The 72,089-nt window shown below is 37.4% G+C and overlaps 2 protein-coding genes across 2 annotated transcripts in view; one reads left to right on the top strand and one right to left on the bottom strand.

Annotated features, from left to right (window-relative positions):
- The window catches only part of LOC138337431 (uncharacterized), a 429-nt gene extending 48 nt beyond the window's left edge, over positions 1–381 (bottom strand). The window contains exon 1 of the mRNA XM_069287340.1: positions 1–381. This exon is cut by the window's left edge and continues 48 nt beyond it. Within this exon, the coding sequence (XP_069143441.1) occupies positions 1–381 (381 nt within the window).
- Positions 382–36,972: 36,591 nt separating this feature from the next.
- Positions 36,973–37,641, top strand: LOC138337432 (uncharacterized). The gene has a single exon (XM_069287341.1). It carries the CDS (start codon positions 36,973–36,975, stop codon positions 37,639–37,641), a length of 669 nt encoding a protein of 222 aa, XP_069143442.1.
- The last annotated feature ends 34,448 nt before the right edge of the window (positions 37,642–72,089 follow it).

Raw genomic sequence — 72,089 nt, forward strand, 5'->3', positions numbered from 1 at the left:
AGACATGAAATATGGGATGAATCGGGCTACTTCATTTGGTAGCTCCAACGCATAAGAAACCTTTCCGACCCGTTTCACTATCTCATAAGGATCCACATAGCGGGGACTAAGCTTACCAATTTCACCGAATCTCATCACCCCTTTCATAGGCGACATCTTCATGTAGACTCTATCACCTACTTCAAATTCAAGATCTCCTCTTCTATTGTTGGCATAATATTTTCGCTCACTATAGGCTATTTTCAACCCATCCCTTATCATTCGAACCTTCTCTAAGGCCTCATAGATTATCTCGGGACCAACATGTAATGACTCTTCTACCTCAAACAACCCAACCGGAGACCTACATCTCCTACCATAGAGTTCTTCAAGAGGTGCCATGGAAATACTTAAATAGTAACTATTATTCTAGGAGAACTCACTCAATGGAAGGTGATCGTCCCAATTACTCTTGAAGTCGATAACACAAGCTCTTAACATATCTTCTAGGGTTTGGATGTACGCTTCGCTTGACCATCCATTTGAGGATGAAAAGCGGTGCTAAGTTTTACTTAAGTACCTAGACCCTTCTAAAAAGACCTCCAAATGAGAAGTGAATTGGACACCTCTATCCGAGATGATGGACAAAGGATCCCATGTAAACTCACAAACTTATTGAGATAAAATTTAGCATGCTAATACATCGAATAAGTAGAATTGACGGGGATAAAATGGATAGATTTTGTCAATTTATCCACAATAATCCATATTGAATCATTTTGCCTAGGAGTCTGAGGCAAACCCGCTAAAAAGTCCATATTGAAATCTTCCCACTTCCAAGTAGGGACATCCATCACTTGAGACAAGCCACCAGTTATTTGATGCTTGACCTTAAATTGTTGACAATTAGGACACTTAACCACAAACTCTGCTATGTCCCTGTTCAAACCATCTCACCAATAGACCTCTCGAAGATCACGATACATTGTTCTGGAACCCAGATGAATGGAATATCGAGAGCCGTTAGCCTCTTCCAAAATTTATCACCTTAGACAATCCACATTCGGTAGATACAATATACCTTGGTACCTAAGTACCCCATGCCCCCTTGGGAGAATGCCTCATTGAACTTACAAAGAATAGTTTTTTTCAACTCCATCAATAGAGGATTAAGGTGTTGATTAGACTTCACCTCCACCAAAAAATATGATTCAGAGTTATGATGAACCATAGACCATCCTATTGGAGAATCTTTCAACTGAACACCTAACGACCCATTCTATGTACCTCCTTAACCAATTCTTTATTATCATCATTCGAAAGTTCTAACCATCTTCTTTGTCGGAGATTCAACTCCTTTTGAGTGAACACATATTGAAGGATCTTGTGGTCTATGAATAAATCCATGTATTCCCCATACAAGTAATGCCTCCATATCTCAAAAGCGAACACTATGGCTGCTAATTCAAGATCATGAGTTGGATAGTTCTTCTTATTCACCTTCAGTTATCTAGAGGCATATGCTCTAACCTTACCATGTTGCATGAGGACACAATCAAAACCTACTCGAGAAAGTGTCAAAGTACACTACAAACCCTTGGGTACCCTTCGGTAGGGTCAACATCGGAGAGGAGGTAAGCATGCCTTTCAATTGTTGGAATCCTCTTTGACAAGCTTCCTACCAATCAAATTAAGGTAGTCAAAGAAGAAACAATGGATGCAAACCTATCATCAAACCTACCATAATACCCGGCTAAACCCAAGAAACTTCTAATATCGAATTGCTTCAAAGGTCTAGGTTAGTTCTTAACCACTTTCATTTTCTTTGGATCGACCTCTATACCCTCACTTAAGATTATGTGACTAAGAAACGCAACCGATCTTAACCAAAATTTGCACTTACTATATTTAGCAAAAAGTTGATGTTCCTTCAGGACTCACAATACTACCCTCAAATGAACCATGTGACCATTCTCACTCTTAGGATAGACTAAGATACCTTGGAGTTGATCAACAAAATCATCGATCCTTGGGAGAGGGTACTTGTTCTTTATGATGACCTTATTTAGTTAACGATAATCAATCCACATTCTAAGGGACCCATCCTTCTTCTTAACAAATAACACCATTGTGCCCCATGATGAAATACTAGGTTTTATGAAACCCTTGTCTAATAAGCCTTTCAATTAAAGCTATACCTCCTTCAGCTCAGCCAGAGCCATCTGGTAAGGATGGATTTAAATCGGCTTTGTATCCAGAAACAAGTCTATGCCGAAGTCTATCTCCCATTGGGGAAGAGTTCCAGGCAAGTCATTCGTAAAGACATCTGGAAAATCCTTCACTATGGGTGCCGACTCTAATGGAGGAATCTCAGACTCAATATCCTTGACCCTCACAATATTATAGAGAAACCTCTTAGAGATCATCTTACAAGCTTTTAGACTTTAAATGATTTGACCTAGGGATTGAGTTACCCGCCTTCCATTCTAAGGCGGGTTCATTAAGAATTTGGAACTTAACTACCCTTGCTCTACAATCAATAGAAGCAAAACAAGCACGCAACCAATCCATTCCCTAGATGACATCAAAATAAACCATATCAAGTTCTACTAAATCAACCAAAGTAACTTTTTTGGGCAATGATATAGGACAACTCGTATAGACTCTTTTAGCCACAATGGGGTCACACACCGGGGTAGTAACCCAAAAAGTTTTAACTAAGATATCAGGTAGAACATCAAACTTTTTATCTACTAAGGCATTTAAAAATGACATAGTAGCATTGGGATCAGGTAAAGCATAGACATTAATAGAGGTAACTTGTAACATACTGGTGATGACATCGGGAGAATCCTCTTGTTCACCCCTAGAGCGAAGAGTATAGAAGCAGTTCTTCTTAGGAGCATTGGGATTTGGACCACTTTCTTGAGCTTGAATACTATCCTTCCCTCTAGGCTTAATCATGGGAATATTCATAACCTTATTTCCATCCTTTCCACAACCATAGAAATTACCCGTTTCCCACAAGCATTTACCCACATTTCTCTTACCACACATGGTACAAGTAGGTTTCTCACTTGTTGAATTTTAACTTCTTTCCCCATGGGACCTAGGGTTAGACACCTTATCCTTGATATCCATGGGAAATTTACTAGGAAATTTGTTGGAGAATTTTTTCTTGAACATAGGCTTGTCTTGTATTTCCAACTTTCCCTTTAAATTACCTTCTTCATAAGCCTTTGCCCTCTTGAATTCCCTATTATTCCTCTTGAGAATAGTCTTGTCAACTTGTTTAACATGCACCATCAAACAAGAGATTTCCATGTTGTCATGAAGCATCACCGAATGGAACTCTTCCTTAAGATCATCGGACACACACATCACAAAAATGACTAATTTCATCTCTAGGATTTGACACCAAATAAGGATCATATTTGGACAACTTAGTGAACTTCAAAGAGTACTCTTGGATACTCATACCTCCTTGACGAAGGTTGATGAACTCTTCCACTTTTGATTATTTTTTCTCCATTGGAAAGAACCTATCAAGAAATTTCCTCCTAAAAACTTCTCAACTTATAGGTTCTGCTCTCAAATCCCTATTATCTCTCCATCGAGTATACCATATTTGAGCCACATCCTTGAGTTGATATGAGGCTAGCTCGGCCTTCTCATTAGATCACACTCCCATATCATATACGATCTTTTAAAACTCATTAAGAATGTCTTCGAAGTCTTCATTCACCTTATATCTACAGATTATTGGAGGGTTCATCCTTGCCGAATCCCTAAAGCGAGAAGCCATGCTACTAGTATTTTGGTTCACACTAGGTCCAACTTCTTGGTTGTCTTGAGCCGTCATAGCTTGAGCTTGAGTATCTACGACATGAGTTTGAGTAGTCATAGATTGATCCAAACTTATGACAGCCAACCTTATATCTCCATCCCTCATGGACGGACGAATGACTAGAACTTTGTAACCTTGTGGAGCTTGGTCTTGGGTAGGAGATTGATTGTCTTGAGGAGGAACTCCCGCATTACCAATCTTCACATCAACTCTTCTTGCGGCTTCCCTACTAGTAGTAATAGACAATAACCACAATAAAAGGGTTATAAGAAAAGGACACATAGATTTACCACTCTTAGGCACAACTTTCAAGAGTAAAAAAATAGCTGAGAATTCCCTGAGCATCAGATAGCCTCTCATTCATAATTATGGAGAGCTTCACACCCATGAACAAGACTCTACGTAGACGTTGTTAAGTGAGACATCAATCCTAATATTAATTCAACCTCATGCTCTGATACCAAGTTTGTAACGACCGGGGACCACCCCTAGATATAACCAGTGTCTTTGTGATCAAAGAGGACTTAGACTAGACCTTAGCATTCTCTATAACATATCACAGGTCATAAAATGCAGAAAAATTAAAACTTTTGCATAGTGAAGTATACTTAGACTTCTCACATATCATATATGGAGTTTACATAGACTCCTTGGTTATGAAGTTTATAGAATTCTCATGTAGACAATTTAACCGATTCATAAGAAATAGTCTAATACTTTTTCTCACATTAAACCATCTAATGGAGAATTACAATGTTGGGAATAGCCTTAATTTAATATAATATGCCACAAATATGCTTACACAAATAGTCTCAAAATGAAAAAGGAAGGAAGTAAGTGTCTTTAGACATAAGCAACATCATAGTTATAATTAGAAGAATGGTAACATCCCGGAACTTAAGGACCTACCAATAACTTGGGATAGGTTCCAAGTCTTCCTTCAAAAAGGCCTTCTAAATTTCAATGGCCCGAACCTACATTGTTTGGGAAAAGTGAAAGAATATGGGTAAGTCACTTTTAAAAGCCTTTATGCAAATATAAGAACATACACAAGTCAATGGTCGTAATATCACTTAAGACAAGTTCATATTCAACACAAGACCAACATTATCTTAAAGTCATATCAGTATGAATCAAATCATATTAAGGTCATATAAACATAAATCTCCAACATAATGTCATAACAACAATTCATGTAGTAGAGTTCATAACATCAAAAAATATAAAAACCTTACTCACAACTCCTCCCCAATACTACATGTGCAATGCTTATGTGAAGCCCCATAACCCTACATAATCAAGTAAACTAGGCAAGAGACCCATAAGAATGTCTACATTTCTAATGACTTCATATCATGCATATTCATCATCATAAATAGAAACTTAGACCAATATCTTGTTCATCACATAAAGAAAACATCATGTGCGGTCAATATCACTATAAAGTCACTATTTGTATTATTCATAACATAAGTACATAATAACAACCTCGTAGGACTCCCTTAAAGGTCAACTTGTGCAATGTATAAGTAAGGTCTCATATACCTATTCTACGTAGATGTAACACCGTGAAAATCTAAGACATGTCATAAAGCCTAACATAGGTGTTATAAGGTATAAGTACTGTTTCAGTCCATTTTATTGAATATAGGTCATTTAGGAGGTTTACGAACTAAAACGTCCAAGAACGTCCATGACGTCCGAGAAGTTAGTTCAGAGGGGTACAAGCGTGCCTTATCTATTTGACTAACATTATTAGTCAGAAATTCACAAAAATTAGTGGGAGGGTATCTAAAAGGTTTTTAAGTTGTTCCATAGTCGAAACGTCTAGGTACTCCCCAATGACCAACCAAGGGCCCTTGAGGAGGACCCTTGCAATTTGACCCTTGCATTTTGAGGCAGTGTGCATTGGAGGGACACCAGACGACCCGTGTGTGGAATGAAGGGGCATCGGTTCCACCCTCATCCCACACTTTGGATGGTTGGTGAAAGCCGAATAGCCTCTGAATTTACCAACAAAAGTGCAGGCTACGGTCTGTGTGTAAATCGATAGGGCGTCGATGACACCATAGTCCCACACTTAGTCAATTCATGGAAGCCCCTCTCCTGCAACGTCTATGAACTCATCGATGGAGTGAGAGACAATAGGTGGTAGGTCCGTAGACTCATAGACGACCCGTCAGCAGGGTTCCGTGTGTGAGGGGGGTGATTTTCCTGCACGTTTTATTGTTAAGTCATTTAATTAATTAATTCATTTAGGGGTTAGTTAGATTAAAGGAGACTCATTAATTAAGTTAAATCCTATAAAGTCCTCAAACCCAATTAACCTAATTAAAACTTACAAAATAAACTCTCTCCCTTCTCTCTTCTTTCTCTCTCTATTTGTTCTCACCATTAAAGACTCGCAAGAATAAGGGTTTGGGGGCTGGAAAGGGACGAGTTCACCATCAATTGTTCATAAAACGTTAAGGTATGGGATCTAATCCACCTTTTAGACTTATTTCTCAAAGGGTTCCTTCAAAATGGATTTGAAAAGTTGAGTTTTCTTATGGGTTTCATCTAAATACGAAATTGAAGTTATGGATTGAGTTGTTGATGATTTCTTTATGTTATACTGAATAGATTAACATGAATCCTTACTTTATTATTGTAATTGTTGATGGTTTGGTCTAAATAGAACAACATGATCCTCAATCCCTAACCCTAGGTTGTGATCTTGATCTCTATTGTATTCTGATCGTTCAATTGACTTGGTTATTTATTAGATTACTATCCTATGGTGTTATAATGAATAAATTAAGATGAATATAGTCCTATTATGCTATTTCTTGAGATTCGATTTAGGTTATGAGGTATATTGTGAAATTAGCCTATGTATCTTGTCTTAAGCTATGTCTAGTGTTGAATTGTGTTCTAGAGATGCAATTGGCCTTCTTATCTTATAGGTTATCATTGTGTGATTATGTTAATATACAAATTGGTTTGAGTTATAGGTTGATGGTAAGACCTTGATGATGAAATATGAGGAAGACTTGGTAAGTCTTAGAATCTCTATCTTTAATTCTAATTGTGATTAATTGTGGCTTAGTCATGATGTTACATTATAATATACCTTATACAAGGATTATAGGGTGGTTTGATGTTGAATTGAAATGTCTTGACTATGTTTTTTGGTTGATTAGGGTGTATGTGATATAAGGATGGTTAAAACTATCAATATGCCTTGATATGCTATGAAATGTTAATGTTTTAACCTCATTTTTATGTATTGCGATAAAAGGTTTTATACTCATACAACTCTTATTGGCTATTGATGATGATGAATATACAAGGGGTACACCCTATGACCTAAACTAAGCGATGATTGATAATTGAAGGCTTAAAGACATGTCAAAAAGGGAGTATAGGCTAGCACCAAGTGAACTAGATTGAGGAGTGTCCCTTCCCACATAGGGAAGGTAGGAACACTACATTACTCTTGAGATTGGAGACTATAATTCATGGCGCATAAAAAGGGTCCCAAATATATCTCCTAGTTCTTGAACTATGTTGCCCCCATAGGAATATTATCTTGTGGATCCACGTAGTTACTATGTTTCATGTTTCAGTACTACCTTGGAAAGTAGTCTGCCTTCTTTCGATGTAGTGTTTTATGACACCGAATTCCACACTAGATCATGTTGTCTATGTCGGGTAAGGCAATATGTTCCCAAAAGGTAGAATGAATTAAAGGACTTGAACTCTAACTTGGATAACTTAAAAGGTCTAGCTTAGTTTAGGTAGGGATATAGACTCTACTTAAGCATTGCACTAGTTAGCCTTGAGGGGAGTCTTAGGAGTATTTTCTTATATATGTTTATTTTATGATGATATATGATAATGTACATGATAAACTTGGCACATTGTTGATACTATATGATGATTAGTTCATTTATAAGTATGCCTTGGGTTAAAATGTTCACATAAAATGAAATGTAAATATAAATGTTATATTATGTGAAGTTGGGCATTGGTTATGTTTTCTTGTTGAGGCTACTTGATTGAGTTTGGTTATGCGTATTTGCTTGGTCATTGCACTTGTTGACCTGATAAGGATTCATGAGTAGTTGTCTTGCTTATTATGATATGATTGACTCTTCTTCATTCTTGTGATGTTATTCCTTGATGATAGGATTGTAGTAAATCATGGCTTCAAGTATTTTTGAATGTGTATTAGTTGTTGGGTTAGTAGGTATGTTTGGTGTGTTGATGTAACTTGCTTGACTTTGCATTAAGTTCCTAAAAGGGTAAAAAGACATGTTTTGACTAAAAGTCCCCTTTTAGCATGTTTTGCTTGTATATGTGCATAAGGTCTCATACTTAGTACATGTGGAGTACTAACCCCATTTTATTACCTTTTCCTAAATATTTTAGGTTCTAGTCGTTGAAGATTTTTGAAGGCGACATTGTTGAAGGCTTGGATTCTTCATTTCATCCAAGTAGGGTTGGTCCTTAAATTTCGAGGGCAATGCCACTATCTAGCTTTCAAACTTGTTATGAGCTTAAAGACTACTTAATTTCTTTTTATTTCTATTGAGTACTATACTTTTGTATGACCTATATGTGGTCTTGTTTGATTTATGTAAGGGCTATGCCCATAATATGATAACCATTTAGATGGTATGAGATGAGACAATCTTTGAGACTATTTTTCTATCTTATATATATGTATGTTCAATAAAAGTAGAAGGCTATGTAACCTTCCTAGACGAAGGGTCTATGTATACTCGATACGACTATATATTATGTGTATGTAGAGGTATATGTAAACCTCCAAGTAGTTGTAATAAATGTTTTTAATTTTTTCCGCATTTTTCAACATTTGAATGTAATGACATTACGTTAAAAGTCTAGTCTTAGACCTTGGAAAGGACGACGATGCCGGTTTTGTCTAGGGAGTAAACTCGGATGTGACAAAACATGGTATTAGAGCATCACGTTGAATATCGTTGAGTTATGTTTCTCTCTCTACCACGTTTATGTAGGTTTGTGTTCATAATTGTGAAGTGCGCCACACTTATGAATAGGAATCTATGTGATGCCTAAACATCGTTCTGTTTCTTTCAAATCCTTATATTGTGCCGATAGAGTATACTTATGGTGTGCCTTTGAATCTAATCCTATTATTGTGCTTATAGGAAGCATGAACACTCAAAGAAATGCTGAAAGACATAAAGAGGAAATTGCCAATGCGGGAGTTCCTCCCCGTGGTGAGCAAGTCCCTCCACCTGAAGAAGATGCTAAGGTAGATCAAGCACCGGTCAATCGTCCTCCTTTGACGGATGAGAATATAAGAAACGTTCTTATTAAAATGGCCCAATCTATCACCACTCAATCCGCTCAAGCCAACCTGAAGGTTGTGCCCCGTCCTCATAAACAAGTCACTGCTATGGCTTTTTGTCTATGGGACTTCACTCGAATGAATACTCCTACATTCTGCGGGTACTAGGTTGATGAACACCCCTATGAATTCATTGATGAAGTCTCTAAAATACTCTTATCTATGGGATTGTCCACATGTGAGAAGGCCGACGGCCACTAAATAACTCAAGGACGTGGTGAAAGCATGTTATGAGCAATGGAGGAATAATAAACCATTGAGGGGTGGTTCGGTGACTTGGGAGATCTTTAAGATGAATTTTCTAGATTGGTTCTTTCCTAGGGAGATGAGGGAGGAAAAAGTGGTGGAGTTCATCAACCTTCGCCAAGGAGGAAGAAGGGTCCATGAGTACTCTTTGGAATTCATTACGTTGTCCAAATAAGCTCCTTCTTTGGTCTCTGATCCGAAAGAACAAATGAGCCATTTTGTGACGGGGGTGTTGGAGGACATACAAGAGGAGTGCCATTCAGCCATGCTACATGATAACATGAACATTTACCATCTTATGGTGCATGCAAGAAGGGTTGAGGAGGCAAGGTCTAAGAGAACGAGTAGAGATGCTAAAAGAGCAAAATAATTTGATGGAGGTTCTTCAAATAATAGACTTTACATACAAGATAAGCTTAGACTAAACAGCGAGTTTTAAATCAAGTCCCTTCCAAATTCCCAAATGCTACTAGTGATAGGGTGTCTAACCCTAAATTCACGACGCGAAAAGGTATAATTCACCAACAGGGAAGTCAACTTGTGGAAAGTGTGGTAAAAAAACAACTATCATGATTGACTTAAGGGAATGGATAATTACTGTAGTTTTGGAAAGAGTGATCACAAGATGAGATATTGCCCAAACTTGAAGATTCAAGACAAGGGTAGTGGTCAAGCTCAACCAAGTGGTTATAGTGATGTTCCAAATAAGAACCTCTTTTATGCTCTCCTGTCTAGGGGTGAGCAAGAGACTTCTCTGGATGTGGTGACATGTATCTTGATAGTCTGCTCTATTGATGTAAATGCCTTACTTGATCGCGATGGTACTTTATCATTTGTTACATCTTTAGTAGCAACAAGTTTGATATTTTACCTAATATATTTGCATGAACCTTTTATAGTATCTACTCCGGTGGGTGAGTTGGTTGTTGCAAAAAGGGTGTATAGAAATTGTGCAATAATGTTTCCCAATAGAGTTTCTTATGTTGATCTAGTAGAACTCAATATGCTTGATTTTGATGTTATATAGGGTATGGATTGGTTGCATGATTGCTTTGCCTCTGTTGATTGTAGGACAAGAGTGGTGCGGTTTAACTTCCCAAATGATCCCATTGTTGAGTGGAAAGGGGGAAATTATATTCCTAGAGCATATTATTTCTTGTCTAAAATCATGCAAAATAATCTCGAAAGGTTGTCTATATCATATTGTATGAGTCCAAGATCAAGACTCCGAAGTTCCTCCCATTAAGTCGGTCCCCGTAGTAAGTGAGTTTCTGGATGTCTTTTATAATGACCTTCTAGGTAGTCCTCCCGAACAGGAAATTGGCTTTGGCATTGATTTACTAGGGGATACAAATCCAATGTCAATTCCATCTTATCGGATGGCTCCGACCGAGTTGAAGAAGTTGAAGGCTAAACTCAAGGATTTACTAGATAAGGGTTTCATAAGGCCTAGTATTTCTCCATGGGGTGCTCCGTTTTTGTTTTGGAAGAAGAAGGATGGGTCCTTGAGAATGTGTATTGACTACCGCTAACTCAAAAAGGTAAGTATTAAGAATAAGTACCCTCTTCCTCGGATTGATGACTTGTTTGAGAGGTGAGGATGTACCAAAAACGTACTTTTAGACTAGGTATGGGCACTATGAGTTCTTGGTCATGTATTTCGGTGTCACTACGTCACGACCCAGATTCTGAAATCTGGACCTCAACCGGCATCGTTGACCTCTCAGAAGTCGCAGACAAGCCTCATCTTGCATTCATCACATTCATATGGTTATTTTTAGCAGAAAATTTAAAACTTTTAAATGTGTGAAGTATACATAAACTCCAAATAGTTATTTCATGAATTCATCATATACTAAGCTCCACATAAATATAACAACCATATACCATAAGAATCAATTTGAAATAGAATAAGAATATATCATAAATACGTTTGCAAAACACGACCTTATCACAAAAGCTTCGAAATGAAAGTACGAAAGAAACGTTAAGGACAACATCCACTAGATGTTTCTAAAACTAAGGCTAGACTAAAACTGTAGCATCCTCGAAATCAAGAGGACCTACCAAATGGTCTGGAGAAACGCTGATGTCCAAACAGTTGCAAGAGTCGTCAATTTGTCCCTTAACCTGCATCTATAAAATTTTAAATAGTAGGGGTTAGTACAACACTTGTACTAAGTATGGGTGCATGCACAAATACACATAAGACTATGCATGATCAAAGAAAGCTCTTCCTAAACAACATGCTATTTTTGGAAAGCCTAGTCACTAGACTTTCCAAAATTGTTAGTTGTGAATTGTGGTATGAATATGATGTATTTTAATGCAATCAAAGCACAAAGCTCATTTTCTATATGATTAAACGACATTAGTATCATGAACATAATTTTAGAACAACTTGGGCGAAGATTTGAGATTTTTTATCCTCTTAGGCCAGGAGCTCCTCTTTGTACACTAAGATTATTTTTCAGTCTTTTTCTTCTTCTTGTTGTGTAGTTTAATATTTCATTTGATCCTATTTTTTACTTACAATTTCAATGATTCATTGTAGTCTCATACCCACAATGAATCGATGTAAGTAATCCATGGACAAAGAGGTGAATTCCCTACCTTATAGTGTGTCATTCTTTACACTATATATTAATTACCTTTCTTAAGCAATTCATTATTGATCATGCCATTGATTTCATTAATTTAATGTTTTATTTATTATACATTTCATATACACGACACTTTGGAATCGTTGATGTATCATAAGACATCTCAAGTAATGGCCCAACATATGGGACCTCAACCCGAAAGCCTTCTTTAGCAAACAGAAAGACTGCTTCATTCATTCATTAGTACTTCACATTATTCATTTCATTCATTCGTAGGCTGATGTAAACACCATCTACACCAAGGATTAAGTTTAAGACTCTCATCGGGATCATGAAGTGAAATGACCAAGAATGACCTAATGTCATTACTTGAATCTGATTTCACCTCCTGATTGTCTTGCACAAACACCTTCAGTATCAGTAATTTGATTATCTTTCATACTTTGAGGCTGGATTCTTTCTTTCTTTGTGAAATTTAACCTTCACCTACACAGATCATATGAGCATCATGAAATACAGTGTGCCCCACACTAAAACGAGGTGGAATAACCGACCAAAGTGACCCGAACATGCTAGCGTATATAAGGAGTCGAACCCTACTAGATCCCTATATTTGAAGTATAGGTTCAAAGACTAGGAGATATAAGGGGACCCATGACCGGCATTGCCAGACAGTCTCATCTCATGAGAGTTACATGAACCTCTGCCCGTTTCCGAATGAAGGCATCACCGCTCATAGCTAGACTATCAGTACTCAGTATGAAGTTCCATCACATTCAACTCATAAATCATGAAAGCTGGATTCTAGAATGAGGACATCATATCTCATTAGATAATTTCTCATCTCATAATTAGTATTAAGTGTGCATTAACTTCAATACTTTCATTTGAGTGTTAATAGAGACTGGTATCTTCATTAACTTTACACTTTCATAGGTGAGTACGTTTTGGTAACATTTACTTAGGCTCATTTGATATTGCTCTCATATTTCACATTAGCCTCTTACAATGTTGTGACCATTTTTATTAGCATCATAGATTAACATAATTACTCACCTCATTACGTGAATGATCATTTCTTCTTTGTCTTCTAGTGTTGAGAAAAGCATTATGGAGGCTTGTTTCTAGATTGAGATTTACTTACCCTTTTGATGACTTGTCATCCTTACTTTACATTGATGAAATATAAATTGTCCTTACATAACATTCTTAATTTACATTGATGCAGTGTGAGTTGTCCTTACATATCATCCTTACTTTACATTGATGAAATGTGAATTGTCCTTACATATCATTCTTACATTACATTGATGAAATGTGAATTGTTCTTACATATCATCATTAGGTGTTAATGTGACCCGTCTCTCACATTCTAACCCCTTCATTCGTGACTATTCTTTTAACATAGTAGATTAGGTGTAGTAAGACTTGTCTCACTTGTTTTAACAACCCATTCTGGTCACTTAATTAATTTAGACCCCTTTAATTATGTTATAACTCATTTTACTTCTTTACTTTAGTGTAGTAGCTTCATTTTATCGTTTATGGATGATGAACACTTCTTTCAATGAGTACATATGTTCATAGTTCATTCATTTGGAGCATGTTGGTAGTTGTCCCAATGGATGGCATGCCCTTGGTTATGGATTCATTGAATTAATTTAGAAGTTCTTATAATATATTTGATACTCTTACTATATAAGATTGACATATGATTAGTATTGGCATAAACATTTGGTTATAGATTACATAACCATCTTTGCTGGCATAGGCCAATTTTACATTCTTTCATGCTTGGTTGGATATCTATATTGTTCATTAGCCAATAATTTAATTAGTTAACATAATATTATATCCATTTGCATGCATCCTTTTGGACAATGTATTGTTAGCCATTTTATTGGCATAAGCCAAAACAATCACTCAAATTATGATTTCATGGAGATTTTGTTAGCTAACCTTATAACATAACTTTAGGCATAGCATTTTTAAATATCTTGAATAGCATAATATGATTATTTAACAAACACAACATCATCAACAAGTCACATTTACAGTAGTTTTGCACAACAAACCGTAATCATCTTCATACATAACAATTTCGAACACATCTTAACATAGTATCATTCTCTTAACCAATCTTGGTTCATAACTTTAGGGCAACACTTTTAAGACATATTGGACAGAATAATATTAATATTTGATATATTTAACACCTTCATAACGTCACAATAACAGCAATGCAATATTCGTACAAACACATCAACACTTAAAACAATTACGGGTGTAACTAACACATCGTCGATTCATGATTCATAAAATAAGCACATAACTTATATGATCACAACTTCATATTTAATGGAAATTCATATTTCAAGAACATTAAACATAATATCAGCCAGCACCACATACCAACAACATGATCTGTAACCTATTGAACATGGAATCGAAAAGGATACTTGGGACAAAGGAGTTCGACGAGAACACGGGAAAACCCTAGTTTTCAAGATCTTTGAATCATTAGAAAGAAGTTTATCTTGGAGAAAGAAGTCCAAAAAAGAAACCCATACATTATGTATAACTTAATCTACCAAGACCACCTTGAACGAAATCTTGAAGAAACCTTGAAATCTCCCTATAGAAATAAATAAATTTTCTACCTTTTCTTGCGTTTGTTGCTTCTTTTTTTGCGTCCTTTTTTTCTATAAGTTTGAACGTGATTTTTAGGTTTAAGAACTGATCTTGAATCATTCAACTTAGGTTTTAATAAGTTAATTCAATAAATTGATTAAGTAATTACCAAAAAGCCCATCCTAGATTGACTAGAACTAGGAAATCACAATACTTGGTCAAATCTGAAATTTTTTCTAAGAATTTCGTTTTTCCCCTTTAAATTAATTAATTAAATGACTAATTTAATTAATTAAGGTACCTACGGTAACTATTAAAGTTCTTTTAAATCATTGGAACAAAAATTAACCCTTTTAGACCATCCTAGGTTAAGTACTAGGATATTTCTTGAGTTGTACTAGGTTGATATAAGAATTTCGATTTTACCCCTTTAATTTAATTAATTAAATGGATAATTTAATTAATAAAGTGACATAAGATAATTACTAAAGTACCCTTAAGTCGTTATAACCATAACTAATCCTTTGAACCATCCTAGGTTAGGTACTAGGTTGTCTTTTTCTTGTTTTAACCAAAATCTTGATATTGCTTTGTTATTTCGGTTTTTCAACTTCAAATTAATTAATTAAGTTGCTAAATTAATTAATTCAGTATGCTAGGGTAATTAATAAAGTACCCTTAAGTATTTAGAATCTTAACAAACTCTTTGGACCATCCTAGGTTAGGTACTTGGTTTTCCCTTTCTTGTCTTAACCGAAATCTGACAATTTCCTTTTTATTTTTAGCTTTAGCCCTTTTAAATTAACTAATTAATTTTTTAAATTAATTAATTAAGTAACCTAGGGAAATTACTAAAGTACCCCTAAGTTGTTAGGACCATAACTAACTCTTTGTACTATCCTAGGTTAGGTACTAGGTTGTCTCTTTAACTAGTACTAGGTTAGTGTCAACCCGGTTTTGGTCCTAGGTTGTCGGGTGCACTAATAGGTCTAATTCGGTTAGTCCTAGATTATTTAGTTATTTAGGGCAGTAGGTTAGAGTCTATAATTTTGAGGGAGGTTAGACCCAAACGGAGTGGTCCCTTGTGCATGTTTTCCCCCTAACTACCCTAATCGAATTTGGTTAGGGTGGTCCCCTCCTTTGGCAACTTCTTTACATGTCTTTTACATGATCTTGCATATGGGCTTGTTGCACTTTCCTAAGAAACTATTATTTATGGTTCATTTGTGAATGTTTACTTATTGTCCCACGGATCCCCACTATGTGCTTGGGCACTGTTTAATCTACATGATATTTTAAATGATCATGTGCTATGGTACTAGGCTTGACACTTAAATTCCTAGTACTTTGTGCGCAAATACTAGAAAATATATGTTTTTAACTTAGGGTCTTCATTGCAGGTACATTTCTTTAACAAGCTCATTAATGTTAGAAAATTGGCTAACATCCTTCAAGCCAATATTTTCTAATATACCCAATATTTTGCTTATTTGGGTATTATATAGAAATTAGCTAATACCCCTTAGCCAAATTTCTATACTATGCCCAATATTTATCAATATTGGGCATTCGGATGCCTATGTACCACCAATACACATTCTTAAAGACCTTTTGGGATCTTCCCTAGTTATGTAATTTTACAGAATGTTAAACCCTGATGCTTTGACGTCGTTTATGGACCTAATGAATAGAGTGTTCCGAAATTACCAAGATTCATTTATTATTGTCTTTATTGACGATATCTTGGTATATTCGAAGAATGAAGGTGATCATATGGGTCATTCGAGGGTGGTATTGCAAACCCTTAAACATCAATAGTTTGCCAAATATAGCAAGTGCAAGTTTTGGTTGAGTTCGGTGACATTTCTATGGCACATCATCTCTAGTGATAGATTTGAGGTGGACCCAAGGAAAATGGAGGCGGTGAAGAATTTGCCCAGACTATTGATTCCAACTGATATTAGGAGTTACTTGGGTCTAGCGGGTTATTACCGGAGGTTCGTGGATGGTTTTGCATACATTGCGTCTCCTTTGACTACTTTGACCCAAAAAAGTAAGAAGTTTGCTGGTAAGAGGCATGTGATAAAAGTTACCAATTGTTGAAAGATAGGCTTACTTCCGCTCTGGTGTTGACTTTATTGGAGGGTACAAAGGGTTTCGTTATGTATTGTGACACGTCCCGAGTCAGTTTGGGGTGTTTGTTTATGTAACACGAGAAACTGATAACCTCTGTCTATGGCAACTTAAGGTACATTAGGGAAACTATCCCACTCATGACCTTAAGTAAGCGGCCGTAGTGTAAAATTTAGAGGCATTACTTGTATAGGGTTCATGTTGATGTCTTTACCGACCATAAGAGTCTCCAATAAGTGTTCACCCATAAGGAGTTGAATCTCCAACAAAGTAGGTAGCTAGAGTTATTGAAAGATTATGATATGAGTGTCCTTTATCACCCCGACAAGGATAATGTGGTTGAAGATTCCCTTAGACGTATGTCTATGGGTAGTGTATCCTATCTTGACGAATCCAAGTAGGACCTAGCAAGGGAAGTATATAGATTGGCTACGTTGAGGGTCAGGTAGGAAAGTTCTCCGGATGGGGGTGCTATAGTCCATTATAATTCTAAGTCATCTCTAGTGGTTGAGGTGAAGTCCAAACAACACCTTGATCAAGAATTAATGGAATTGAAACAATCGGTTCTCGGTAAGTTAAATGAATAATTCTCCTTGGGGGGGGGGGAGATGGTGTTTTACGGTACCAAAAGAGATTATGTGTTCCCGATGTATATGGGTTGAGAGATTGGATCCTAGAAGAATTCCATGGGTCCCGCTACTCAATCCATCCGGGTTCGACAAAAATGTATCCCGACCTAAGAGAGATATTTTGTAGTAAGGCTTAAAAAGGGACATAACAGAGTTTTTCTCTAAGTTCTCGAATTGCCAAAAAGTAAAACCCGAACACCAAAAGCCGAGTGGCTTACTATAAGAGATCCAAATTCCTACTTTGAAGAGGGAAGACATCAATATGGACTTTGTAGTAGGCTTACCTCGGACTCAAAAGTCCACTGATTCCATATGGGTGGTTTTGGATCGATTGAATAAGTTCACCCGTTTAATACCCGTCAAGTCTACATATTTGGTAGAGGATTACGCAAAAATCTTCATAGATGAGATTGTGTGCCTCCATGTTATTCCTTTACCATCATATCGGACCGGGTCTAACAATTCACATCTAGATTTTGGAAATCATTCAAAAAAAGGGTTGGGTACTACGGTGAAGTTGAGGACCACTGCTCATCCCCAAACGGATGGTCAAGCGGAGCGTATTATGCAAACCCTTGAAGATATGCTTAGGGCGTATTTTAAAGGGAATTGGGATAAACATTTACATTTGGTGGAGTTTGCTTATAATAATAGCGTTCATTCACCCATTTCCATGCTTCCCTATGAAGCCTTGTATGGTAGGAGGTGTAGGTCTCATATTGGATGGTTTAAAGTGGGTGAGCCATCGTTTCTTGGTCCCGAGTTGATTTATAAGACTTTGGGAAAAGTTCGTATCATAAGGAACTTGTTGCAAACGACCTATAGTCGGTAAAAGTCTTATGCCGATCATAGTAGAAGGGATTTGGAGTTTGAAGATGGTGATAAAGTATATTTTAAAATTTCTCCAATGAAAGGGGTGGTTAGATTTTGCAAGAAAGGGAGGTTGAGTCCTCGTTATGTGGGTCCCTATGAAATCTTCTAGGGGGGGGGGGTAAGGTTGCCTATGAATTAAGCTTCCTAGTGAATTGACTTCGGTTCATCCGTTTCCATGTTTTTATGTTGAAGAAGTGTGTCGGTGATCCCGAGTCCATTCCTCCTATTGAGGGTCTTGGTGTCAAAGATAACCATTCTTATGAGGAAGTTCTGGTTCAAATTCTTTATAGGCAAGTCAAGAAGTTAAGGAATAAAGAGGTGGTTTCTGTAAAGGTGTTATGGAAGAATCATCTAGTTGAGGGTGCAACATGGGAGGCAGAGGCTGACATGAATTCCCGTTACCCTCATCTTTTTGATAATTAAGGTTTTTCATTCTATTTAATAATATAAATATGACTAGAAATTAATGTTTCTTGACTTTTGGTGAAGTCTTTCAAAAAAGTGCATTTTGGGGTTACATTACATTGAAGTAGTAACTCTAAAAACTTGAATATTTGCCTTTTATTATTTATTTGAGTTATGTTGTGAATTTTTTTATGGTGAGTCTTTATAAAATGATATGTACATGTTGTTAAGGTAACTTTGTGCTAATTAACTCAGGTAATGTATGTTGAGGTCATAAGTGTTTTGAGAAGGAAATGCCTTATGTTTAAGTGTTTTTAGCCTTATGGATGAAAATTTGATTTTTTAAATTTCCCTTGTTGAAATTACATGATATATGTTGATTTGATACTGTTGATTGGTTGGGTTGCTAGTCTTGAGTCTATTCCTTCCTTTAAAACAGTTTTAGTGTCATTCATGGATGAATGTTCATAAGGAGGGGGGGATAATGTAACACCTTGAAAATCCAAGACGTGTTGTAAAGCCTAACATAGTTTTTAGAAGGTCTAAGTATTGTTTTTAATTCCATTTTATTTAATATAGGTCATTTTGGAAGTTTAAGAACCAAAACGTCCAACAAAGTTCAGGACGTCCGGGAAGTTCGTTCAAAAGGGTGCTAGCGTGCCTTAGCCTCTTTGACTAACTTGTAGGAGGTAAAAATGTACAAAAATTGGTGGAAGGGTAGATAACAGGTGTTTAAGTTGTTCCATGATCGAAACGAAGGACCGACCAAGGGACGTTTAGTAGAGCCCCTGCAATTTGAGGCAACACTGCCTATCCATGTGCATCAACGGGACAACAGAAAGCCCGTGTATGGACTGATGAGGCGTCGGTGCCACCATCATTCCACACTTAGGCTGGTTGGTAAAAGACCCTTACTCGCACAACCTCTGAACTTACCAATGGAAGTGTAGGCTAGGGTCCATGTGTGGATCGGTGAGGTGTTTGTGCCACCGTCTAACACTTAGCCAATTCATGGAAGCCCCTCACATGCACAGTCTCTGAAATTATCGAAGGATTGCAGGACGAGAGGGGGTAGGTCGGTAGACTCACAGATGGCATGTCGGCGGGGTTTCGTCTGTGAGGGGGTGATTTTCCTGCACGTTTTAGTGATAAGTCATTTAATTAATTAAGTGGTTTAAGGGTTAGTTAGGGATTAAGGAGAGACTAATTAACTAACTTAACTCTCATATAAAGGCCCCAACCCCAATTAACCTAATTATAACACACAAAATAAACACTCTTCCTTCTCTCTTCTTTCTCTCTCTAGTTGAACTCACCATTGAAGACTCGCAAGGATAAGGGTTTAGGGGCTGTAAAGGGACGAATTCACCATCAAATAGTCATCAAATATTAACGTATGGTATTTAATTCACCTTTGGGAATTTTCTCAAAGGGTCCTTCAAAATGGATTTCAAAATTTGAGTTCTCTTATGGATTTCATCCAATTACGAAAATGAAGTTATTGATTGAGTTGTTGATGACTTATTTAGGTTATAGTGAATAGATTAACATGATTCTTTACTTGATTATCATAATTTTAGATCTTTTGGTCTAAATTGAAGAACACGATCCTTAATCCCTAACCCTAGGTTATGATCTTGATCTATATTGTATTGTGATCATTAAATTGATTTGGTTATTCATTAGATTAAAAAACTATGGTGTTATTATATGAATTATAGGCCTATGATTCTAGTTCTTGAAATGTGATTTAGGTTATGAGGTATATTGTGAAATTAGCCTATGTGTCTTTTCTTAAGCTATGATCTAGTGTTGAATTGTGTTCTAGAGATGCAATTGGCCTTGTTATCTTATTGGTTATCATTGTGTGATTATGTTTCTCCCCAAATTAGGTTGAGTTAAGGGTTGATGGTAAGACATTTATGATGAACTATGAGGAATACTTGGTAAGTCTTAGAATCTCTATTTTTAATTACAATTGTGATTAAATGTGGTTAAGTCATCATGTTACATTGGAGTATACCTTATACTAGGATGATAGGGTGGTATGATGTTTAATTGAAATGTCTTGACTATGTTGTGAAGTTGATTAAGGTGTATGTGATATAAGAATGGTGAAAACTATCAATGTGCCTTGATATGGATGAAATGCTAATATTTTAATCTCACTTATATGAATTGTGATGAAAGGACTTATACTCATACAATTCTTATTGAGTATTGACGATGATGATTATATAAGGGGTAGACCCTATGACCTAAACTAAACTATGATTGAAAATTAAAGGCTTAAAGACATTTCAAAAAGGGACTCTAGCTTAGCACCGAGTGAACTAGATTGAGGAGTGTCCCTTCCCACATCGGGAAGGTAGGAAAACTATATTACTCTTTAGATTGGAGACTATAATTCATGGCGCATAAAGAGGGTCTCAACTATATCTCCTAGTTCTTGAACTATTTTGCCCCCATAGGAATACTAGCTAGTGGATCCACGTAGTTGCTATGTTTCATATTTTTGTACTACCTTTGAAAAGTAGTCCACCTTATTTAGTTGTAGTGTTTTATGACACCGGATTCCACATTAGCTCATGTTGTCTATGTCGGGTAAGGCGAGGTGTTTCCAAAAGGTCAAATGAATTAAAGGACTTGAACTCTAACTTTGATAACCTAAAAGGTCTAGCTTAGTTTAGGTAGTGGTATGGGACTAGGTAAGCATTGCATTAGTTAGCCTTGAGGGGATTCTTAGGAGGATGTTCTTATATATGTTTTTATTATGATGATATATGATGAACTTGGCACATTGATGATACTATATGATTATTAGTTCATTTATGAGTATGCCTTGGGTTAAAATGTTAAACATAAGATGAAATGTAAATCTAAATGTTATGTTATGTGAAGTAGGGCATTGGTTATGCTTTATTGTTGATGCTACTTGATTGAGTAAGGTTACAGGGCTTTGCGTGGTCATTGCACTCATTGACTAGGTAAGGATTCATGTGTAGTTGTCTTGTTTATTATGATATGATTGACTCTTATTCATTCTTGTGATGTTCTTTATGATAGGGTTATAGTAAATCATGGTATCAAGTATGTTGGAATATGTATTAGTTGTTGGGTTAGTAAGTACATCCCGTACAAAAGTTAATAGTATACCACTGCGACGAATAGCTCGTAATGCTCCATCTCTTCCGAGATTGGGACCTTTTATCATGACTTGTGATTAGTTGATATGACTTGCTTGACTCTGCATTAAGTTCCTAAAAGGGTAAAATGTCATGTTTGACTAAAAGTTCCTTTTAAGCATGTTTTGCTTGTATATGTTCATTAGGTCTCCTACTTAGTACATGTGGAGTACTTACCCCATTTTCTTCCCTTTTCCAAAACATTTTAGGTTCCTGTAGTTGAAGAATTTGGAAGGTGACATTGTTGAAGGCTTGGATTCTTCATTTCATCCAAGTAGGTAAGTCCTTAACTTCTGATGGCAATGCCACTATCTAGATCATGGACTTGTTATGAGCTTAAATACTATTTCATTTTTTTTCTTTTCAATTAAGTACTATACTTTTGTATGACCTATATGTGGTCTTGTTAGATTGAGGTAAGGGCTATGACTATATTATGATAATCATTTAGATAGTATGAGATGAGACAATCTTTGTGACTATTTTTCTATCTTATATATGTATATGTGCAATAAAAGTAGAAGGCTATGCAACTTTCCTAGACGAAGGGTCTATGTATACTCGACAAGAATATATATTATGTGTATGTAGAGGTATATGTAAACCTCCAAGTAGTTGTAATGAATGTTTTAAAAATTTTCCGCATTTTTCAACATATGCATGTAATGACATTAGGCTAAGAGTCTAGTGTTAGTCCTTGAAAAGGAAATGATTCATGTTACGTCTAGGGACTAAACCCGGATGTGAAAAACATGGTATTAGAGCATCAGGTTGAATATCGTTGAGTAAACCCCTAGACGTAGTCGCGTCGTCGTCCTCTTCAGGGACTAAGACCAGCTTCTTAGCTTAAATTTGTGAGGACTAAGACTAGCCTCTTATATTACATCATTACATTCATTGTTTAAAAGCGCAAAAAACATAAAAACATTTCACTACTTCTACATTGAGGTTTACATAGACCTCTACACACACATAAATATTTATATCGAGTATACATAAAACCTTCCTATAATAAGATTACATAGTCTGCTACTTTTATTGCACATAGATATATAAGATATAACATAGTCTCAAGTGGGTGTCTGATCTTACAACTATCTAACAAGAGTATAAAATTTGGGCCTAGCCCATAATTCAATATAATAAAGCCACATATAGGCTATACAATGTTTACTACTAAAATTAAAACAAACAAAAAAATATTCTTAAAAATAGAACAACTTCATAAGATTCATATTGGCATTGCCCTCAGAAAGTGAGGACCTACCCAACATGGATGAATGAGAATTCCAAGCCTTCCTTCAAAGTCGTCTCAAAGCCTTTCAAAGACCAGAATCTAAAATGTTGGGGATAAAAGAAGAAAATTGTATTAGTACACCACTTGTACTAAGTATAAGACCATACACACACATATCATGAAATCATGCTTAAAAGAGACATTTCATTAAAACATGCTATTTTACATTTAGAAAGTCTTGTGCATATTCAAGAAGACCATACCAATCAGTAATAAATATCCATTAAACCAAAAGCAAGTACATCACAAGACCAACAATGCTAAGTCTAGTCAAGTAAACATACATATCACTTAATTGAAGACATAGTCAAAGCAACACTATCATCAAGTTATTATAGACACAAGCATGAATAAGAGCTCATTACAATATAACCATAGCAAAACAATTAACCATGAACTCTCATTAAGTCAACAAGTGCAATGATCAAGCAAAGCCCCATAACATTACTCAATCAAGTAAACGCAATAAGAACCATGACTAATATCCAACTTCACATATCATATTATTTAAGAGTACATATCATAATAATTTAGATATATAGACCAACACATATTCATAAGTGAAACCGATCATCATGTAGTATCATCAATGTGCAAGATCATCATATAAATAGGATATACCATTATAAGCATATTCATATAGATAAGAACATTATCCTAAGACTTTCTTCAAGGCTAACTAGTGTATGTGATCTTGGGGAAAGCATAAATCTCATGCCTCTTTCTATTTAAAAGATGTTGGATTTAGGTGACCCAAAGCCTACTGCGTAGAGGCTACTGATGGCTGATCGAACGGTTAATAGTCCTATTGGGATACTCCACAATGTGTTAGTAAAGGTGGACTCGTTCATATTTCCAGTCGATTTTGTAATTTTTGATTGTGAGGTCGATTTTAAGGTTCCTATTATTCTTAGGAGGCCATTTCTTGCTATGGGTAGAGCCTTGGTTGATATGGATAAATGGAAAATGAAATTTTGGTTTAATAATGAAGAAGTGACTTTTAACATTTGTAGGTCCATGAGAAAGAATGGTGAGCTACAATCTATATCTGCCATATCAGTTGAAAAGCCATTTAAGGTACAAATAGAAGAGCGTCTTGGTGTAGAAGCACTAGCAGCAGTGATCATGAATTTTGATAGTGATTGCATTGAAGAGTATGGCTCATTGGTCACGAAACTTGATCGAGGTGATGTTTGGTTTAAACCAAAGAAGTTGGAGTTTGATCTGAAGCATCGCGAGTCTCAACCCGCGAAACCATTTGTAGAGAAGGCTCCAAAAGTAGAACTTAAGGCTCTACCACCTCGTCTGAGGTATGTATCCTTGGGAAGAGGTTATACTTTTTCGGTAATTATTGCATCAGATTTGAATGTGCATAAAGTGGAGAGTTTGGTGGATGTGTTAAAACGGTTCAAAAGAGCTATTGGGTGGACTATTGTAGATATTATTGGGATCCCTCCCGGGATTCGTTCACATAAAATCCAAATCATGACTGATCAAAAGCAAAGTATTGAGCAACAGAGACGTTTAAATCCACCTATGTAAGAGGTGGTGAAGAAGGAAATTATTAAGTAATTGGATGCTGGAGTGATATATCCAATCATCGATAGTAATTGGGAATGCCTTGTTTCGTGTGTACCTAAAAAAGGGGGAATACTTTGGTCCCCAATAAGAAAATTGAGCTTTTCCCGATGAGACCGGTGACTGGATGGAGGGTATGTATGGATTACCGGAAACTAAATGCATGGATCAAGAAGGACCATTTTCCTATGCCCTTCATTGATCAGATGTTGGATAGACTTGCAGGAAAGGGGTGGTACTGTTTTGTTGATGGTTATTAAGGTTATAGTAAGGTTTTTATTTCTCCAGAAGATCAAAAGAAAACCACTTTTACTTGTCCTTATGGGACCTTCACGTTCAAGAGAATGTCGTTTTGGTTATGTAATGCACTGGCCACGTTTCAGAGATGTATGATGTCGATATTCTCCGATATGGTGGAGGACACTATTGAGGTGTTTATTGATGATTTTCCAGTGGTTGGTGACTCATTTGAGCGGTGTTTGAGATTGAAACCTTGTGCTAAATTGGGAAAACTGTCACTTCGTGGTGAAAAAAGGTATTGCATTGGGTCATCATATTTAGGGAAGGGCATAGAGGTTGATCGAGCTAAAATTGAGGTGATAGAAAGACATCCTCCACCTATCTCTTAAAAGGTGTGAGAAGTTTTCTTGGGCATGACAGGATTTTACCGGAGGTTCTTCAAGGCTTTTTAAAAGATTGCACATCCTTTATGAAAGTTGGTTGACAAAGAGTGTAAGTTTTATTTTGATGAATCCCGTCATAAGGCATTTGGTGAGTTCAAGGAAAAGTTGGTGTGTGCACCTATCATCATTTCTAAGGATTGGAGCAAGCTATTTGAGATGATGTGTGATGTGAGTGGGGTTGCTCTTGGTGTGGTTTTTGGACAAACAAGAGACAAAACCATTCATCCCTTTTTCTATGCTAATAAATCCCTTAATGAAGCCCAAAAGAACTATACCATGACTTAACAAGAGCTCCTAGTAGCAGTATTTGCTTTCAATAATTTTTTCTCCTATTTGCTTGGCACGAGGGTTATAGTGCATACTGATCAATCTGCTTTGAGATATTTGATGACAAATAAGGATGTGAAACCAAGGTTGATTCGTTGGATATTACTATTGCAAGAATTTGACTTTGAGGTGAAAGATAGAAAAGGGACCGAAAATCAAGTTACTGATCAATTGTTCCGATTAGAAGATGAAGCAATGCGAGAGTTAGGTGACTTTTGCTTAAATTTATGATACTTTCCTTGATGAGTATGTACTGGCTGCTTCAAAATACATAATTCCATGGTTCACAGATTTTGTGAATTATCTGGCTAGTGATATCCTCCCACCAGACTTGTCTTTTCATAAAAAAAATTCATGCATGATGTGAAAAAATTATTTTTGGATGAGCAATATTTATATAGGAGTTGTGCCGATGGGCTTATTAGCGTTGTATGCCCGAAGTTGAGATATTGAGTATTTTGGAGGCATGCCATTCTTCGCCTATAGGTTGGCATCATAGTGGTATCCAGACTACTCACAAGATCTTGCAATGTGGCTAATATTGGCCAACCATCCTCCAAGATGCTCATGAGTTCACCAAGGCATGTGATAGATGCCAAAGATATGGTGGCATTTCGAGAAAGAAACAACTCCCTTTAAATACCATTCTTGTAATTGAATTGTTTGATGTGTGGGGCATTGACTTTATGGTCCCTTTTGTGAGTTCTCATGGGATAAAGTGCATTCTTGTGGATGTCAATTATGTATCAAAATGGGTAGAAGCTATCGCACTTGCGAATAATGAATGAAAGAGCTTCACCGCTTCTTGAAAAAGAACATCTTTCTAGATTTGGCACCCGAAGGGATATTATCAGTGATGGGGGATACCACTTTTGCAAGAAGATAAAACTATTGGAAAAATATCGGGTTCGCCACAATGTGACCACTTTTTACTATCAAACTAGTGGGCAAGTTAAGGTGTCATACAGGGAGATTAAGTAGATTTTGGCGAAAACGGTGAATTCTAGTATAATGGATTAGTCAAGGAGGCTTGATGATGCTCTTTGGTCCTACCGAATAGCATACAAGACTCCTATAGGTATGTCCCCATGCCAACTTGTATATGGGAAGTCTTGTAACTTACCAGTTAAATTAGAGAATAAGGCCATGTGGGCAATGAAGAAGTTGAAAATTGATTGGAACGATGCTGCGGAGCAGAGGTTAAATGGGTTGAATGAGCTTGATGAATTTTGCTTGAAGGCATATGAAAGTTCAGCCATCTACAAAGAAAATACGAAGAAGTACCATGATCAAAAGATTGAGAAGCACAATTTTTTGGTTAGGGATTTGGTGTTTTTGTTTTATTCTATGTTGCGCTTGGTTCCGTGCAAACTCAAGTCCAAAGGGCCTAGTCCCTATTTGATCGCCCAACTATTCCCTTATTGTGCGGTTGAGTTTGAGAAGTAGGAGGGTGTAAGGTTTAAGGTAAATGGACAATGAATAACAATCTATCCAGGGCAATCTGAAACGGCAAATGAAGAGATCGAGGCATACAATCTTGATGAAGTATCAGTAATCAAGAGTCCTCCGTCATGCCGCGACGTTAAATCAAGTGCTGATTGAGAGACAACCCAATAGTATCCTCTAGCCAATTATAGGGTTTTGTGATTTTCTAGGCATAGTTGCATTATTTTTGCTTTTATTACTTATCTTATGTCTGAGTGTTCTTTTATATTTCTTTAGAAGTGTTGGCTAGAGCATAGAGTAGGGTATGTGTTGAAAAAAGTGTCCAGAAAACACAAAAATATTAGCTTAATAGGTGTTAAATATGCATGGACCAAATCACCAAAAATCTTTAGAAAATTGGTCTGGTGCACCCATCGATGGACCCCATTGATAGATCGTTGTCCCTTCGACGGTCCGTTCTGCACACCGTTGATGCTGTCAGAACCTTTATTTCTAATTTTCTAAAAATAATATTCTAGGTGTCTGTCGACGGTCCCCACTAACGGACTGTCGTCCCTACGACGTCCGTCCTGCACAACCTTCCACACTATTAGAACCTTTGTTTATGATGCTTCAAAAATTCCTTTACGTGTCTCTCAATGGACCCTCATGACCGACAGTCATCCCTTCGACAGAACATTGTTGGGTTTGTCAGACAATGTTGCACATCTGCACTGCCATTCCATTATGTGTTTTACTCGAGTGTTTGATGCTTTTGAATGTGTTACAGGCTTTTAGTGGTACTAATAACTTCTCTTTGTAGATACATATGGCACCAAGCAAGACAGTGTCTACTCGAGACGGCTTTCTAAGTCTATCACCCCGTCGAAACGGATGGTCATATGCTCAGACGATGAGCGTGGTTCAGAGTACGTTCCACCAGGCACCCTCACTCCTACCTGTGCTGCCCGCACCACCCTATCTTATATACTTTGATAAATTGGGAAAAATTTCATGTCATTTTGTTGGGGGTGGGATAAATGAGAAGTGAGTGCTAGGATGAAGTCTGAGTAGCCCAACTCGCGATTCTCTCTTGGGGTTTTCTTGCCTGTGTTCTTTCCCTCCAAGAGACTTGTTATTTATAATTGAGCGGACACATTTGTATCTTTTGTACATAGTAAAGAAATGGATCTTGAAGTATGATGGCTAAACAAAATGATATCCTGATTTAAATAAAATGCTGCATGACTAGGCATAGTAACTAATGAATGTGTGGCTCTAAGCATGAGATAGAGATACACCACTGCATGACCCTAAATCTAAAACTTAAACTAGGTGTCTCATAATCTGGTAGAGTGATGAGATGTCAAGTGAATGTGAGGAAAATTGGAATAGTCCGCCATTGGTACTGAACTAGAACTTGCTTGGTTAGTCCTGCTAAAAGTAAGTTGTGATAAATAATTAGGAAAGGATCATAGGCCCTTGTTCAAGATAGCCAATCTTTGGCCTAGATAATCGAAAACCCAATGAAATTGATCCCTTCTTGATCCAAATGATTTGAGATTAAAATAGACCTTTCTCTTTCACTCCAACTGATCTTTTCTGGAACAATGTGTTGGCCCTGGTCCCTCCTTGGATATGTGCACCTCAGCTTATGCCAAAAGCATAAGTTGAGGGTGGGTAATGAAAAAAACAACCTTGTCATGGCCCTGACCCTACCTTGAGTATTGTGTACTTTGACTCATCGAAAAAAACATGAGTTTAGGGTGGCTAATTGAGGAATGCTCCGGAAAGTGGGGTTGAAAGAATAAAGAAAGAGAAAGAACAAAACAAAAGTGACTCAAGAAAAGTTGAAAGCAGAGTGAATCTTTTTTTTAAAAACCACTTACACAAAAGGAGAAAGAAAGGAGAAAAGTAAGGCGAAAGAATATAAAAAAAAATTAAGAAATAGGGCGGAATAAAATGATGAAACGGTAGAACTCTGAGCCGTTATGTCAAGGAGGGCAGAAAGTCACTAAAATACATCTAAATGTACCCTACCTGACCCTGAGCCTAAATACAAGATAAGAAAGTCCTCTGGTAATCCTAATAGTCTATTATGGTGAACATAAAGTAGTGAAAATAAGGGAAAGCCTATGTAAACAAGAATAAATGAGGTGTGAAGTTGTTTTGAGAGCGAGTGTTGAAAAAAAATCTTTATACTAAAACTTAACTCATTATGCGAAAAATGAGGGTGTTGTTTTGAAGTAAGGACAGTAGTTGCAATCTCATAAAATTGGTACCTTGGTGAGAGATAAAAGAGGATAGGTGTCCGTGTGTGGTGAGTCTATGTCATAGTCTGATCCACATAAGCAAGCCTAATAGTGATAGCATTAATGACCATAATGAAAATAATGGGATTGGTAGCCAGATCATTGCGAAAGCTAAAATAAGGACACTCTTGTACAAAGGTTTTGTGGTGAGAAATAGTGAATCGCTTGAGGACAAACAACAAATTTAAGTTAAGGGTGTTGATGTGCCATTGTTTCACGGTATTTTCAATGCTTTTTCCTTAAGTTTAGTGTGTGTCTAGGGACTTTTTGTAGCACTTTTTATGTATTTTTCTCTTCGTTTGCAAGAAAACTGTCCAATTTGAAAACATAGAAAAACTATGCTGAAATTGCAGAAGTGATGACCTACGAAGCCATCGACGGTCCCTCGAACCCTCGACGTTCCATAGGTGGTAACCGTCGTCTAAAGAAAATGCTGCTGAAGGAATATCGGGAAAATCTGACCAAGTGTGGGGCTTCGGAAGCTATCCGTCGTTGCTAACATAAACTAGCCGCAATACCCATCTTGAAAAGATTCTAAGTGTGGAGAAATGATAGCCATCGAGGGACCTTCGTTCACTCAACGGACCGTCATTCTGGTCCGTCGATGGTAACAGTGAGTTGGAGAAGAAAGTAGCTGAAAAGGATTCTATGTGTGGAATGACGGGAGGCCTCGACGGTCCATCTGTCCAGTCGTCGACTCAAACGCGTTTTTGGGAAGATTTTCCTTAAATAGATTTCCTTTTTATGTTAGGAATTCTTTATCATAAATACTTATAAATACCTCATTTTTGGTGTTAGACTCTTTGGTATTTATCAGTTTTATTATCCTAGTTGTTGAACTTGAGATTTTGGGAAATATTCTACTTCCCTGAATCGTTTGTTGCAACACTTTGATTTATTCAAGTAATATTCTGGATTTTCTTCAATCTCATAAAACTAAGTACATGAATTATTGTCTAATCAATATGAACTATGTGATTGTTAATAAAGGTAACTAAATCGATAACTAGAAGAACCATGACTAAATAACAAGGTAAAAACTAACTAAAATAACAATTCTAGAATAGTGTCTTGCATGTATTGATAATTTTTTCATTTAGAAGTATTTTTAATGAGTGCACGACTCGACTTGTTGCTACTTGCCGGACCAATGAGGTAGATAATAAGAAAAGAATTTTAAACGTAGATTTAGTATACACTATCTAATAGGCTAGTCTCGATTGGTGGGAAGTAACAACTAAGCCATACATCAATTATGATGCTTAATATGAGCTAAAACTAAGGTTTAGTAAAGCATACATACATAGCCGGACCAAGGTGCAGAGTGAAAGTCCCTAGTTGCCGGACCAAGGAATTATGGATACATAACCTACCACTTTGCATGCAAGATAATAAGAAAGGATTGTTAAAGCTAGAATTACCGCGTTATGAACCTGTGGCGGAACACTTATACCCTAGTTACTCACATCACTTGATAAATATCCAATATTCATACTTTCTACTTGTTTACATAGAAATATTTAATTCCTTTTGTTATTTAAAGCCCCCCTTTAATTACCTGTTTTTGGAAAAGACTGGATTAAATAGAAGTATTGTAGGTTAAAGTTAAGTCTAATTCATTTTCCTCGTGGGATCGACCCCAACCTTATGGTTGAGTTCTTTTCTTGATACGACTTCTTATACTTTTTGAAGTAAATTTGCAGAAAATTGTGCAGAAGCGGTGACTTACGAAGCCATCTATGGCTCCTCGTTTCATCGACGGTTCGTAGGTGGTGGTCATCAACATGAGGTCCAAGCATCTAGAAGCAACTCGGGGAATTCTAACCAAGTGTGGGGCTAAGGAATGATCAATGATCCGTCGACTCATCAACGTACCGTCCTGGCAAATCGTCGATCTAATCAGAGAGTAGTATCAATACCCGAAGTTGAAGAAAAAATAAGTATGGAACAATAAAGGCATCGATGGACCATAGATGTATCGACCGACTGTGCTGTTGGTCCGTCGATCGGATAAGACAATATGTTAGGATGAAGGTGGAAAAGGTTCTAAGTATGGAACGATGATATGCACCGACGAACCATATGTGCATCGACGGACCGTGCTGTTGGTCCGTCGAATGGATCAGAGAAGGTGCGAGTTGGAGGCTTTAAGAAGATGCTATGTGTGGACCGATGGAGGTAGTCAATGATCCGTCGTTCCATCGACGGACCGTCAGTTGTGTCATCTATTGAAGACGCATCTCTGGACATACTTTCCTCATTTAGAACATCTTTTAATTTAGGTATTTATTATTATAAATTGGTTTAAAACCCTCATTTTGGGGTTGGTGTTATTTTTCATACTCTTGTTATTGGAAGTTGAACTTTGAATTTTGGGAATTACATCAAATTTCTGGAATTGATCTCAAGATATTTTCGTTAATTCAAGTGTTATTTTTGGATTTTCTTCAAACTTGTCAAAAGTACATGAATTCTTGTTTAACAAACATGAATTGTGTATTTATAAGCATGGGTAACTAAATCCAAAATATGGTTATGGGAACCATGAGTAATTAACAGGGTAAAATTATCTAAATAACAATTCTAGAATAGTTTTTTTCATTTATTGATAATTATATCATTTAGAAGTCTTTTTAACGAGTGCACACGCTAAAACTAGCCCTATTCCTACTTGCCGGACCAAGGAAGTAGTTGATAGGAAAAGAATTATCAACATCGATTTATTATACACTATCTAGTAGGCTAGTTTCAATTACTGCGAAGTAGTAACTTATCCATACATTGAATATGATGCTTAATATGAGGTAAAGGTAAGGTTTAGTAAAGAAGGCACACGTAGCCGGACCAAGGTACGGAGTGAAGTTATCTAGTTGCCGGAGCAAGGAATTAGGGATTCATAACTTACCACTTTGAATGCAATACACTAGGCAAGAATTGTTATAGCTAGGACTTCTACATTATGAACCGATGGGGAACACTTACCCCCTAGTTTCTCTCATCACTTGATAATCACTAAAGTTATAAACTCTGTATTTGTCTTACTTAGATATAATTAAACATGTTTGATACACAAAACCTCCTTCAATTAATTATTTTGGAAAGGACTTTACTAAATAGACGTAATCATAGATTAAAGTTAAGTCTAAACCATTTTCCTCGTGGGATCGACCCCAACCTTACAATTCGGTTCTTTACTTGATAGGACCGCTTATACTTATATAGGGAAGAATAATTTGAGCATATCAAATTTTGGCACCGCTACCGGGGAAAAAGGATTTTATATTAACTTTAAGTGCAATTACCGAATTTTAGTCAATAATTTCCTAATTTCACTTTATTCTTTGTTTTTGTGTATTTTAGGTCTAGCTATAGTGTATGCCAAGTACACGGAGTCGACGAGAACCAGTGCTTCCATTTGATCAAGAACTGAACCGTACACTCAGTAAAATAAATGAGCCACACAATATTGATAATATTGGTGATGGGATCAACCGTCAACTTCCTCCGTAGGTTGATGCTAATAACCAAGTGATCGTGGAAAACCCTGATGAGGGCACTCTAAGGAGAAAATCTCCTGCCCGTAGCCCTCAAGAGTATTACAGGGGCAATGTTTAAATTTCCAATTTGGATGGACCTCTTGTCCTACTTCCTCTACAACAAGGCCATTCATTTGTGGTAACTAGTAGCTTGATGTAGATTCTCACCACTAGAGGTTTGTTTTGGGGGTACCATATGAGGATCCACATTCTCACATCGCCAAACTGAGATCAGTATGCATGATTTTTGCATGGAGGCCATACTTGGACATGGATATCATTGGATTAAGGGTGTTCCCTCACTCACTGATAGGAAAGGCCGCAATTTGGTTTACTGAGTTGCCTTATAATTATCTATACATGGGAGCAGTTGAGGGATGTGTTCCTAGCAAGGTATTACCCGGTTTCTAAAAACCTTAACCACAAACATAGGGTTAACAGGTTTGTGGTATTGCCTGGGGAGTTGGTAAGTTGTTCTTGGTATAGGTTCACCTCATTTCTGAGAAGTATCCTTAACCACCGTATTGATGATGAATTGTTGAAATAGTACTTCTAAAGGGTGCAAGATTATAACAATAAGGTGATACTTGATACTATCGAGGGTTGTTCTTATGGTGAGTGCACTTATGCAGATATCGTGGAAAAGGAGAAAATTTCTTGAAACAACAAGGCTTGGATAACTAGAAAGTCGGACACTAGGAGAAAACCTTTGCAGTGCAAGCTACGCATAACCCGGCCGCAGATGAGATTCATGAAGAAGTGGCTCAAATGAGAACTGAACATGGGTTAGTATTGAAACACGTCATTGGGGGTGCAGAGAAATTGATTGCGGTGAATTATTTGACTAAGCCACTACCATTGGTAGATGAATTTTAATATGAGGAAGATTCTTATGTATAGAATGAGAAAATGTGGGGTATCTGACTGAACGCTCAAGGCTCCAATCAGGAGAATTGGCGCCAAGGTAAAGAAAATAAACGCCAAAACTAAGGGAATTAAAACCAAGAGGAACAATATGTTAAAGATGGCAGCTACAACTACGAAAACAACTTCAAGCGGGGTAACTATGGTAATAGAAATGATCAGAGTGGGCCCTTTGCAAAATCAGGAAATTGCTCCTAGGGATGGTGGAGGTAGTTTGGAGCGAGTTGAAGATATGTTGTAGAAGATAATGAGGATATTTGATGAGCACCAAAGTGTTTAGAGGTTATTTAGCGAATATTGGGCAAAATGATGCACTTGCAATCTTAATCAAGCATCTTGAGTTGCAAATGACCAAATTGTCTTCTAGTGTGAACCCACGCCAACTGCGTACTCTTCCTAGCAATACCGTCCAAAATCCAATAAATGATGGACATTGTATGGCAGTAACTACTCGAGGGGTTAAGTAAACCGTTGACTCACCTATGCCATCTAGGGTAGAATATGAGAGGAGAGGAGATGATGTGGTAGAGAAAGTAAGTGGTCAGTCGGTAGACAAATCGGGGAAAGAAACTGAGATACCCCAAAAGGTGACTTTCGTTCCTAGACCACCATGTCCATTCCTGTAAAGATTGGTGAAAAACGGAGGATGGTAAATACGAACGTTCTATTACTATGTTGAAACGTTTTTATATCAATGTCTCTTTGAAAGAATCTCTTGAACCAATGTCCAGTTACGCAAAGTGTATGAGAGAAATAGTAACTAAGAAGAGATTAGTTAGTTTTGAGGATGATGATAAGATGTAACACTGTAGTGCAATTGCTACAAGGTCTCTTGTGCAAAAGAAAGAAATATGGGTGCTTTCACTATTCCATGTACTTTGGGTTGTTACACTTGGCTAATACATTATGTGATATTGGGGTAACCATAAATCTCATGCCTTTCTCTATTTTCAATAAGTTGGGTTTGGGTGACCGAAAGCCCACTCTGATGCTGCTACTGATGGATGATTGAATAGTGAAGAGGCCTATTGGGATATTCCATGATGTGCTAGTGAAAAGGGAGTCATTTATTTTTCTATCCGATTTTGTGATATTTGATTATGTGGTGGACTTTGAGGTGCCTATTATTCTTGGACGGTCGCTCCTTGCTAATGGTCGTGCTATGGTTGATATGGAGAAAGGGTATATGGAGTTTTGGTTGAACAATGAATAAGGGACTTTCAACATTTTTAGGTCCATAAGGCAGAGCGGTGAGCTCCAATCGGTATCTGCGATATTCTAAAAGGTTGAGAGTTCGTTTGAGGTACAAATAGAAGAGTTTCTTGGTGTTGAGGCACTAGCGGCAGTGATCATGTATTTTGAGAGTGATTGTATCGAACAATATCTGTCATTAGTTGTGGCACTTGATCGAGGTGATGTTCAGTTCAAACCAAAGAAATTTGATTTAGATATGAAACACCGCGAGTCTTCACCTGCGAAACTATCCATTAAGTAGGACCTAAAATTGGACTTAAGGCTCTACCACCTCATCTACCCATAATCATTGCATCAGATTTGAATGTGGAGCAAGTATAGTGTCTTGTAGAGGTCTTGAACATGTTCAAACGATCCATTGGTTGGACTATTGCGGACATTATTGGAATTCCACCTAGTAATTGTTCACAAAAAATCCAACTCATGCCTAATCATAACCCAAGTATAGAGCATAAAATATGGTTAAATCAACCTATGCAAGAGGTAGTGAAGAAGGATATTATTAAGTGGCTGGATGCGGGGTCATATATCCGATAACTGATAATAGTTGGGTTCTTCCTGTTCAATGTGTACCCATAAAGGGGGGAATGACTGTGGTCCCTAATGAGAAGAATGAGCTTGTTCCAATAAGGCTAGTGACCATATGGAGAGTTTAAATGGATTACTAGAAGTAGAATGTACCGACTGATAAAGACCATTTTCCGATGATCTTCATAAATCAGATATTAGATAGGCTTGCAGGTTAGAGGTGGCATTATTTTTTTGACGGGTATTTGGGTTACAACCAAATCTTTATCGCACTGGAGGACCAAGAGAAAACCACTTTTACTTGTCGTTATGGAACTTTCACATTTAAGAGAATGCCTTTTGGGTTCTGCAATACACTACCAACTTTTAAGAGATGTATGATGTTAATATTATCCGATACGGTGGAAGACACTATTGAGGTGTTTATGGATGATTTTTCAGTAGTTGACGACTCCTTGAAGCGTTGTTTGAGTAACTTGGCTGAGGTTCTCAAGAGGTGTGAATATTGTAACCTTGTACTAAATAGGGAGAAATGTCGCTTCATGGTTAAAAAGGGTATTGTATAGGGTCATCGCATCTCAGAGAAGGGTATAGAGGTTGATTGAGCCAAAGTTGAAGTGATAGAGAGACTTCGTCCACCCATCTCTGTAAAAGCTTTGAGGAGCTTTCTAGGGCCTGCGGGCTTCTACCGGAGGTTTATCAAGGATTTCTCAAAAAAATTTCACATCCTCTGTTCAAGTTACTTATGAAAGAGTGTAAATTTATTTTGATGAATGTTGTCTGAAAGAGTTCAGTGAATTTAAGAAGAAGTTGGTGTCTGCGCACATTATTATTTCTCTGGATTGGAGTAAGCCATTTGAGGTTTTGTGTGATTATAGTGGGGTTGCTTTTGTAGTAGTTTTGGGTCAAAGAAGGGATAAAATACTCAATCCCATTTATTACTCTATTAAGGACCTTAATGAAGCTCAAAAGAACTATACTATGATTGAGCAAGATCTCCTTGCGGTGGTTTTTGCTTTCGAGAAATTTCGCTCCTATTTTCTTGGTAGGAGAGTCATAGTGCATACTGATCATTTTGCTTTGAGATATTTGATGGAAAAGATGGATGCGAAAGCAAGCTTTATTAGATGAGTATTACTGTTGCAAGAATTTGACTTTGAAGTGAAAGATAGAAAACGAACCAAAAATCAAGTTGCTATGCGAGAGTTTGATGAAAAAAATGAAATTGGTGATACTTTCCCTGATGAGCATGTTTTGGCTGCTTCTGATGACTTGATTCCATGGTGTGCCAATTTCGCGAATTATTTGGCTAGTGATGTAGTACCATCGGACTTTTCCTTTCGTCAAAGGAAAAAGTTCATGAATGATGTGAAAAAATTCTTTTCGGATGAGCCATATTTATATAGGAGTTGTGCTGATGGTCTTATTTTCCGTTGTATGCCGGAAGTTGAGATGTTAAGTATTTTGGAGGCATGCCACTCCTCGCATGTTGATGGGCATCATAGTGATATTCGGACTATCTATAAAATCTTTCAATGTGGCTACTATTGGCAAACAATCCACCAAGATGCTAATGAGTCCTCCAAGGCATGTAATAGGTGCCAAAGAGATGGAGGTATTTCTAGAAGGCAAGAGCTCCCTTTAAATCCAATTCTTGTAATTGATGAGTTTGATGTGTGGAGCATTGACTTTATGTTCCCTTTTGGGAGTTCTCATGGGATGAAGTACATTCTTTTGGATGTCGATTATGTGTCAAAATTGGTAGAAGCTATCGCACTTGCGAATAATGAAGGAAGGAGTGTCACCGCATTCTTTAAAAAGATCATTTTATCCAGATTTGGCACCCCTAGAGCTATTATTAGGTGATGGAGGATCCCACTTTTGCAACAAGTTGTTCAAAGGGTTGTTGGAAAAATATGGTGTTCGCCACGATGTAGCCACTCCTTACAATCCTCAAACTAGTAGGAAAGTTGAGGTGTCAAACAGAGAAATCAAGCAAATTATGGTGAAAACGGTGAATGCTAGTTCAACATATTGGTCAAGGAGGCCACCGGACAGCATATAAGACTCTCATAGGTTTGTCTCCATATCAACTTGTAGATGGGAAGACTTTTCACTTGCCGGTTGAGTTAGAGCATAGGGCCATATGGGCAATGAAAAAATTGAAGGTGGATTGGAATATAGCAACGGAACAAAGGATGAATGGGCTCAATGATCTTGATGAGTTTTATTCAATGCATAAGAATGTTCAGCCCTCTTAAAAGAAAAGATGAAGAAGTACCACAACAAAAAGATTGAGAACCGTGACTTTGTGGTTGGGGATTTGGTGCTTTTGTTCAACTCTAGGTTGCGCTTGTTTTCGGGCAAACTCAAGACCAAATGGACTGATACATTCTTGATCACTCAAGTATTACCTCATGGTGCGGTTGAGTTGGTTAACGAGGAGGGTTCCAGGTTAAAGGTAAACGGGCAAATAGTCAAATCTACCTAGGGCATGCAAAAAATACGAATGAAATGGTTGAGGAATACCATATTGATGAAGTCTGCGTAATCAAGCGTCTTGCGTCGTGCCCCGGTCCCTCCATTGCTTAGCCAAGACTATCTCGACCTTAGCCTTCTTTTCTATTTAGATTCCCGTTCGTGATCCCAGCCTCGGAATCCCTTAGCAGCGGGAAAGGAGTCTATCTATCTGCCTAGCTTTGGTAGATTTCCCCCAACGCAATATTAGGTGTTTCTTTTCATTATCGGAATAGTGTGTGGATTTTCTTTTATTTCTTCTAGAGTGTTGGGTAGAGCGTAGTCTAGAGTCCGTGTCTAAAAAGTTTCCAGAAAAAAAAAAGAATGGCTTATTGGGTGCTCAATGTGCAGGGACCAAACCTAATGAAATGTGCAGAAATTGGTCTGGTGCACTGATCTACAGACAATAAAAGGGGTCATCATTCCATCGACAGACCGTCGATGGCATCCATGGATCCCAGATATGAATTTTTATTTTTCTATGTTAGACCACAGTTGACGGAGTAGTCGATTGACCATCCATTGACTTAAGGTCCATCGATAGGGAATAATTAGTTCCCCAGAACCCATGACCCGACCCAACACAACCGGCTGTATATTAAAATAACACCATTTAAGTTACCCCCACCTTTTCAAATTCTCCCCAACCATTTCTTTTCCCTTATTCTCTTATTTCCCCACTTACTCCCACAATAAATCCACATAATTCCCTTTTGATTTCTCATCTTCTCCAAACCCCCTCAGTCCCAAAACCCCTCTCTCCCAAATTCCCATCCTTTTATTTTATTTTCCTGGTCGGTGTTTAAAGGCTAGCTCGGCGTTGTTCTTACAAAATTCATCCTCCACATTCACTTCACTATAGTATAAATGTATACCATTCTCATTCACTCAATAAATTCTCATTCATTTTCATTCGAAAATGATGAAAAATGTATGTGAGTCTTGACTTCGGGATGAAATTGCATGATTAAGTTGTTAAATTTTTGACCCTAGTTTCTTAGAATAATGGAATGTTAATGTGTTGGGGGTGGTAGTATCTAAATGAACTTTGTTATGTGTTTTGTTGTTTTCCGATTAAGGGCTTGATGGTATTTTAGAATCTAGGTTTGAAATTGGAATAATTGAAGCCCTAAGAATGAAAAAATGGTGTGTCGATTGTTAGATGAACATGATGTGTCATAATTTGCTCAAACTTGTCCTTTGGGGGTGCCAAAAATGGCATACCATAATCTATCTCTGATCAATAGAACGAGACCCCATCTACATATCTTCAGTCAATCGACGGACCATCGATGGGGTCCATCGATAGCTGCACCCCATATTTATGTAACTCTGGGACGATAGAAGTTGACTACGGTTCCACCGATTGATTTACGGTTCGAAAACCCTTTATTCTGCTGCATTCTAAATTTTTCTAATTGTCCAACGATGGAAGTGGACTACGGTCCGTCATCTCATCGAAGATTCGTTCTCCACGTCCATCATTTCTAACAGCAAACTTTGTGGATTTATAACTTCTAAAAATCTACTAAGTTTCCACCAATGGACCCTATCGATGGACTGCCGATAGTGCCCATCATTCAGTCATGCAGTTATGCACTTCATTGTGACCTTTTGCTCCAAATTTGTTTGTTTTTCTCTTGTATGTATAGGATAACTTCGATGAATCTAATAACTCCTTTTTGAAGGTATCAATGTCCCCCAAGATGGATTTTAGTCTACCCTAGAGGACAATCCATGTCCGTGTCACCATCACGCTGAATGGTGCTTACCTCGTTGGAAGATGAGCCTGATTCAGAATGCATACCACCAAGCACCCAGACACCGACACGTGCTGCTAGGATCACTCGGGGCATGCACAAGTAGGTGGCTTCTAGCGTAGTCATTGCCGTTCTATATGATGAGGAGTGCACACTGACCGGCACATCCTCTTGGTATGCCTCGGGTTCTGAGGGAGTGTTTGGCTCCGAGAAAGCTTGCGATGCTGAGTCGACCCATTCTACTGAGTCGAATGACACCACTACCTTAACTTCTAGTTCTGAGGGTGCCACTGTTCCAGATGCACCTGCCAACCCTGCTTCATCTGATGAGGCCGAGAGTTTGGAGTCGACATCGTGAACTAGCACGAGAATCCATCACTGGTTGTTGATCGACCTAACCGATGGTGTGTAGAGAGGCATCACAAGATATAAAGGTTCACCATGCTGCTAGATGATAAGGGCATCACGACTCAAATTCTGACAGTTGAGAGGTGGGTTCTTACAGAGAGTTCTACGCTTCTAACATAGTAAATCTCTGGGCTTCTTTGCACAGGCAGTCTAATCCCACCAAACAGGCACTACTTCACTATATTCGAGTCCGTGGCTAGCGGGTGGATATCTCCTTGCCCACAATTCGCCATTTCTTATACGTATATTATACTGATATAACCAGGGACCCTCTCACCCTCCGAGTTTGACTATCGGTGGAAGTCTATTGAGGTGGGCCATTTTCAGCAGGACAAGGATTTGAGAGAGACCACCACGATGTGGATCGCCCAACATATTACAGTGGATCGTGAGGGTGTAGACTGGGTGCTGGAGCCCAGAAGCCTTATAAAGAAGGACAACCTCAGATTTGCTGCCATGTTCATTTGGCACTTGGTCCGCCACCGCCTATGCCCCACAGATGCGGAGAACATACTCACATAGAATAGAGTGGTCTTGGTTGTTTTTTGCGGGGTTTGAGGTTGATTTTCCGAGTCTGCTGCTGGAAGTCATCCACGAGAGGGCTTTTAAGGCCTTGACCACTTACCTCTTTCCTTGTATGATCTTTGAGTTGTACAAGGTTGTTGGAGTGCCCATTTGGCACATTGATGTTCTCCGAACACCTACTGTGACAGTGGACATTGGTCTCATCAATAATGAGGCCAATGAGGAGGCGCCAAAAAGGGGCACCCGAGTGGAGGTGCAAACGTTGGGTGAGAAACTCACAATTACGATAGAGCAAGGCCAAAGGGCTGATCACGATTTTTATGATCCTACCGACACCACCCAAGTTGAGTCTACCCTTGGAACTAGTGGAGCACCGAGTTCCTCCCAATATACATCATCAGCAGCACTAGTCCCAATTTCTAGGGTCCAGAATCTAGAGGCCCAGATGGCCATATTGCTGCATCATATCCACTCTTTGATGCAGAAGTCAATTGCCGAGGCTGAGGATCGGATTAAGAAAAAAATTGCCCAGCAGATTCAGTGGCAGATTCTTGAGGTCCCCCAGCGCCTCGATGCGTTTGAGTTTAGACTCCTCACCTTGAAAGCCCCCTCTATTGATTTGATGACACTCTAGGCTGCTGTGGCGAGTCTGGAGGCTGATATGGATGCCATATCACATGTGCAGATGCCCGAGTCTGAGGCCAGATCTGCGAATCCTGTTGAGGACACGATGCTTGCTGCACTTTTTAGTACCTCTACTACACAACTGCCCCCACCACGTGAGTGTGACAAGAGGCACCGATCTAGAGAGAACAAGGAGACTCAGTCTACAAAGAAGGAGCGCTATGAGTTGGAGGCCGCGAGGAGATCTTCTTTTGTAGATGAGGATGCCCGACAGATGAGGGCACGAGAATTAGCTGTTGGGGAGTCTATCTCAAGGCCTGATGATATTGAGAGGAGAAACACTGAGGGTGCTGACATTGCTGTGGACATTACTATTGATATTCCCACTAATGATGGAGTGGGCTCAGGGAAACCAAACGCGCGAGCTTGTTGATCGCCAGTGCTATGAGCCTCAGGTTTGCTTCACCTACTACGTTGTCTTATATTTGTTATGCATTTGGGGAAATTTCATGCTTTCTTGTTGGGGGTGGGGTAAATGGAAAGTGAGTGCTTTATTAACTTGGAATGAAAGACTACAGTTCACTATAATTTGTTCATGATTAATGTAACACCATCAATTAGTAGCAATTAAACTAATAACCAAGTCAATTGATTTAATGTCAACTTAATTCATGTCAATATCCAACCTAGGGTTAAGGATTATTGATCATCATCTACAAACTATAGAAAAACCATCAATATATACCACAATTAAGATAGAATACATGTTAATCTATTCATATTATCCAATATAAAACATAAACTAATCAATTCATAACCTAATTTTTGAGATTGAGAAGAACCCACATGAAAACCTAACTTCTGAAAATATTTTGAAGGAATTCTTTGAGGAAAGAGGTATCAATGGTGAAGTAGATCCCATAAATCAACGTTTAATGAAGACTTTATGGTGAATTCGTACCTTTAAAGTCCCCAAATCCTTCCCCTAGCTAGTATTCAATAGTGTCTTCCAATAGGGAGAGAAAGAAGAGAGAAGAAAGAGAGTTTTTTTTTAGAATTGTGTTTAGTCTAATGAGGGTTGGGGTCTTTATATAAGTGTTAAATAAATTAATTAGACTCGCTTAAACCCCTAATTAACCACCTAACCCCTTACCTAATTAAATGAATATAAGTTAAAATGTGTAGGATAATTGCAGGCAATTCGACGAGACCACGAACGATGGATCGTTGGTCCAATGATGGACAGGCCTGCCTCCGTGCTGCACAACCGTAGTTTTGATCATCGACTTGTGCAGGTGAGGGATCCAAAATTTTGTCTATGTGTTGAACGATGGTTGGCATCAAGCCCCGTAAATCCACACACGAGCCGTCGTTTTCCCTCTCATGGTTGCACACTGCCAGGCAGTGTTGCCTCCTACGTCCTAGGGTCCTTCTCGTAGACCCTTGGTTGGTCTTTCGAGAGTATTTTCTGGAGGTTTCGACAACAAATTATATTAACTACCTACTAACTATCCTTACACCAATTTTCATGGAGTTCCTACATCTCTAAGCTCGTCAAATAAGCTTGGGCATCCTAGTAGCTATTAGAACTAGTTTTCGGACGTCATGGACCTTCTTGTGCGTTTTGTTCCCTCGACTTCCTAAATTACCTATATTCATTGAAATAGGTCTTAAAATATTGTTTAGACCTCATAGTATCTTTGTTTAGCTTTAAGACTTGTCTTGAATTTTTGAAATGTTATATTATCCCCCCTTAGGAACATTCGTCCCCGAATGACAATAAACATCTTGAAAGGGAATAATAGACTCAAGACTAGTAGCCCAACCAAAAACAATACATAACAAAATCAATCATATTACTTAAACAAGGAAATTCAAAATTCAATTATCACACATAATGTTCAACATTACCTTATGAGGAATATCCTTCTCACAAAAAGATGATCTCACCATGCTTTACATTAGCCAATTATGTCAAATTTCAGTCCAACATGCTATACATAATTTTATAAAGACTCAACATATAAAAATGTACATCACAATTAAAATAATCCAAAGAGAAAATTTCAAGATCAAATGCTCACTTCACTCTAATCACTGTAAAGCAACAATAAAAAATGCACATTTTGAAATAGTTCATTAAAAATCAAAATAACGTCACTTTTTTTTTGTAATAATGAGTCAAAATAACGTCACTTTTTTTTTAATATTCATTATTATTAAAAACTACTAAGCTCAATTATCATATAGATAAGGGTAACGGGACTTCATGTTGGCCTCGGCCTCCCATATTGCACCCTCAACTTGGTGATTCTTCCATAACACCTTCACGGATACAACTTCATTATTCCTTAACTTCTTGACTTGCCTATCAAGAATGTGAACCAGAACTTCCTCATAAGAGATGTTATCCTTGACACCAAGACCCTAAATAAGAAGAATAGACTCGGGATCGCCAATACCCATTTAAAGCATGGAAACATGGAAAACCGGATGAATTGAATCCAATTCACTAGGAGGTTCAATTCATAGGCAAGCTTACAAACTCTTTACAAGATTTCATATGGATGCACATAACGAGGAATCAACTTTCCTTTTCTTTCCAAACCTAACCACCCCTTTCATTAGTGAAATTTTAATATACACCTTATCACCTTTTTAAAACTCCAAATCCCTTCTCCTATGATCGGTATAAGACTTTTGCTGACTATAGGCCTTCTTCAACCGGTTCCTTATGATAATGAACTTTCTCCAAAGTCTTATAAACCTAATCGGGACCAAGAAGAGAACGCTCTTCTACTTCAAACCATCCAATAGGAGACCTACATCTCTCACCATACAAGGTTTCATAGGGAGACATGGAAATGGATGAATAAAAACTATTATTATAAGCAAACTCCACTAAAGGCAAATGCTTATCCCAATTTCCTTTCAAATCAATAATACAAGCCCTAAGTATATGCTTAAGGGTTTGAATAGTACACTCCGTTTGACTATCCATTTAGGGATAAAAAGCGGTACTCAACTTCACCTTAATACCAAACCCATTTTGGAATGACCTCCAAAACCTAGATGTGAACTGTGAACCCCGATCCGATATGATGGATAACGGAATAACAAAGCGACACAAAATATAAAATATTAAAATCCTAGCATAATCTTCCGCCGAATAAGTAGACTTGACAGGAATAGAGCGGGCAGACTTGGTCAACCTATACATAACCACCCATATAGAGTCATATTGTCTTTGAGTCCGAGGTAAACCCACTATAAAATCCATATTGATGTCTTCCACTTCAAAGTAAGAACTTGAATTTCTATTAGTAATCCACCCGACTTTTGATGATCGGCTTTTACTTGTTGGCAATTTGGACACTTAGCGAGAAACTCCGCTATGTCCTTCTTCATACCTTCCCACCAATATACTTCCCTAAGGTCATGTACATTTCATTGAAACCGGATGAATGAAGTAGCGAGACCCATGGACTTCTTCAAGGATCCGATTGCTCAACTCATCTACATTGGGAACACATAATATTCCCCTGTACCTTAATATGCCAATCCCCCTAAGGAGAAAACCTCATTAAGATTTCCAAGGACAAATTCCTTCAACTCCATCAATGACGTATCAAGGTGTTGTGGGACTTCACCTCAACTACTAATGATAACTTAGAGTTGTGATGGACCATGAATCCACCACATGGAAAACCATCCAACCTCATACCCAACCTATCCAAACTATGAATATCCTTTACTACGTCTTGCTTGGCTTCATCAATGTGAGATATACTACCCAAATTCAAAGGACATAGGGCATCCACAACCACATTAGCCTTGCTAGGGTGATAGAGGACACTCATGTTATAATCATTCAACAATTCTAACAACCTTCTTTGTAAAGATATTCACCTCTTTTTGGGTAAACACATATTCGAGACTTTTATGGTCAGTAAAGACATCAACATAAACACCATACAAGTAATGCCTCCATATTTTCAAGGAAAATACCACAACCGCGCTATCTCAAGGTCATGAGTTGGATAGTTTCTCGGATGTACCTTAAGTTTCCTAGAAGCATAGGCTATAACCTTCCATTGTTACATAAGCACACACCCTAAACCCATTCTGGAAGCGTTACAATCTACCAAGAAAGAGCTGAAGTAAGCCTATCTTTCAACATTTGAAAACATCTCTCATATGCGTCGGACCACTCAATCTTAGAAAAGTAACTACCCGTTGGAGTTGATAAAACAAGTCATCTATCTGAGGGAGAGGATACTTGTTCTTGATTGTGACTTTATTGAGTTGGCGGTTATAATTACACATTTTTAAGGAGTCATCCTTCTTGTTTACAAACAAAATCGGAGCACCCCATGGAGAATTACTAGGTCTTATGAAGCCTTTGTCTAGTAAATCTTTGAGTTGCGCCTTCAACTCTTTCACTGTTGTTAGAGCCATCCAATAAGGAAAAATTAAAATGAGATTTATATCCGGTAGCAAATCTATACAAAAATCAATTTCCCCATTTGGGAGGAATATTAGGAAGGTCAGTAGGAAAGACCTCCTGAAATTCTCTCATTAAGGGAACTGACTTAATAAGAGGAATATTGGAGTCTAGGTCTTGCACTCTTACAATATGGTAGAAAACCCTTAGAGATCATTTTGCTTGCTTTTATACAAGAGATGATACGACCTCTAGGAATAGAGTTTCCCCCCTTCCACTCTACAAAGGGTTCATTTTGAAATTTAAGCTTCACCACCCTTGTCCTACAATCAATAGAAGCAAAGAAAGTTTGCAGCCAATCCATACCCAATATAACATGAAAATCAAGGACACAAAATTCTAGTAGTTCAAAATAAGAAAATCTTTTGGGAAACATTATATGACAATTTTTGTACATCCTTTTTGCAACAAGCGAATCACTTAGCGGAGTAGACACTAAAAAAGGTTCATGCAAAATATCGGGTAAAATATAAAACTTTTTTGCTATTGGAGGAGTAACAAAGGATAAAGTAGCACCGGGATAAAGTAAGGCATATACATCAATAGAGATGACTTTCAACATATCGATTATCAAGCCGTTAGAAGTATCTTGACCACCCTTTGATCGGAGAGCATGGAAGCAGATCATTTTTGGAGCTTCATTTGAACCACTTGCTTGAGATTGAGCACCTTTATTTTGCCCAATATATTAGGTCAATCCCTAATCTGGTGGCAACTGTTGCCACAACCAAAACAATTGCCCGTTCCAACAAAGTATTCACCAAAGTGTTCTTTTCTGCACTTGGCACATGTAGGCTTCTCATGTGGTGACTTTCCACTCCTTCCCTTTTGAGCTCTCGGTATATTTACCATATCATCACGAGCCTTAGGGAACTTTATTTGAAGCCCTCTTCTTAAATCTAGACTTGTCTTGTATCTCAAGCCTATTCTTTGAAGAACCTCCATCAAAAGATCTTGCTCTCTCAGCCCTTGCCTCTTCCACATGCTTGGCATGCACCATAAGATGAGAAATGTTCATGTTGTCATGTAACATAACAAAATTACACTACTCTTGCCAATCATTCGACACCCCCATCACAAGTTACTCATTTCATCTCTAGGATCGGAAACCAAAAAAGGAGCATATTTCGACAATTTAGTTAATTTGAAAGAGTATTCATGAACACTCTTACCTCCTTGGCGAATGTTAATTAACTCAACCACTTTAGCTTCCCTTATGTCTCTAGTAAAGAAATGAACTAGAAAAGCCTTCTTGAAAATCTCCAAAGTCACCGAACCACCCTTCAATGACCTATTATTCCTTCGTTGAAAAAATTATGCTTGAGCACCGTCCTTGTTGATAAGTGGACAACTTGTCCTTCTTACATGTGGACAACCCCATAGACAAAAGTATCATATAGACTTCATCAATGAATTCTTGTGGGTCTTCATCAACCTTAGACCCGAAGAAGGTAGGAGGGTTTATCTGAGTGAAGTCCTTTACACGGGAAGCCATAGAAGTAACTTGTTGATGAGGACGGGTACAACCTCTTGGTTTTCATGGGTCGTTATAGCTTGGGCTTGAACAATTGCGGCTTCAGCCAACTTGATAAGGGCATGACTTATATCACCATCCGTAAAGGGTGGAGGATTGACCGAAGCTTGTTCCATATTAGCACTCTTCTTTAAGTGGAGGAAATTGATCACTGTGGGAGGAGATCCCGCATTACCAATTTCCTCTTCCAGTGTTTGTGCAACATTCCTTTGAGTGTTCATTTTTCTGATAATCACAACAATAGAGTAAGACGCAAAAGCACACCATAAGTATACTCTAATTGGACGAGATGTGATTTCCAAGAAAAATGAGAGTTTCCTAGGCATCATTTAGGTTCCTATCCATAAGTGTGGCACACTTCACAATGATGAAACAGGAACTTACACAGACGTTCTTGAGAGAGGCACTGACTCTAAGATAATTCAATCCCATGATCTTATAGCAAGTTTGTAACATCTGGGTTTACCCCTTAGAGGTAACCTGCGTCGTCGTCCTCTTTGTGGACTAAGACTAGACTCCTATATTACATCATAACATGCATAAGTCGAGTATAGTGGAAATTATAAAACTTTTTGTTACTTCTACTTAGAATTTTGCGTAGACCTTTACATACACATAATATATATCGAGTATACATAGACCCTTCGTATTGGAAAGTTACGCAGCCTTCTATTTTTATTACACACACATATATATATACATATATATATATATTTATATACATACATATATATATATATATATATATATATATAAGACAGAGCATAGTATTAAAGATTGTCTCATCTCATACTATCTAAACAATCATAGAAAATTGGGCATAACCCTACATCAATGTAAAGAAGCCACATAGGTTTATACGAATCGTACTCAAATGAAAATAGAGTGAGCATAAGAGTCTTAGAAAATAAAGTACCTCCAGAAGCTAGATATTAACATCGCCCTCGGAAAGTGTACTTAGCTACTTGGATGGTAGAGAATATCCAAGTCTTCTTCAAGTCGTCTCTATTGTCTTCAACGAGCGGAACCTATAATATTTTGAAAAAGGAACAAATGGGGTAAGTACGCCACTTGTACTAAGTATAAGACCATATGCACATACACTTATAAAATATGCTAAGAAAAGGACATTTCAGTAAGTTTGCATTTTTCATTTAAAACCTTCATGCATATACAACAAGACCATACGAATTTAACATTTATCAGGACATAGGCATGTTCATCACAATACTACAACATCAAGTATAGTTAAGTTAAATATTCATACCATGTAATTAGATACACACCTAAATAACTCCATCATCAAGTCATATTTAACAAAAAGCATGAATAAGAGTACATTTTATTATAACAAACCAAGACAATTACCCATGAAACCCTATGAAGTCAACAAGTTCTATGACCAAGCAAAGCTCCAAAGCCTTACTCAATCAAGTAAGAAAACAAGAATTATGACTAACACCCTACTTCATGTAACATGACATTTAGATATAAATTTCATCTTACTTTAATAATATAGACCAACACAAATTGATAAGTGAACCAATAAACATATAGTATCAACAACATATAAATTCATCATATATATATATATATATATATATATATATATATTTATATATATATATATATATATATTTATATATATATATATATGATTGTAATAAACATATATAATATTATCCTCCTAAGACTCCCCTCCAGGCTATCTAGTGCAATGCTTAGGTAGAGTCCCATACCCCTACCTATACTTAGATATAACCCTAAGGTTATCCTAGTTAGAGTTAAATCCTTTAATTTATTATACCTTTTGGGAACATTTTGCCTTAACGGAAATAGACCAAATGAGCTAGTGTGGAATACGGTGTCCTAAAACCGTACACTGAACGAAGGCAGGCTACTTGCCAAGGTAGTACAACAATATAAAACATAGCATTTACGTGGATCCACTATCTAGTATTCCTATTGTAGAAACATAGTTTAAGAACTAGGAGATATAGTTGGGACCATTTTTATGCTACATGCATTGTAGTTTCCAATCTCAAGGGTAATTTAGTGCTCGTACCTTCCCTATGTCGGAAGGGACACTCCTCACTCTAGTTCACTCGATGCTAAGCTAGAGTTCCTTTTTGAAATGTCTTTAAGCCTTTATTTATCAATCATAGGTTAGTTCAGGTCATAGGGTCTCGCCCTTTTATAATCATCATCATCAATAGCTGAATAAGATTTGTATGAGTATAAGTCCTTTCATTACAACTCATATAAGTGAGGTTAGCACATTAGCATTTCATATCCTAATAAGGCACATTGATAGTCCTGACAATCCTTTTAACACATACACCTTAATTAGCCTCACAATATAGTCAAGACATTTCAATTCAACATCAGACCAACCTACAAATCCTAATACATGTCTTGCTCCAATATAACATCATGACTTAATCATTATTAACCACAATTGGAAGTAAGGGATAGAGATCATAAGACTTACCAAGTCTCCATGACAGTTCATAATCAATGGCTTACCATAAACCCGAAATTTAATCCAATTAAGGTGTACAATATCATATTTCCATATTCAACATGATAACAAGGCTAGAAGAATCACTACATCACAATTCAATACTATATCATAGCTTAAGATAAGACACTTAGGTAATTAACTTTTAAACCTAGATCATAATCTCAAGAACTAGCATGAAAGACAACAATTCACTATTATTTCTTCATGATGTAAAAACATTAATTAATAGCAATTCAAACAATAACCAAGTCAATTGAACCAATCTCAACTTAATTTATGTCAATATCCAACCTAGGGTTAAGATTAAGGATCATAATCTACAAACTATACCAAACAATCATGATATCCACAATTAAATAAGAATACATGTTCATCTATTCATATTATCCAATATAAAACATAAAAAATGATTCATAACCTAATTTTTGAGATTCAGAAGAACCCACATGAAAACCCAACTTCTAAACATAATTTGAAGGAACCCTTTAAGGAAAGAGATCTGTTAGGTGAATTAAATACCATACCTCAATGTTTGGTGAAGAATTTATGGTGAATTCCTCCCTTTACAGCCCCCAAATCCTTCCCCTAGCTAGTGTTCAACGGTGTCTTCCTATAGAGAGAAAGAAGAGAGAAGGAGCAGAATTTTTTTGAGAGTTGTGTTTAGTCTAATGAGGGTTGGGGTCTTTATATGAGGGGTTAATTAAATTAATCAGACTCCCTTAAACAACCAATTAACCATCTAAACCCTTAACGAATTAAATGAAACCATGTTCAAATGTTCAGGAAAATTGCAGGCGTATCGACGAGACCACGTTTGACGGTTTGTTGGTCCATCGTTGGACAGGCCTCCCTCCATGCTGCACAACCATAGTTTTGATCAGAGACTTTTCAGGTGAGGACTCAAGCATTTTGTCTATGTTTTGTCTGACGGTTGGCATGGACGCCTCGTAGATTCACACACAAGCCATCGTTTTCACTCTTGTGGTTGCACACTACCTAGCAGTGTTGCCTCCTACGTACTAGGGTCCTCCTCAAGGGTTCTTGGTCGGTCCTTGGGGATTCGTACACAAATGTTTTGACCAAAAATCATCTTAAACACCAATTACCTACCATACACTAATTTTCATGGATTTTCGACTTCTAACAGCTCGTCAAAAAGGCTTAGGCGCGCTATTACCTACTAGAACTAGTTTTCGGACGTCATGGACATTCTTGGATGTTTTTGTTCCTAGACTTCCTAAATGACCTATATCCATTAAAATATGTCTTAATACAATGCTTACACCACATAGAACCTACGTTAAGCTTTAAGACTCATCTTGAATTTTCGAAATTTTGCATTTAGAGTTTAGTTCCTCATCTGAGGCTCTAGACTAAGTCATGGACTGTAGAGTGTTACAAGATAAGATTTCAACATTGATGTTTTAAAATGCTTAATCAATTACAAAACTTCAAATGCAAGAGTCTTATGATCGCATAATAGTATCACCCAACAAAGGGTTGTGGGTCGTGTCCACTATGAGTGGTGTTTTGAATTAATAGAAAAAAAATTAAGTTTTAATTAGTCATAGATAAAATCATTATCGAATAAGCAAATATTGAATTGAAGGGGTTATTCAACCATCAATTAAAAATGAGGTGGGGTGGGGTGGGGGGGTTTTCACAATTAAACTGAAAACTAAAATAGTAAGCACAAAAACAGAAGCTAATGAGAGACATAATTCTTGGGATGTGATAGGATTACCGGGTAGACTAAACTTTTGGGTACACACTTTTAATGATAAATTGGTTGAACTATTGTGACTAAGCTCGACTAGAGGGGGTAATCTTTATCTCGAACAACTTACCCTAAATCAAATGGGTTCCTCTCGGACGCCCACTAGCTGCATGGAGAGAAGCCTCCACTTTACCCCACTAACTCTCTCAAGCAAAGTTTTTGGGATAAGGACTAGGGTTCACTCTGTCGAGTTGAACCTCATGTCGACCCAATTCCACCAGCCATTAACTTAGTAGTCTTGGTTTTACGACTTCTCTCTCGGGCAGATCGAGAACATGGAGGAGAAATTGTATTTGTAACTATAACCCAATTGATTTAATACACAACTACTAAGTGTAATAAAAAATTCAAACAAAAAACAAACCATCAACAAGAAAGACCCAACAGATAATCTAACCCATATTTACAAAATCACACCCCATGAATTGGGGTTTTAGCTAGAAACACAAAATCACACCCCAAAAATTGGGGTGTTAGATAGACATATAAAAGTTATAGAAATTTATAACATAATGAGTTTCCATTAAAATGGGTATGAAGATTTAAGTCTTGTTACAAGACAAAAATGAAGAATTTAGGAGACCCAAGATCAAATTCTTTGAGATGAAACCCTTTGAATCTTCAATTTCTTCAAAACCCCCTCAAAAACTCTAATAGAAACTAGGACTAAAATTTTATTGTTCGATAATATGAAAGAAGGTATCCTAAAATAAAAATAATAATAGGTCTTTATAGTATTCAAAAGTTGTGATGCAACAGATCAGTTGGCGAAATTAGTCAAGATCATCTATCAACTAGGCGATCCGATCTTTGATTGTCTCATCATCTTCTTGTGCTATCCTACAAAATCTTTGTGTTAAGAATCATTGAGCGACACCATACTGCTTCACGGATATACTTAGTGACACGCCAATGACTCCTTTTCTTAGTCAATTTGATGCTTTCCTTCATATCTCAGCTCACTGGAAGAAAAGACAACGATATGACCTTTTAGAGATACACCAATAATGGATTTGGTGATCCTCAGATGTTCGTTTCTTCGTTCTTCTAGCTGCTTTCGTTCCTATTTGCTTTAAAGTGTCCATGTTATGTCTCAAATTTCAAAATATCTAAAACTCAAGGTTTTAATTAATTTTAGAAACAAAACATTTATTTGAGGACACTAAAGTTATCAAAATAGAGCCCTCAATGAGTCAAAATCGTGGACTCATCAACACCTCCAACATAAACTTTTGCTTGTCCTTATGTAAATTAAAGTTCAATAGTTCAACAAGGATGTCTCAAATAGTTCTAGATAAGGCTCAATATGAATGTAGAAAATATAATTCAAATTACTCATGCAACGATTAAATGTGCACTCAAAGATTCACGTTGTGACACACCATTATCAAAGATTTTCAAGCTCACAATACTTTCTTTAAATTAAAGTTTAATCTCAACCAAAGTGATCAAATTCCCTTACATAAGAATGATTCGATGTTCACACAAAATGGTATGCAATTTAAAGCTTAATAATCAAATTCAACACTCACACTCACAAAGATGAATACAGTGCTTGAATTAACCCATAGGTTTTCCCATCAAGTTTTGTTTCAGCACACTCAAGATCAAAGATGTATTTTTAGGCTTGTAATAGAGCATAGGTATTTCCATTTAGGCTTAGTGACTTAATCCTCATGAGATGTGGTTTTCATATCACTTCCTTATTCCATCCTTCCTCATTTTCTCTTCTTCTTATAAGGCATCTCTCTATTCACATTCCATGGATTGTTTGGAAAGCCCAATTTTTTTTTATTCACATAAATTTATTACATGACATTCTCATTGTTTTTATTTTATTCTTCTATTTTTATTTGAGTATTGCATTTTTCTAAAAACCATGGGTTAAAGTAGCCTATTTGTGCACTCTTAGACTTGCCTTCTCTTTTAACCAAATCCCTAACTTAGGGTTTTGGCCTATGTTTGCTATTCAATCAATCAAAAAAAAAGTAGATTATTGGTATATTATTAAGAGAGTTCATGTTTTTATCAAGTTTCTTCAAAAGAAAGGAAAGGCTCAAGGGGTGTTCAAAAGAGGTTCGCTCAATCACAAGGTAAGCCACTAAATAGTTAGATATCAAATTGGTTCACACTCTTTGAACAGTGCCTGAGATCATATAATGACTACACATCACTTAGTCAATCGGACTAACAGTGAAAATTATAGGTGTCTTCATTCATGGTTCGCAATAATCTCAACATGCAAGGCTTTGGAACTAAAGTCAAACAAGACTCTGTGCTTTTGCAAATTGCAACAGTCATTGCATGAAACTTTATTTTAGAATTGGCTAGTCACAACGATATGTCAAGAGTTAACATATTGTCTATGTCACTTTATTTGGCCTCGTTATATCTCCATATCATTTTCGTTTCGATTTCTAACACTATTCAAGTCATCGGTATTGATAAAAATAATACTTAAATTTGCGTAAGAAGAACCACATTTAACTACATGGAATTGGTGGCGGAAAGAAAAAAATTGGACGGGTCAAAATATTTCCAATTTAAACAAAAAGGTAGATACAAGCTCAAATATTTGTAAACATAGTATGAAACACTATTTAAAAATAACTCAAAATATACACACAAAAAATGAGTTATGAATAGCCCACAAAAGGTGACCCTTACCTTACCACAAAAAATATTTGTCGTCAAATAAAAATAAAAGTATTGAAAATTAAGTCAAAAGAAGATAGAGAGGAAGGTAAAAAAAAGGTCCTTTATATGTAATTTCTCTATCTGTCGGGGCCTTAGTGCCAACAATAATCTCAGAAGGACCAGCTCCATCTAATCCTGCAATATATACATTTTCAAAGCAAGCTTGCACATCAACATCTATAAAGTCTGCCTCTATCAATAGTTGGGTCCTCATCCACAACTTCCTTATTCTACTTAAACATCTCTTCATCAGTCTACGCTTTTGATTTAAGATCGACTGCATTCTCTAGACTATTCTCGTATCTGGTGGTAGTCTGAGGCATCTCAGGAAAATCTAGAATCTGCACTGTTCAAAAGACCATGTATATATTGGTGGACTTTAGATAGTGTACATGTTTTCTCAGCTCAACAATGCCAACTTTTAATATCGTCACCTCCTTTGTGGCCCCTTGGTTGTGCTCATACACCGCTATCCTGGCCGTTAAGGCATCAATGGTGGTGCTCATAGGTGTCAACACATCATATAGGGAAATCTAAATCATGAGTAGAAAAGAGGCCTCTAAGCTGAAGCCCTCCAATAAATAGTAACAACTAACTGACGCATCACAAAAAGGAAAGCTTGGGTGCGTAGGGACTGGGAAATAATAACAGTATGTTAGAGAGTTAGTGCAACAGCTGAAGAACCAGGAGTATATGCGGAAGTTCCAGTGGAAATAAATGTACATGAAAGCCCTTGGGACGAAATGTACAAAGGTGTCTCTACAGGTATGGATCCATTTGCTATGACTTCCCTCTTTGTATTATCTGCGTTATCCTTGAGATATTCTGCTTCGATCTTCTTGATATCGGTGGAGGAGGTTGAAACAACTTCTGTATCGATCTTTTAATCTTATGATAGTTTAGGCCTTTTGTATAGTTAAGTTGTCAGTACCGGCAAATGGAGAGAGTTCTGACTCTTCTTTGCATCTAGATAGATTTATGAAGCAATGATTATCCCTAAATTAATACTAGTTTTCTATATGATGCATCCCAGACGAGCTACCTTAGCAAGGTGAAGAATCGATTCATTTTGGGATGGCATGATTGTGCGGTTGATAAACCTATACGAGTATCTGGCAGCTACCGTTAGATCTTTCTTTTTAAATAGAGCTCTTTCTACTAACCACTTCGGAGCATCTTCATAGATTAGCGGGTCTAACTAATTTTTTATGATATTAAATTTATATAATCTTATCAAGTGTTGGTAGTGATATTTGATCCTAGTAGACATGCCTAATACTGTGTTGATAGCATCACTATCACAAGCTACCTATTTTTCTCTGACAATCACGTAATAGACATCTTTGAATGATGATACTAGCCTCTTCCTCCGAGGTACCAATAATGCACTGTATGCTCTATAGAAAAATATCTCACCCAACATGAAACATACGTACCACGAGCTTTGGTGAATATTTGGAACTTGTGGTGTTTAAGGCACTCCATTTTTTCTTGGTACATGTCTATAACCTTAATTCTTTTCCTGAAGAATTATTCTTAGCCCCTTATCCTTTGATCTGTTCATTGAAATGGGTCGAGGAATTTGTACTGGAGGTGCCGTCACTATAGCCGTATGGAAGGAGTAGGATTGGTCGGCTGGAAATTTCTAGTCATGGATAGGCATTCAAATTTTTAGTTCACCGCTTAACCCTTGGTGTTATTCTATAGATGATATACCATGAGTTTACAGTATGTCTAATGCATTTCACTTAAGGTTTATGTGTGTCTAGAGCCTTTTTGTATTGATTTTGACGGTTTTATTTCATATTTTGCAGAAAAGGTGTTCAGGCACAAAATTAAAGAGACAATTGAAATAGTGTAGAGAAGGGAATTCACGAAAGTAATTGATGAATCATAGATCAATTGACTCCTCATAGGTGGGTATCGTAGATGGGCAGCCCAAACATTGGATGAAATTAGAAATGTCTGACAAAGTGTCGAACCACGATGAACATTGACGGTCCGTCAATCGATTAAGGAACTGTATTGGTGAACTGTAGAATGAGATTGCGAGGGTTTCGTACCTGATTTTTAAAGATTCTAAGTATGGAGTTACGGAGGATATTGAAGGACCGTCGACTGATTGACAGATCCTAGTGGTGGTTCGTTGTATGATTTAGAGAGGTTAGATTTTGAGATGCTGAAATATATACAAAATACTGGTTGATGGAAGAGACTTATGGACCTTAGATCCATTAACGGTTTGTAAGTCAGTATTGGAAATTGAATATGTGGGCCTGAACAAACTTTCATTATTTTGTTTTGTTTTTAGTAAAGAGTTTTTTTTATAAATAGGGTATAAAAACCTTATTTTTGGGGTTGGCTACTAATTTTGTTTTTCTAGTTTTAGACTTTGGAGATCAATTCTCGCAAACATTAGCAATTATTGATTTCATTGAGTTAAATTTGAAGATTTTGGAGTTAATATTGTATTTGAAAATTCTGGGTCACATATTTTCATTACATAAGTTCATAATTCTTTTATCTAAAATAATGAATTATTTTCTTGTGATTATGGGTAACAAACCTCCACAACAAGTGTTGTGGGAATCAGAAGTGATTAAGAACATATGAATAGTAATTAAGCAATCTTGAACACTGTTTTGCATGCATTGATAATTCATTTGTTTAGAAATATTTTTAGTGGTTGGAAACATTAAAACTCAACTTTTTTCTATTTAACGGGCAAAGGAGATAGTTAATAAGAAAAAAATTTCAACATAGATTTAGTTTGACACTATCTAATAGTATAGTGCCGGTTGGTGTGATAGCGAAAAATAAGACATACATTAATGCGCAGTCTAATATGAGGTAAAGGTAAGAGTTATTAAATTATGCATACGTAGGCAGACCAAGGTTGGGGGTGAAATTATTAGGATGCTAGACGAAGTATTTTGTCACATCCGTGAAGCACCCGCTACATGTAACCGACGTCCTCGTCCTTTGAGAGGACTGAGACTAGCCTCTTAGAATTCATCATTACATCTTATAGGTTAAAAATTGTGGAAAATTAAACTTTTTCATATATATCTATATCATGAGGTGTACATAATAGACCTTTTACTTACACATAATATATGCATAGGCAGTATACTTGGACTCGTCCAATAGAAAGCTTACATAGGCTTCTAATATTATGTCACATATACAATATATAAAATATAGTCTAATAGGAATGTCTCATATAAAACTATCTAAAGTGGAATAGAACAATTTGGTCATAGCCCTTACAAAAATGTATAATCGCCACTTAGGGCTTACAACAATATCTTGAAAAATAAGAGCGAAACAACTGTCCTTAGACTATAGAAAGTAACATAGGTAGAATAGTAAAAGGCATCATCCTCCGATCTTGAGGACCTACCCACACTTGGAGAAAGATATCCAAGCCTTCTTTAATGTAGACTCAGAACTTCAACGGCCTGAACCTACATTGTTTGAGAAAAAAGAAAGAATATATTTTGTACACCATTTATACTAAATATGGATCATATGCAAAAATAAACATAGAAATCATGCTAAAGGTGACATTGGTTCAAACTATTCTAAGTTACTTTGAAAAGCCTTAGGCACAACCAATAGCACATATAAGACAATAATCATTTATTCCTTAAGGAAATATCATATTCAACTAAAGACCAACATCATCAAGTAAATTCAAGTGAGCATATGTAGAAGCCTATTAGAACTCATAAGAAAACAACTCCAACTATTATAGTAACAATGCATGTACAAAAGTCCATAACATTACACCATATGCAAGACCCTTACTAAGAACCCATTACCAAGCTTAAAAGTGCAACGACTAAGTGAAGCCTCATAACCCCACGTAACCATGTAAACCAACCAAAGGATCACAAATAATGTCTAACTTCAAAAAAACATAACATCGTAAGTATTCATCACCGAGTTTAACAATATAAACCAAAAAATGTTCATAAGTGAAACAAACCTTACATAGTATCATCAACATGTAAAGTGAACATATGCATATCAATTAATTTATAAGAAGATCAGATCATAAAAAAAGAAGAACATCCTCCTAGAACTTCCCTCAAGGCTACCGAGTGTCATCTATACGTAGAGTCCCATACCCCTACCTAGACTAAGTCAAACCGCTTAAATCATCCTTGTTAGAGTTCACTTTACTACTCATTTTACTGTGGGGAACACTATCCTTAATAGACATTGACCATATGATCTAAATGTGGAATCCGATGTCATGAAACCTACACCGAAAAAAGTGGACTTCATGCCAAGATAGTAACAAAACAGGATTATAGTATCTAGGTGGACCACTAGCTAGTATGTTTGAGGGAAACATAGTTAAAGAAATAGGAGACATGTTTGAGACCCTATTTATTACATTGGTATTATAATTACTATCTCATGAGTACAATAGTGAACATACCTTACCTACTTGGGAAAGGACACTCCTCACTACTAGTTCACTCGGTGCTAGGCTACAACTCCTTTTGAAATGTCTTTAAGTCTTCCTTTAACAATCATAACTTAGTTTAGGTCATTGGATACTAACCCATTCTATAGTCATAGTCATTATCTCAATAGGAACTGTATGAGAACCTACCTTCAATATAACCCTCATATGTAAGAATAACACATTATCATCATAATGTCATAGTAAGACACATAGGTACTTTATAACCAACCTTATATCATAACATCTTAATCATAATCTTACGATTCACATAATAAAGACATTTAAATTGAATCATCATACGAATAACTACTTAATCTAATCACATCATATGCTTCAATTGAACTTTATCATCAAGTACAAGCCATCACAATTGAAGTAAAGGTTCAAGATCACAAAGTCTTGCCAATTCACCTTCAAAATGCATCATCCATGGTCTTACCATCAACCAAAAAATTTAATCTAATAATCGGTATAATAACATAATAAAATACTAATTAACAAAATAACTAAGCCAATTGCATCAACACTAATCAATTCAACACTAGTTCATAACGTAGGGTTAAGGTACGGGGTCAATTCATGAACTCCTCCACATACTTGGTTTAACATGAAGAAATACAATAATTTAACAATAATAAATCATAATATAACCATAATAATCAATATAATTAAAGAAAAATACCATTTCAAAGATAAATTTTGGATTAGAAGGAAACCCATGTTCAATTCATCATTTGGAAATCAATTTTTAAAGAAACCTTTTGGGAAAGGAATCCCGAAGGTTAAAGGTTGCCATACCAATATATTACATGAAGATTGATGGAGGAAAGTGGATTTATTTCTGAAATATATCCCTTACACCTTGGTATTCTATAGAGTCCTCTTTGGGATAGAGAAAGTAGAGAGAAGGAAGAGTAATTTGAGTTTGGGAATTGTGGGTTGTTAAGATGGGTTTAGACTTATGGTAGCTTATATAGTCACTTAAATAACCTAATTAACCACCCATTAACCCCTAACAAATACCCTAACTAATTATCTAATTAAATGAGCTAACTTAAGACCTAATAGAAAGATCACAAACCACGAGACCCCTACCTACGGACCATAATTCAGTCGATGCATGCTCATGCCCACAAAACTGTCAACAGTTGTTGGATTAGAATACTTTTTTCTTTGACACATTTGGAAAAGTTTCTATATGTGAGGCTACAGATCTATCGACGCCCCATAACTAAGATGACATCCCGTCGATTGACTTCGTAGGTAGCTATGTCAACATTGCCTAAATTTGCAGATTTGCGTCAAATGCAAGGGTCCTCTCAAAGGACGTTTCTACTATTAACAATCTCAAACAGTAGTTTGACACTATTACACCAAATTTTATAAAATTCCGAAATCCTAAAACCTAATTAAATAGGCTAAGGCACACTAGCACCTCTTTCATAGATCTTCGGATGTCATGGATGTTTCTTGTTGTTTTGACTCTAAAACTTCTTTAATGTATTATAAACAATATTTTAGGTCTTATAGAAGTTTTTAAAGTCTTGGATACGCTAGATTTTGTCTTGGACTTTTGGAGTGTTAAATTATCCCCCCTTAGGTACATTCGTCCCGAATGACACTAAAAGATTTTGTAGGGAAATGATAGACTCGATACCAGCAACCCAACCAACAAATATGCATAATAAACATGAGTTAAAACTATAAGTAGTGCTTATATTAGTCGCATTTACACATAGTAACTTAAAAAGTCAATTACTATATATAAGAGGTCAACATTACCACTTGAGGAGTTTCCTTATGAACAACAACATGACCTCAAGACAACATCAAGCATCACATATGAAAAAATTATTTTCAAAACATATCAACATGCTCAATATCATTTCATGAAGGCAATAACATATCGAGTACAGAAATAAGTGCAAATCAAGCAAAAGAGCATTTTTCCACGAATACTCATTTTAGCAAAAACTTTTACCATAACTCTGATTGTCGTTGCAAAACAAGTAAAATTAATGTTAAGTAATTATTTTCATCATTAGTAGGAACAACTAACTTTAACTAGCAATGATATTAGTATAACCGAATTTCATGTCAACCTCAACCTCTCATGTTGCTCCCTCAACTAGGTGGTTTCTCCATAGAACTTTTACGGGGGAAACCTCTTTGTTCCTCAAATTCTTCACTTGACGAACAAGGATTTCCACCGGAACCTATTCATATGAGAAGTTCTCATCTATACCAACCCATAAATAGGAAATGGACTCAGGAAAACCAACGCACTTCTTAAGCATGGAGACATGGAACACCGGGTGAACAAAAGCTAGCTCATTAGGTAATCTCAACTCGTATTCAAGCATGACAACCCTTTAAAAAAATTTCATAGGGACTCACATAGCAAGAGTGAACTTTCCTTTATTGCCAAATCTCATCACCCCTTTCATGGGTGAACTTTTTAAATAATCCTTGTGACGTTCTTCAAATTCAAGTTCTCTTCTCGTATTGTCGGCATAAGAACTTTTCCATCTATAGGCCCCCTTCACCCTATCCTTTATGACATGACATTCTCCAAAATTTCATTTTCTAATTTGGGACCAAAGAGTGAAGACTCACAAACTACAAACCACCCAATCGGAGATCTACATATCTTACCATATAAAACATCTAAAGGAGGCATGGATAGAGCCGAATGGTAACTGTTGTTATAAGAGAACTCTACAAAAGGAAAGTGTTCATCCCAACTTCCCTTGAAGTAGATACATAAGTTCTAAGAAAATCCTCAAGGGATTAAATAGTATGCTATACTCCGCTATACGTTTGGGGATGAAAAGCGGTGCTTAACTTAACTATGTACCCAACCCTTTTTGGAACTACCTACAGAATATGGATATGAATTGTGGGCCCCTATACAATATGATAAATAATGGAATACCATGAATACACACAATCTCATCTATGAATATCCTTGCATAATCTTTCGCCGAGTATGTGGACTTAACGGGATAAAATGATCGGATTTTGTCAATATATTTTTTACCACAAATATAGAGTTATATTGCCTTCTAGTGCAAGGAAAACCGACTATGAAGTCCATATAAATGTCTTCTTACGTCCAAGTGGGAACTTGCTTTTCTTTGAGTAAGCCACCCGTCTTTTGGTGATCAACTTTTACTTGTTGTCAATTAGGACACTTTGCAACCAATTCCTCTATGTCCCTTTTTAATCCATCCCACCAAAACACTTATCTATGATAATTATACATCTAGTAGATACCGGAAGAACAGAGTAACGAAGCCATGAGTTTTCTCAAGAATCTGATTTCTCAAATCATTAACATTGGGAACACATAACCTCTCTTTTTACCTCAAAACAACATCCCCACAAATGGAGAATGACTTATTAAGCTTACTAGGAACTAATTCCTTCAACTCTACCGGTGATGGATCAAGGTGTTGTTTATACTTCACGTCAATCAAGAAAGGCTATTAGGAGTTATAATGGACTATAAAACCATCATGAGGAGAATCTTCCAATAGAACACCCAAACGATACAACTATGAACAACTTTCACTAAGTTTTTCTTGTTTTTCGCTACATAAGAAACACTACCCATGGTCGTACGACTTAGAGCATGTGCAACCATATTGGTCTTGCCGAGGTGGTAGAAAACACTCATGTCATAATCTTTCAAGAATTCCAACCATCCTTTTTTTTGATGATTTCAATCCTTTTGGGTAAACACATATCGAAGACTTTTATGGTTTGTAGACACATGCACATGAACACCATAAAGATAATGCCTCCAAATTTTCAAGGAAATCACCAAAGCCGTTATCTCAAGATCATGAGTTGGAGATTTCTTCCCATGCACCTTATGTTGCCTAGAGGTATAGGCTACTACTTTCCCGTGTTGCATAAGGACACACCCCAAGACTTTTGAGGATGCATCACAATATACCACGAAGCACTTGGTACCATCCAGTAAAGTCAATACCTGAGTGGAGGTAATCCTATCTTTGAAAATTTGGAAAATTCTTTACATGCCTCTGACCAGTCAAATTTCACACTCTTTTGGGTTAAGGTGGTCAAAGGAAAAGAATGGACACAAAAACCATCCACAAACCTCCTATTGTACCCGACTAGACCCAAGAAACTCCTAATGTCGGTTGGAGCCAATGGTCTAGTCCAATTTTTAACAGCCTTGGTTTTCATTAGATCGACCTTAACTCTCGCACTAGAGATGATATGACCATGAGACGCCACAGACCTCAACCAAAACATACACTTGCTACATTTTGCAAAAAGTTTGTGTTCCTTAAGAACATGTAATACAACTCTCAAATGGTCCATGTGTTCACCCTTATTTTTCGAATATACCAATCATGTCATCAATCAAGACAATGAAAAATGAATCTAAGTAATTTGAAAACACCCTATTCATAAGGTCTATAAAATCTGCCGGGGCAGTAATGAGACCAAAGGAAATTACTAGGAACTCGTAGTGACCATCCCTAGTTCAAAATGCCGTTTTAGGTACATCATCACCTCTCATTCTATGTTTGTGATACCCCGATCTCAAGTCAATCTTAGAAAAGTAGCTAGCCCCTTGGAGTTAGTCAAACATATCGTCAATCCGAGGGAGAGGATGCTTATTCTTAATGGTGATTTTATTCAGTTGGCGATTATCAATGAATATTCTAAGGTATCCATCCTTATTCTTCACAAACAATACCGGAGCACCCCAAGGACAAATACTAGGTCTAATGAAGCCTTTGTCTTGTAAGTCTTTAAGTTGAGCCTTCAATTCTTCATTTCGGTTGGAACCATCTGATATGGAGAAATCGAATGGGGTTTGTATCCAGTAGCAAGTCAATACAAAAATCAATTTCTTGTTGGGGAGGGATTCCGGGAAGGTTATTTGGAAAGACCTCTTGAAATTCCCTAAATACGGGGACTAACTCAATGAGAGGATATTTCGAGTCTAAATCTCTGACTCTTAAAATATTGTATAAACACCCTATCATCTCACAAGACTTTAGACAAGAAATAATACGAGCTTGGAATTGAATTACCCTATTTGCACTCTACAACGGGGTCTTTAGGAAAATTGAACTTGACTACTCTATTCTTACAATCTATGGAAGCAAAAAAATCATGCAACCAACCCATTCCAAAAATAATTTCAAAATCAACAATATAAAGTTCTACTAATTCAACATGAGTAAATCTATTGTCCAAGATTATAGGACAATTTCTTAATACTCTCATTCTAACAACCGAATCACCTACCAGGGTAGTTAACATAAAAGGTTCGTATAAGATATCGAGGAAATATCAAACTTTCTAGCTATCAGAAGAGTCACAAAAGATAATATAGCACCTAGATAAAGTAAAGCATAAACATAAATATAGAGGATTTATAATAAACTATGATGGGGGTTCTCCCGGGTCCTAACAATCTATGAAGCAAAGAGCATCACCTCATTCATGAAGAAATATATCTTCTCCAGATTTGGCATCCCAACTGCAATTATTAATGATGGAGGTTCCCATTTTTTCAATAAATTGTTTAAAATGTGTCTTGAGATATATGATGCCCGCCACAATGTGTCTTCCCCTTACCATCCACAGACTACTAGGCAAGTTGAAATGTCAAACAGAGAGATAAAACAAATCTTGGCAAAGTCATAGAACCACCATTAGAACATATTTGTAAAAGAGGTTTGAGGATTATCTATCGGCCTACCGCAGCACATACAAGACTCTCGTAGGTATCTATCTTTACCAACTTGTATTTGGAAAGTCTTGTAATTTTCTGGTGGAGCTAGAGCATAAAGCCTTGTGTGAAATGAAGAAGCTTAACTTTGATTTTTCTGCCGCATAAACTCAAAGGGTGAGTGACTTGAAGTTGCTCGATGACTTTTGCTAAAAGCCTATGAAAGTGCATCCTTGTATAAAGAGAAAATGAAAATTACCATTATCGAAGAATTGAAAAAAGAGAGTTTGTATAAGGAGATTTTGTACTTCTAATAAACTCTTGGTTGCTCTTATTTCCAGGAAAGCACAGTGCAAGTGGACCAGACAATTTTACTCAAGAAAGTTTTCACGCATTGAGGCGGTGGAGCTTGATAATTGTGAAGGAACAAGGTTCAAGGTGGATGGAAAGAGGATCAAGATTTATCTGGGAAATGCAAAAAGTGTGCAACAAGTGATTGTATCATATTATCTTGATGAAGTTTGAGTAATCAAAAGGCATGCGTCGTGCCGCGACATTAAATCAAGCGCTACTTCGGCGGCAACCCATGGTTTAAAATCTATCCAACCATAGGTATATAGATCCTGTCAAGTAGTTTTCTTGTGTTTATTTTCTTGTACAAGATTTATCAGTCATTCATGGTTGTATTTAATGTAATCCATATATAAAATAGGGTCTGGGTATAAAAATAGTCTATAAAATACAAAAAAATGTCTAATTGTTGTTACATATGAAGTATCTCAAGTAAAAAAACAATAAATAATGGTCTAGTAAAGAGGTCTACAGACAATATTGATTGTTCGTCAACCAATCGACGAACTGTTAATGACGTAAATAGATCCTAGTTAAGTCAATAATTTTCCCTAAGTAAAATAGAGATTGAAGGTCCCCATTGATGGACCATCAATTGATCCACAGACTGTCAGAGGGGTATCATGGATCCAAAATGTTCAGCCTGCCGAACAAACCCGAACTCCCTTATTTATAAATCCAACCATTCAAATTCATTTCCAACTTCCTTTTTCACCCCCAAAAACGTTTCTCGTAATCCTAACTTCCCTAAACCACTCCCCATATAACTCATCGACACCCATAAACCACCCAACATCGCATTTCCCTAAATCCAAACTTTCTCTCTATAAAACTCTCCCCCTTATCATTCTCACAAGTCTGGTGCGCCTCGGAAGATTTTGTGGTAGTGAATCTAGTGTCATCACATAATCACACCGCTCATCATTTTCTTGCGAAGTAATAAGACTTCCCCTCATTTTGAATTTTGATTCACAACTGTAAAGTAGGAAGTCAGGACTCGGATCTTGACCATGATGGTTTGTGTAATTAAAAAGCATGCTAGAACTAAAATGGTGAACACCCTTGGTATGATTGATATTGATTGTGTCTAACTCTATTACCTAAAAATGTTTCTTTAAGTCTAAATATAAGTTCTGACCTATGGTTTTGTAGATTGTATGAAATAATTGTAATAATTTATTAATAGGAACTCTAAGAGGGATGAACTAGCACAACATATGTTTAAATGCATGAGTAGACTAGGAGAATGTTGAAAGTAATCACAAAATGGGATCTTCATTTGAAAGAGGTCTATAATCTGGCATGGTACTCAGCCACGAGACCCCATCTACGAACCTTCGATCAATCGACAGAACGTTTATTGGGTCTGTGGAATGATACTCAAAGAAATATCTCCAAGTGTTAAATGATATATGTAGACTAAAGTGTTTCGATTGATCAACCGACCATTCCGTACACCCTTCATTTTTATTAGAGACCTATAATTTTTTCCCTAAGATCTATGGAGGGGTTTTATGGACCGTAGATTTGTCTACAGACTACCAACCCCCGCAGTCAATTACAATTGAAGCAATTGTCTATTTTTTTTGTTTTTTTGTTTGTTAACTCTTTGTTCTAATATTATTTCGAGTGTGTTATTAGGTTCTATTGGTACTAATAGCCCTTCCACAGGTACTATGGCACCCTAGAGGCAAGTGGTATGCACAAAAGGGCAAAATCCAAGTTGACCGCTCCAACTTTTCGGTTGATCAACAAAGGCACATATTATGAGATGGACCCTGCCTATATTCCTCCTTGAACAATAACATCACCCAATGAAACCTAGGTCACAAGGAACACCCCTAAGAAGGTGAGCCCTGGTGTAGTCACTGCCTCCTTCTCTAATGAGGAGCGCACACTAGTCGGGTCACCAACATGGGATGCTTGTAGTTTTAAAGGTGGTTCCATATATGCCTATAAGTAAGCTACCGCTTAAAGCTATGGGTATGACCATTCGTTGGGGTCTGAATAGGACCATGCTTCCAGCTCCACTTCTAAAGGAGCCACAGGATCGCGGAACCATGAACAAGAATCCCCCTATGATGACATTACTAGCTAAGAGGAAGTACAAACATAAAGAAAAGAGGATCTTCCTCATGTGGTTGGTGAACCCAATAGATAGTGTGTCTAGTGTTCATGAGAGGTCTATCAAGACGCCAAGATGGTGAATGAGACGGAGCATATATCACGATTAATCACTATGGAGTGTCGAGTCCTCATAGGGAGATTACATAGTAATAGAATTACACCGAGTGTTCAACCTCCACAAGTGCGACTTGATGGTGCGGGACATGGGTACATACATTGTGGAGTTTGTGCGGGAGTTCTATGCTTCCTGTACAGCTATTCTTTGAGGGGCGATTCAAACGTGGTCCGAGGCCGCAAAACAGGATCCTCTTACATCCACCATGGTCAGAGGGTGCCAGGTGGACATCTCATTGGCCACCATTGATGCTTTTATACAACCCTACGACTAGTTAGTATTGGGCCCTAAACACCACAAAGTTTTATTATATGTGGGACATAGTCCTGGGTGGTGACTTTTAGAGGAGTTTTAAAAAAGAGGAGGTGTAAAGATGTGGTTAGCCCAATACATTTCCGTAGACGGGGAGCATACTGAGTTGGTTACACCACTTGGAGGGGCCATCGGGAAGGTCATAACAAACTTTCCGGCTAAATTCTAATAGCTAGTTGTGTAGAACAAAATCTTACCCACGAAGGCCGACAACCAACTCACGAGGACATAGAAGTAAAGGTTGCAACATTGGTAGTGGGTTTCGATGTTAATTTATCTCGTATGATGCTGGAAAAAATTCACGAGAGGGCATTCAATACCTCTACGACTTACCCATTTAAATGTTTGATTGTTCGGTTGTGCAGGGATTTTGATAGAGTATCTAGAACTATGATAAGGTTATTCATCCGAGCGATACATTATATATAGGCCTTATCATAGATAAGGCTAATGTGGCAGCACCTTGTGGACAACTCCGACTTGTGGTGCCTTTTTTAGGAGAAAATCTTGCAGATAAGGTAAAGCATACATAGGGCGTTGACCCTATCCTAGCGAAGCATACGTAACTGACTCAGCCTCCAAATCTCATGCTACTAGTAAGTCCCCTAGATCATCCAGGTCCATACCATCGATATCGGCTACTATTATTCCATTTTCCATAGTCTAGAATTTAGAGGCACAAATTACCACTTTACTGCACCATATCCAGCCGTGGATGCAGAAATCCATTGCAATTGGTGAGACCCATATATAGAGAAAGGTGTCGAAGAAGAGAGAGTTGCATTTCCAGGCAGTCCACAAAAACCTAGAGACATTTCAATTGAAAGTCCTAACATGACCATCCCCACCACAGACTTTTCCTTCAGTCAAACGAAGTTGGTTAATCTACGACCTGATGTAAAAGGACATCTTTGATAGGCGTGAGGCTGAGTCATAGCATACACCGAAAGAGTTGGCGGAAGTTACTATCATTGAGGCCTTGTTCAAGGAACTTGTAGAGACAGCTTGCTGACACCTGTGGTCACGGCAAAAGGCCCCTTTCTAGCCACCCCAGTGAGGTCATTGCTGAGGATCGAGCAAGAAAAAAGGATCCCTTGCAGAAGGAATAGGCTAGGAGGTCCTACATACTAGATGAAAAAATATGCTATAGAAGGGTACGAGGGGTAGTGGTTGGGGCATCGAATTCGTGGCCAGTGAGTGGAGATGTGATCACTATTGAGGGTGCAGCCAAAGTGGTAGATAACACTATTGATGGTGTCGTCCTTGTTTTATGCGGGCACTAATTAAGGTAACCATGTGATTTATCAATCTAGATCCGAGAAATCAGACCTACCCACTTGTTGATAGGTCTTCAGCGCTTTGCGCCACAGGTTTGCTTCATCAAATCCTTAATTTTTTACGTGTTTGGTGCATTGGGGACAATAACACTCAATTTTGTTGTGGTAGGTTTAACGAACTGTTAGTGATTGGGTGAAGTCTGAGTAACCCAACTCATGATCCTCTCTTGCGGTATGCTTGCATTTGTTCTTTTCCCCCAAAACACTGTTAAATTTGTTGCACCGACATCTATTAAGATTGTATGTGTAAAAGCAAGAAAAATATTACGCATGATGGCTTGTGAAATTGTGAAAAATGAGACCCTTCCAAATATTATTACATGTGCTTAAATGTGTAGGCTAGGATAAGTTGAGGGTATTGGTTCAAAATATGCCATGATAATGCACAAACTATATGAACCGAGACTAAAACTTGAAGTTGGTAATATGATAATCTAATAATGTTACAGTGTTCCAAGTAAGTGTAAGAATAATTTATTGTTAAACAATTGGTGCAAAACTACAACTTGCCCGGTTAGACATGGTAAGATAATCTACTCTAGAAGCTAGGAACTGATAATATGTCACATCCGGGTTCACCCCCTAGACGTTACCAGCGTCATCGTCCTCTTTAAGGACTAGGATACGCCTCTTAGTTTACATCATTACAATCATATGTAAAATTTAGCGAAAAACTTAAAACATTTTATTACTTCTACATGGAGATTTACATATACCTCGACAAACACATAATATATATCCATATCGAGTATACATAGATGCTTCATATAGGAAGGTTATATAGCCGTCTTATTTTATTGCACATAAATATATATATACAGATATATATATATATATATAAGATAGAATAAAGTCTTCCAAGATTTGTCTCATCTAATAACCATCTAAAACGATTAACAATTTGTGCATAACCCATACATTAATTAAATGAGAGCCACATATAGGCTTTATAAATCCGTACTCAAATGAAAAGAGATAGAAAATAGGAGTCCTAGAACTAAACAACAACATAAGCTCGATATTTGAATCTCCATCGAAAAATGATGACCTGCCCTACTTGGATGATCAAATTATCCAAGTCTTCTTGCAGTATACCTCCAAAACACTTCAATGATCGGAACTTAAATATTGGTGAAAGGAAGAAATGGGGTTAGTACGCCATTTGTACTAAGTATAAGACAATACGCACACGGACTTGGAAAACATGCTAGGAAAAAGGGATATTTCCTAAAGTATGAATTTTTCATTTTAATCCTTTATTCACATTCAACAAGACTATACCAATCAAGATTGCATATTCATTAAGTAATAGGCATGTTCATCAAAATAACTAAAATATCAAGTCTAGTCAAGTCAACTAGTCATACCATATAAGTAGGGACTCTCCGATCACAGATGGATAGGCGGGTTTCATCTGCTAAATAGGCCCACTGGAGCAGGTCCGAGTCCGGGGCGTACAGGTTGACATTTCCCTTCCAGCCATCCACCGGTTTCTATACGGCGAGAGTGTTGATGCTACTCGGACCCCCCTCACTGGCAAGTTTTACAACAGCTGGCAGATAGTTAAGGATGGTCAGTTCTTGCGCGAGCCATCACTAAGAGAGACCACTAAGAGGTGGATGGCCCTGCACCTGTCATTAGATGGAGAGGGAGCCGATTGGGTGACTGAGCAGAAGGGGAACATCAACAAGGCCAACCTCACGTTCACAACAAAGTTCTTGTGGCTTCTTGTCCGTCATTGCCTTTCCCCCACAGTTGCTGATAATATCGTTACCTGGGATCGAGCAGTGTTGATGGCGGCGATGATAGCCGGATTCGAGGTGGACTTCGCATGGCTCCTCCAGGCAGTCATGTACGAGAGGGCATTCAAGGTCACTACTACCTACCCTTTCCCGTGCATGATCTTTGCCCTTTTCAGGTCTGCAGCTGTGCCCATATGGCACGTAGATCAGCTTAAGACCCCGCAGGGCACTGTTGGCGTCGGCCTCACCATAGACAAGGCCAATGAGTTGGCTCAACCCATAGAGCCCGGTCCAGAGTTTTCACCACTTGTTGATGATCCTGAAGATACGGTAGCCCAGGTCCGCACAGCTAGACAGGCGTCCACTGACACTAACCCTGTCGAGTCTATCCCGGGTAGTAGCACAGCCCCGAGCTCCTCTCGCACAGCCCCTCTACCGGCACTGGTCCCGCTTACAAGTGTCCCAAAACTAGATGCACAAATGGCCACTCTTCTGCATCATATCCAGCTGTGGATGCAGAAGTCTATTACTCAGTCCGAAGAGCGCCTAGAGAGGAAAATGGTGCAGTTTACAGAGCAGAAGATCGCTGAGGTTAACAAGTGCCTGGACGCCTTTGAGTGAAAGTGCTTGACCGACTAGCCCCTCTGGTGGATGCGTCGAATCTTCAATCTGCAGTCGACTGTCTTCGTGTAGACATTGACACGATCTTAGAGGCTAGGGTGCCGGAGACTGAGGCCCCTTCTATCGATCCTGTTAAGGACACCGTGTTGGCTACCCTTTTTACTACTTTAGAAATTCCACCACCTCCCCCTCGAGAGAGTGCTAAGAGGCGTAGGGGTCGAGAAGAGGACGAGGCGCGAGCAAAGAAGAAGGAGCGCCGAGAGATGGTGGCTATGCGGAGAGCCTCACTTGCTGAGGAGGCGGCGCACCAGATGAGAGCATCAGAGTTAGCGTATGGACGTCTAGCTCCCGCACTATAGATATAGCTGGAGGCACTACTGATGGTGCGGTTGTTTCTGAGGACACCACTAAGGGTGTCCAGATTGAAGAGGACGTGGGTTCTGGGGAACCGAACTCACCAGCTTGCTGATCGAAGACTCTTTCCGCCACAAGTTTGCTTCACATACCACTCTAGTATTTAGATTTTTTAGGCATTGGGGACAATTGCATGTTTTTTTGTTGGGGATGGGGTAAATGGAAAGTGAGTGTTAGGGTGAAGTCTGAGTAGCCCAACTCACTATTCTCATTTGGGTTTTCTTGG

The sequence above is a fragment of the Solanum lycopersicum genome, chromosome 7, assembly GCF_036512215.1.
Source record: "Solanum lycopersicum chromosome 7, SLM_r2.1".
In the NCBI taxonomy this organism is placed as follows: domain Eukaryota; kingdom Viridiplantae; phylum Streptophyta; class Magnoliopsida; order Solanales; family Solanaceae; genus Solanum; species Solanum lycopersicum.

Bases quoted from the DNA above. Each gene is read 5' to 3' on its own strand.
- LOC138337432 (XM_069287341.1), top strand. From the start codon at position 36,973: ATGCGAGAGTTTGATGAAAAAAATGAAATTGGTGATACTTTCCCTGAT.